Below are 60,948 nucleotides of genomic sequence, written 5' to 3'. Positions count from 1 at the left end.
TCAATCAAGTTTAAGTCTATTCAATTCTATTCTATTGTAATGTTTTCAGTGACAAAGGGGAATAGATGATATTTGCAAATATCTACATTTTCAAGAATTTAAATAAAGAAAAACACTGTGTCTGTTTACACGTTTTTCGTTATTGCATATGTTGGAAGTATTCATTGTTGGTCTGCAAAGTATAAAAATGGCAACCTATTGTGTTTATATGCTTGACTGATAGTGTACGTACAAAAGTGAGGCCAGTGTTAATGTGGGAACATTTGATTGTATTTCAAAGTCTCGTGATAGCATTGGTTAGGCGTGCAAATGACGCAGTTTAGTGTCGGGGGAGGGAGGGGAGCAGAGCAGCAGTGTAGGGAAGAGGAGGAAGCAGCAAGGATGGCGGAGTCACACCTCTGAAGGTAAAACAGTTATATTATCACAATATCTGTGGACGTTTTGTTTCCACTGCACAGTAACGGATTTCTAAACAGATAATACATTTGACAGTCTCTTGTTGAGGCGTGTGTAGCGCTAAAATGTCATTTAGCGGTGGTGAGTACGGACGCACTCTTTTGTTCAGCTTCGGAATGGCCGCTGTTTTTCAGAGTGTTTTCTTTTTTTTTTTTTTTTTTTTTTTTTTTTCCTCCCTCGGCTAATATGCAGTACGGGAACGGCGCTTGGGTACAGCGTTACAGTTAGTGTCGACTCTGGTGGCATGTGAACTGCGTCCACGAGCTCGTCTCTTTGGGTGTCTGCTGCACGCTGGCGTTCAGCTGGCTGCAGCAGAGGTTTCCCTTTTTCGGCCGAACTCACGGCGGACGGGTCGGTCCACGTCCGTCAGCCTCTCTCTGCTCGGGCCTACACACACCGTTAGCTGTGCGTGAGGTAAAGCTAACTGCTGGATGTTAGGGACGCTAAGTGTGTCAGCTGAGACCTCCACACCCTTGGCACAGTCTGATACGTGAAGTTACAAAAATATCCATGTATTGCTTCGTTCTTACCAGGGTGTTGCTCCTTATCGTTTACCTCAAAGGTTAGGTCTGTAAATTGCAGTTAGCTGGTGGCTAACTTGTTCGCTAGCTGACGTTAGCAAGTTTAGCAATCTGGCATATCCGACGTTTGCTATGCTGTTGACGTTTAGCTAGCTTAACGATTGCTGGTGCATTTCCTGCCTTGTTGTCAGTCGTTGTAGTGGGTTTCTAGCTATTGTGTTTTTCCTCTTTGGGTATTGGTAATGGTAGAGGTAAGTTTGAATGCTGTCTTACTGAACATTTTAACCCTACGCGAGTTGGCTAACGACCAGTAGTTAGCTAACCTTAGTTTACGTTATTACTGTGCGTGTCAGGGTATGATTGTCCCACAAAGCGACAACAATCCCGGTATGTTTTCCTCGGTTGTTCATAGTATGTAAGTGAATTTGTCTTGCTTAACTTGACTTGCCAACCTGGTGGCGTTTTGCCTTTATCCTATTTCTACGGGTTTGTCATTGCAACACGTAGCCATCATGCTAGCTGCGTCTTGTATAGGGCTGTGTAGTAACTTAGCGGTAGCTGATAGCTGCCACCTCACCTCTGGTTTGTTATGCTGCCTACTATACTATACGGATAACTACACAAAGTGACAACCTAGCTAATTTGGTGTTTGTTGGTCATTGTACTTATGTAGCGGTGAACTGTCAGGCAACAACACTGGAGCGACGTTTTAAGTATTTCCTGAAAATCTGGTCGATTTTGTCACCACAGCAAATCCGTTTATTTAATTTGCTTTATAGATTAGCTACTCCTATTGCACGCCTTATTTCCAGATTACAATTAGGGAGATCATTAGTGCATTTAGGGGGACTGACATTATCATAAGGGCCCTTAGATATACTTAATGGAAACATCATTAGCCGTCATGTGGGCTGCAAGTGTTTAGTATTGTGGAAGTTGAGGGACATGAATTAGATTTCCTTGGAAGCTGTATATAAGTTGAGCCTCATATTTACATCTACTGACAAGTCCATAGTTACTAATGTAACTCTCAAACTCTGTACACAATTGGATGACTTGTCAATTTGCTTAACGTTATCCAATGGCTTTGGCCAACATAAACCAACAGGACTTTTTTAAAATGATTCCCCCACACCTGCATAGCACATCTTTATTGGTTATTTACATCTCTTCGTATTTGTTACCTTATGTTCAGATTGTATAATTATTACATTCATGAACAGTAGGTAGGCACTTTCTACCTTGGTTTGGTTAATATTTTGTTTTTATGAACTGGTAAAAAAAAAAGACCAGCTCCAGCAGGACCTACTGAGCTTATTATCTTGGCCAAAAATATCAGTATTGATATGAAAGTTAATATTTACTTTATAGACATACAGTATTTTTCTGGAAAATGAACTTTTGGTAAACTATTTTTTTTTTTGGTCCATACTCATTTAGCTTTTTATTTGGCCTCAAAAAAAAAGTTTAAGTTTTTAAATACAGAGGCAAAGCTATCCAGATAACCTTTACACACAGTGTGTTATAAACAGAATGATGTACCAGGGTAGGACCATAGAAGTACAACCATAAATGGAAGTAGCATGCACAGTTTAGTTTAGATGGCCAAAACAAATGGGCTGGTCTGGATTTTCTCACTATTTTGTACACAGGTGTGCCTTTTCTAACCAGTGTAACATGTTTAGCTCTTTACTTACAATAGACAGAAAAGTATATACCTTTTTTATTTACTGAACACAGATTTAAGCATTCTATCATATCAGGGGTGCTGCTATTGACCCAGTATTTCTTTTACCTAAAAGGTCATATGACCCGTTACTGTTGGGACTTCATACTTTGAAGGCCACTTCTAAAGATTACTCTCAGCAGTCCTAACCTTTTAACTTAGCGCTGATCCTGAGCCAAACCTGCCTCTCTTTTTGCCACAGCTTAGCTTGTACTATGGAGAGCTTTATACAGCCACAGAGATACAACAGTAACAGAGACTAAACAGAGCCAGGCTGCCATAGACATTCAGGCTTAGTTTGTCATGCAAAGATTCAAATGTTCATCTGTTATGTCTGCATGTCATCAATATGTAAATATTCAATGTGATTGTTGCATTACAGACTTTATAGGGGATGGCTAAATGGATGAATGCATGTTTAGGTGGGGCTGTAGGCTCACAGTAATGTCAACACCGGCTTGGCCATGTTTGTTTTGTAGGAGTAAGTTGGTGTGAGGTTATGGCTAGTATTTTCAACAGATTTGCTTGGACTAGCACAACACAATCTTTACCACGTAGCTCATGGTACTTACAACCTACCAAACCTGTTGAAATGTTGTTTCTGTCCCTGTATATAAAGAAAAATATTGTCAATATTGCTTCTTTCATCTTTTTAATTTTTTTTACAGCATTGCAAACTTTACAATGCAAACTTAGCCCTCCTTACACTACTTTAGATAAGAGTGTATTTAAATATATAAGAGTATTTCTGATATTTTTCCTGTAGTAACATATTATCTGTTGAGGGGGTCATTTTCACAGTACTTTCATGTGAAGGTGAGACATGATCCCCTTCTTTCCATCACAAATAGTTTTTCCAGCCAACAGAAGTGTAGTTTAATTGAAAAATTGTGATATTAATAGGAAATGTGGAACGCGCCTGTTTCACATCCCCGCTTGCCTTATCATTCTTCATTATTTTAAACTGCTTCCTGCTGTTTGGGTTCGCTTGTTCATTGTCATGATCAGTTGCTCATTGTATTGACCAAATATAGATTCCACCTAAGTAACATCATATAGTAACCATTCATTTTTTTGCTGATTTTATTCTTTAAAAATCATGTAATTTATTTCACATTGTTTTCTTTTTTCTCCCAGTTTCTAAAAGTGGAAGCATATCTAGATAAAGAGTAGTTTTGTTCCTTTTGGAACAGATCAACTAATTTCTCTGAATAAAAGCAGAAAGAAAACACACAATTTATCTTGATATAGAGAATTGCATTATTGTTAATATGTTATTACTGAGAATTTTTGAAGTGTGAAAATTAAATTGTAAATACTGATAAATATTGAAACATCTCTAACTTCTGCAGACTGACAGAACTTCACTCTGAAGGATCTGGGATTGCTTTAACTTCAAACACGTAAGCATGTGGCCCACGGATGCTACAGTCCAGCTACTTCAACAAATTTCTTCTCCTATGCCATTTTAACAAAGGAACAAAATATCCAAAATACCTTTGGATCACAAGGCCTTTATTTCCAGGATAATAATAAATGTGTGGGCCTGCACAGGGATGTTTTCTTTAAAAGCCTCCTTGACTGTGCCCCATTTTTTCCAAAATAAGTAACCTGACAAGAGATACTCCCATGAGCAACTCAGCAGGAGGCCCGATAACGTCGACATGAGTAGTACTTTAGGCAAAGAAAAAGACTTGAAAGAAAAGGAGCCCAAAGGTGGTCCAGTGGGGAAAGAAAGGGAAAAAGAGGCAAAGGCTCTGGCTGGCTTAGTCAAGGATGGTGGCAAAGACACAAAGACCAAAGGGAAAGATGCCAAAGAAGGAAAGAAGGACACCAGCAGCTCAACTCCGGGTGTTGCCTTCTCTGTTGACAATACGATAAAGCGGCCAAACCCGGCACCAGGTACACGCAAGAAGTCCAGCAATGCTGAGGTGATCAAAGAACTTAACAAGTGCCGGGAGGAGAACTCAATGAGATTGGATCTTTCTAAACGGTCCATTCACATGCTGCCCACCTCCATTAAGGAACTGACGCAGCTGGCTGAACTGTACTTGTATAGCAACAAGCTACAGAGCCTGCCGGCTGAGGTCGGCTGCCTATCAGGCCTGGTCACTTTGGCCCTGAGTGAGAACTCCCTGACAAGTTTGCCTGACTCCCTGGACTCTCTTAAGAAGCTTCGAATGCTTGACCTGCGGCATAACAAGCTAAGAGAAATACCAGCTGTTGTCTATCGGCTCACATCTCTGACCACTTTGTATCTGCGCTTCAACCGCATCACAACAGTGGAGAAGGACATTCGAAACCTCTCCAAGCTCACTATGCTCAGCATCCGTGAGAACAAGATTAAACAGCTTCCTGCAGAGATAGGTAAGTAAACCAATGTGTTAAGAAGAAGCAGACTTTATTTGCCCAGAGGCAATGTGCTACTTTTGGGTTTACAGCATTTAGCTCCCTTGTAAATTCCATGCAACTTTTCGACTTGAAATAAGATAAACCATGAAACATGCCTCAGAATCTTTTAAAAAAGCTGCTGCTAAATCAGACCTTTAGGCCTCAACTATCACAAAAATGTCCGCAAAATCCTAGAAGCATAAGCTATTATTGACTTTCATTTAAAGTGTAAAGTCCTAAATAATTTACACACCTTTCTTGAGCTCCAGCACTACTACATATCTTGCTATTTAGATTCATATTAAAATACTGAATTTTGAAGTGACTGCTCCAATTGGCCACAATATGTTGCGCACTGGCTAATTGTACTATAAAGGGAGACGTCTGGCTGTAAAATGTGGTACATTGTACTAAACTCTGCTCCAATGCCACCAAGACAAATTCGGCATTTTCTACATCTGCAATTTTTTAAAAAGAAGTCAAACAAATGAATTGGTATAGTTTAAATTGTTTAAATTAGTATATATATCCAAATTCTGGTGCATCTTTCTGCAGGTGAGCTATGCAGCCTCATAACTCTGGATGTTGCCCATAACCAGTTGGAACATCTACCGAAGGAGATCGGAAATTGCACACAGATAACCAACCTCGACTTGCAGCACAATGAGCTCTTGGACCTCCCAGAGACTATAGGTAATTTAAGTACATTTTAAGAAGTATGTTTGTTAATATTTGTTTTTATTTTATATTTCTAGTCTGTTTCTCCAGCTCAATGTGATAAATATGCAAAAAAAATGTTTTGTCTTTGTCCAGGCAATCTTGCAAGCATAAATCGCTTAGGTCTGAGGTACAATAGATTGTCAGCCATACCAAGATCGTTAGCCAAATGTCGAGAACTGGAGGAGTTAAACCTTGAAAACAACAACATTTCAGTGTTGCCAGAGGTAAGCAGAACAAAAAGTAACTTGTAATTTCAATTGTAAATGCTGAATAATAACATTACAAAAATAAATATCAGTGGAAATTTTATTATTCCAAAGAAACATCAACTGCTGCAATACCTATTAAAACATTAAACTAATTCACAGACAAATATTCACGTTGACTTTTCTCTAAAAAAAAGAAAATACTTAATACTATTTTTTGCCGTGCACACTGAAACTCCTGTTGATGTCAGAAGGCCACCAATACATGCTGCTTGAAAAGCAAAGCATCTAGTGATGGAAACGTGTGCTGATTGTGTGGTTTTTGTTTGTGCTTTGTTTGTCCTTTACCAGGGCCTGCTTTCAAGTTTGGTGAACCTGACAAGTCTAACATTGGCAAGGAACTGCTTCCAGTCGTATCCTGTGGGCGGACCATCCCAGTTCTCCACAATCTACTCCCTTAACATGGAGCACAACCGTATCAACAAGATCCCCTTTGGTATCTTTTCCAGGGCCAAAGTGTTAAGCAAGCTTAACATGAAGGTACATGTGCTCGTTCACTTTCAAATTTGTGAGGACTGTTTATGATGTATTGGCTTTATACGTTTATCGGAAACAGAAAAATCTGTGGTTTTTAAAAAAAGAAATTGTTACTTGTCATTATAGCACAGGTGTTAGTAGCGCTAACAATGTTTCTGTTGTTTCCTGGAGTCCTGACAGTGACTGCAAGCCAGCATGCACAATACAAGTACCCAGAAAGCAGCTACAAATGGAATTCAGCCATTGTTAATTTCATTAATTACACTTTTACTTTTCCTACTGTGACTTTTAAAATGTTTTCAAGAGCGTGATTTATTTTCTGATGTTGATTAAATGGAAAAAATTTACAATAACCGAAGGTTAAGTTCCAAAAATGTCTATAAAACTCTGTGTACACAAACATGGCATTGCCACCTTTTCAATTTAATGTAATGTGTAGATAATTTTTCCAATACTACACAACCTACTGTAATACAGCAGTGGTTATCCTTTTTAAGAATGTGACACCCCCTCCCCCAGCAATTTCAATTGAATAAAAAAAAAATTAGTGTATGTCTCTTAGATATACCAGTCTGTAGCATCAACCCCTCAGTGGCTGGTGAAAATGGAGTCTGCTGGATAACTATGAGCAGTCTTAATTTCAAATTCTATCCGAATTTAGTTAACGTTCATATACATAGCTTAGTGTTTGTTTATGTTCTTGTTCACAAAAATGGGTGAAGAGGGGTGAGTCGACCACAGGAAAAATTAAGACGTAATTTTGCCAGTTCGAGCGCTACTTTCTATCTTATAGCTATCTTATAAATTACTTGTCCTTACCTTGTTACTTGGCCACACTATGTGGAGTTTGGATTTAAATCTCCTGACACCAGAGAGTGTGTTTCACATAGTCCAGTGGTCTGCTCAGCCTCTTGAAGAACAATTTCCCTATGTTGATTTTGTGAATTGTCAGCAATAATAATAAACGTATTCCATTTTCTTCCTTAGGACAACCAGTTAACATCTCTGCCGTTAGACTTTGGCACATGGACTAGCATGGTTGAGCTAAACCTGGCTACCAATCAGCTGACTAAGATCCCAGAGGACGTCTGTGGTCTGGTCTCTCTGGAGGTAACCCTAGCATACACACAATGGCGTATTTGTACAACCATTAATAAGAAAGAGTTAGTGGTGTTATGTATACATATTACAACCCGTCATGCGTTAATCCATGAGCCTCATCTCTTTAATATTCAGAAATAGCCACAACTGTGACTCACAATAGTGAGTTATAGGTTTAGTTATAATACCTCCTTTTTGATTAAAGGTAGAAAAGCGTAAGTCCTTTTTTATTTATTTATTTTTTAAAAACTATTCTTAAAACCTATTTTAATTGGGAGAGGTACTTTAACACTTCCTGGATGGGGCTTTTCTCTTTAATCAGTCAGGAAGTATCAGTTATATTTGCTTGATAAGTAAGTTTTGGAAAATTTTAATTTATTGTAATTTGATAATGGAAATTACTTGAAGGGTTGTGCAGAGCTGTGGTGAAGTGTAGCAGAGCTAAGAGAGGGAGGGCTGGATCAAGCAGAGTGCATTGAATTTTGAGTTTTAGTGCTAGCTTAAGTTTCATTAAACATAATTAATATTAGAAGAGCATTGCAAATACATACAGTGTAAATCATACCTGTAGAATTTCAGTTTTTATAGTTTCACTTGACTGATTATTTGATATCATTTCGGGGGGAGGTATTGTTCTATGTCTGGAACTAGTGCTTTATTGCTTCTAACACAAGCTCAGAAAGTTGTGTGTCATGATGTAGTAGTAGTGTTTAAATCTGTTACTTATTGTGAAAAACTGTTATTGCCTTTCTAGGTGTTAATATTGTCCAATAATCTTCTCAAGAAGTTGCCACACGGTATTGGGAATTTGAGGAAGCTACGGGAGCTCGACTTGGAGGAGAACAAGTTGGAATCTCTCCCTAATGAAATTGCATATCTTAAAGATTTGCAGGTATATTTTACACACTTGCAGTTATCTCCTATTTATTGAGCAGTCTTTTATTATTGGCATTTAAATGATAGCTTCTGTAATTTTGTTAATTACTCTTATTGTCCATAGTCACCATACAGGTGCTAAAGCCAACAACTTCTCTACTCACTCATAATTCCCCATTTTTAAAAGAAAGACCCTCATTAATATGGTCCACAGTCTTCTAAGATCCCATAATTCCTAATTAAATGTTGCACATTGATGTTTCACTAGCTGTAATACAATGAAAGTGCCAAATTGAAGTATACAATGTTAGGTCTGTTAAAAATGGAAAGGTCACCAGTTTTGGAATGAAGAAAGTGGAGCTGTGTGTCTGGCGGAGCTGTATTTAAATAGTTTTTTGGAAAACATCTGAGGTCTACGGCACAAAAGACCAAGTGAATGTGTGTTGGTACCTGTATCTGTTGGTAGGTTATTGTAATTGTTGAAAATTTTGGAAAATTCCTGAAGTTTTACTTTAAAGTTTTGTCAAAACTTGTTTGTATGTTTTACTATACGAAACAGCAGTTGTTAAATTTTTATTTTTTATTTTTTTCCCACCACCGTGGTATTTAGTCCTTGTATTAACAACCTCTCTGTCCCTGTTTGCTGTATTTGTTTCATTATGCATTACTTCCACTTACATGTGGGGAAAAAACGGAAATTTTTTTTTTGAGTAACAGATCCTTTCCTTTCCTACTCCACTCTTAGAAATTGGTGTTGACAAATAATCAGCTAACTACGTTACCCAGAGGCATTGGGCACCTCACCAATCTCACACATTTGGGTTTGGGGGAGAACCTGCTGCAACACCTTCCTGAGGAGATTGGTAAGTACTTCCTTCATACACCCTTTACCTCTTAGATCCCTAACATGCTTAAGTAAGAAAGAGCTTATATTTGCTGTTTCTGTTTCCCAATTAGTATGATGTGTGTTTAACACATTTCAAAACCTAAGTTAATCACATCAAACAAACAGTTCTCCACTGTTGTTTAAGTGTCTGGCAGTGGTGAATATTAGATTTAATTAGACTTCATTAGGATGACTACAAAATCTATAACGTGTTGGTGTCAAACTGTGGGTTTGAGGCTCTTTAATCTTCACCAACCTAATAGACTAAATATTTTTTGGTAATAGTTATTTAGATATAGTTATAATTATTTTTGAAACGGATGTTTTTTGGTTTTTTTTGGTTTTTTTTTGCAAATTTATTTTGACATTGCTTAGAAGAAGAGAATAATTATCAAAATAATAATTATTTACAGTTCCGAGAATCCTCTTTCTGTATATTCTGACGTGATGCATTAGGATATTACTATTTTGCATTTGTCAACTTATCATTTACTTGTCTTTCAAGCCTTAACTAACACTGATGTCTTTTCTCAGGTACACTGGAGAATTTGGAGGAACTATACCTCAACGACAACCCTAACCTGCACAGCCTCCCGTTCGAGCTGGCCCTCTGCAGCAAGCTGTCCATCATGAGCATCGAGAACTGTCCTCTCAGCCACCTGCCACCCCAGATTGTTGCGGGAGGCCCCTCCTTCATCATCCAGTTCCTCAAGATGCAGGGACCATACCGTGCCATGGTGTGAACCAAAAGCAGCTCAGTCCCAGTTCTTCTTATTTTCAAACCCTCCACTTGCTCTGCATCCTCTCGCCTGCCTGCCCCCATTATGTGTATCATACACTGTAAAGAAAGCAGATTCACCACAATCAGTGTCGGGGGCAAATGAGGAAGAGGAAAAAGTCCCTCTTACCATCTTTAGGCAGAACGAGGCAATCTTTGGAGACTTAACTTCTAACTTGCTCCAGAGTTTTTCACGGTCATTTTAGGACCCCAGCCACCCCCTGCTCCTCTTTCATTCCAAGTTATACAAGAGGATAATATTTCCATCTCTTTGCCAAAACTGAAGATATATAAAGTTATATATATTGAGTAACTGTGAGCTAAGTGGCAAGTCTTTTAACCATATAATATGTGCTCCCATTGCCAATGTATTTACAGTAATTACACGCATCTATTATGTGAGCAAGGATACAATTGTATGCAAAAACAAACAAAAAAAGTCTTTGAACTTCACATTTACTGCTGCTGCTGTAATTTTAACTATCATCTCGTTATATTTTCTTTTGATATTCCCTTTTTTTCTCCTTTTTTTTTTTTTAAACAGCATCTTCAAAATAACTTATGTTGAAATGCTTCTTTACCACAGAGAACAAAGGTCTAATGATGCCGCGTTAATAATTTCACTTTTTGCATTTTTTGTTAATGTTTTTTAAAAACTGTGCCTATGTTTAGAGTGATCCGGTGGGTTATTTCTAAACGCAAATGTCCTTGAATACAAAGATATAAATTATTTCAGTTCTTTTTTTATTACTGCTGTTTTGATTTTACTTCTTTTTTAGTGTTCCATTTTCTGTTGCATTAATATTTAAAAGTGATATCGGTTGTAATTGGGGATGATTGGAGATCTTTTTAACTAATAGCAGCAGTAGTTGTTCAACATTAAACTAGTAACGTATACATATGAAAAATGCCAATCACACATGCTTGGGGGGGAAAAAAGCAAGTCGGACTTTTCTCCGAAACAGGTCGTGTTGCGTGACCCTCTCTTGTCTCTATTGGTTTTGTGTGACAAAATGGTATTGGGGAAAAAAGTGAACCATGCAGAGGTGATGGGATAAATAAGAGATGTTTTTATATATGTATACAAATCCTGGTTGTTGCCTTGAGTGCAATTTTTAGTCAACATTGTTTGATATTATCTTCAGTGTTGGGCTGCATAGCTGTCATCTAATTGATCACTGACCAACATATCAAGCATTTCTAAAATACATTATCTGGGCCTCTGCAGCAAATGGTCGGTGTGTCAGAGTTTCGAAAATGTTTGATAATAAAAAATTGACAGGCAACTCCTTGACACTTTCTCCCCTTATTTTTTTATTTTTGTCTTTTTTTTGGACAGGATCTTATCTACATAATGGACACTGTTCCCTTGATTTAGACTTGTAATTTAATGTAATATCTTGTCCCACACTGTCCCAGCAATGCTGCTGCTCTTTTGCACTTTTTTTAATTTTTCTTAAGACATTGGCATCACAAACAGGAGCCTCTCATTAGTCATTTGAAATGGGGGCATTTTGTTTCATGTTTGTCTGTTTTAATGATTTATCATGTAAATTTGTATCAATTAAATATAAATGAGTTTCTCAGGCTCAGAGGATATTAGTACCTTTCTTTGGGGAAGTTTTATGAATTCATTCTAAAAAAAAAAAGTGCTCTGTTGACCGAGAGAAAGGTTCTGTTTGGCAATGAGGTGATTTTAAATTCCCATGTCTTGCTTTTTCTATTGCAAGCAAAACAGCTTAGTTTAGCATTGTTTATGTTAAATCCATTTACATTTTCTTTTCTACTGATGAAATGTGTATTTGGTTAGTATTATTTCAGGTGACTGTACATTTAAAATCCCCACAAAGATAAATCAAACTTTTTTTTTATAAATGTGCTGCATCCCAACTCTATTCAATCATGGTTCTGTTATGTATTGAAATGTATGGGTCTACTTTTTTGCAGCAGCAGCTTGGTGTTTTTAGTGTGGGCTGTAGTCCAGACTCCTCCATGGGAGGCGTGTGATGAGCGCACCACAGCTCACCTTGGGGGGAGGGGAGGGGCAGGTTTGGGTGAAACAATGTACCGCTGCTTCATATTTACCAGCAGAACCTGTTGCTGCTTTTTGTGAACTGAAACATGCTGTATGAGAAGGGAGGGGAGGGGAGGGGCAGGCAATGATCCACTCCCAACACTGATACAGACTTCGCTTCAAAAAATCCTGACGAGGGACAAATCCACTGACTCTTTTTGATTGGCGTCAGGCCTGGTGGTTTTCTCACAGATCAAATCGTTTGGACACAACGAAGAGACAACACAACAAGGTGCATATTTGAGCTTAACGCAGTTACAGTACAAGACTGTCAGTAAAAGACAAAAAAAATTGTAAAAAGGGCTTTCTGTGTTCATGCTCAACAACACACCGGAGGCATTGCATTCCTGGGTTTTATATAAAAGCTTTGGAAGTTTCTTTTTTTGTGTATTTACGTTTAGCTGTAAACAATTGTGTGAAAATGCCTTCAAGTACTCAAAGGTGAGATGTGCATTAGGTGTGCAGCAAGGGCGCTGTGACCCATTTTTACATTCAGTCACTGTTATTAATTTTTTTCATGTGTCATTTTGCAAGGTTGACACAGCTGAGTGTATGAAGATGCAGAGGATGATGGGAGGTGGGGGCGCAAACCGAACTGGGCTAATTGGACAGAAAGCATTTCCCACATCCTGGAATGTAGTTTTAATTTGCCATGGGAGGAGAAGATGGAGATCAGCGACTGGTTTAGTTGAAGTCGTGATCGAAAGATGTTTGCATACTGGTGCATCCAAAATAATCTAAGAAAAATTGGTGTTTATTTTTCTATTGCTTGTGATTTTAGGGCCATGGAGAATATGGCAGAATTAAAGACATTTTGCTCATTTTTTTTCTCTGGGATCATTGAAACTTTTCTTGCCTGGGTATTTTGTACAGGAAACAAGCATGTTGAACACATGGGACATGATTTGTCTGGGTCAGAATCGGGCACTTTTGCATAGAGGACTTTGATTTAGTGGCTATCGATGTATCTGCAAATGCTCCCTTTTTGTATATTGCAAAGGGTATCGAAGCATTGTGTGGCAATGCGTATCCTACTTAATCTACATTGACAAGCAGCCTTAATGGTCTTTTTTATGTGTCTGGCTATTCCTTGTGTCTATGGCCACTGACTGTACTTGATGAAAAGCAACTGGGTTGGTCTGATGTAAATTTGGTTCTAGTTTCTTTCTGTCTTACTTTTCCTTTTACTCTGTACAGTAATATGACATTATGGTAGACTCACTATTACAAAATCTGTGATGTGATGCGAGTTTTACATAAAGACAAAGAGTGCAATGGAAGATAATGCCATTATGCTACCAAGTGGATGTGCATTAGCTTGCGTCTCACTTGTCTTTGGCATTAAAGGGGAATTCCACCAAATCTGACTTGTATTTTTATTCTCATCCAAGTTGAGTGGTGAATGTGGAAAGTTTGAGCTTGATAGGACACACTTTTTTTCACCACATAAATTTTAATCTTTAATCTGTACAAGGTAAAATAAAAAATAAAAAATCATAATAGACACAAAAAGTCAGACACACACACATCAGAGAATCACATGTTCCTCATCCTGAGAGCACATAACTATACAAATGTCCACTTTTCTGGTTATGCCAAACCAGTTTTGGTGGAACAGCCCTTTAATGTGAAGCAGCCAGCTTTTGTCCACTGCATATCCACCTGAAACCCTTAGTCCTGCTCACACACCTCTATACAGTCTCCATAGATTTACTTGACTGCTTTATGTGCACCAAGCAGCACTTTTATGACCATTTAGTTTAATCAGCAAAGACAGATAATCACTTTTTTCTTTAATGTCAGTAAAAGGTTCTGAGGCCACAGATTGAAAAGACATTGAAGTTTTTGGGTCAATGGTCTCTTGACTGGACAAGCAAATGCAGACATGACTACCTCTATGTGAGTCTTCATTGCTAACCACAGTGACCAAGAACCAGTCTGAGGTGTTTCTACCTGTGTACAAAACCACATGTAGGAACTTGGCTTTGGACCAGCAATTCAACCACATTTTGTTTTCCAAACATCCGTCTTCTTTTGGTTATATACCTTTTATTAAGTATCATTTGGGAAACAAGAAAGAGGAATAATACACTGGTTTGTGTGCTTGGTTTAAAACGACAGACCTAATCAACGCCGCCCCATTGTAAGACCGATATCCCGAAACCAACTAGTTGCAGAGTGTAACTTTGCAAATGAGTGAAAATGACCACGTTTGGTGATGTTCTGTATGTATATACATCTTTTTAACTGTAATAAACTGATAAATATTTACAAATGTATTTTGTGTGTGTGTAGATATTTCAGTGATACCAAACTCTATCTGTATTAAGACGAACAGAATAGGGAATAAGGAAAATAACTTTTTATATACAAAAAGGATGTTTCACTTATGAACTGATCTCATTTTTTTTGTTTTGTTTTTCCTACCCCAGAAAATAATTTGCTGATGGAATGAAAATATAATTGAAGCTTTTTGTCCTCAATTATTCATTGGAAGTTATATCTTGCTGTCCTCACAGTCATCATAGAAAATATACTTGCTTGCTGTAGAATAGAAAAAAGCAAACTATCAGTGAGATTTTCATTACAAAAAATAATTATAAAAAAATACATATGAAGTCAATTAACTTACAGTTTGTACCAAGTGCTCATCATGTCTCTTTATGTACAGTATATGGTTTAGATCGTCCAGCATTTCTACCCAAATGTATTCATATTTAAATGGTGTTCTTGTTTTAGTGCAACATGCATTTAACTTCTACTTAATCAGGCTCAGTGACAAAACATAAAGTTACTAAATCTTACAAACATAACCCACATAAACATATTTCTACTTTAAAATCAATAAAGAATGTGTTTGCTGAATTTCCTCACTTTTATTTAGGTTTTGCAGCTGACCTGTGTTAAAGCCTGACTCTGTTCTCCTCTACAGGAGATATTGTTTCTATTAATGAAATGTCCCCTCAAAAACAACTACGAGTAAATATAATGTCATCATTAGACCATTTACAACTCATTTAACCAAAGATATATATTTTTGAGAACTGATTTTTTTTTTTTTTTTTTTGCTGCTGCTCATCTACTTTTCAACCTTTTCTAAACTGACTAATCACATCTTGATCATAAAAACCCTTACTACTTAATATGTAATAAAAACCAAATTCATATTTCTATTGCTATTTGCTGTTTGTTTTTTCCGATGGTTTTGTTCGTCAGCAGTGACCTGGACTTTGTCTCGGCTGCAGTGCAACACCGCCCCCTGCTGGAAACTAACTTCTCAATAAACGGAGGGTTGAAGCTGACTGTGTCTCTCGCTCTTTCTCCAACCCACAGCTCCGTGCTATCATAACGCTGCCATATAAATATCACTTTTTTGCACTATGTGACGCAGTGGACTTAGTTTCCTCGGCAGTATGTCTTCCCAAAGACGCTCGACCACTAAACAGAATTTAGTCATTCTGCATAAGAGAAACATCCGGAGCGCAGTGACCTCATCCTCTAAGTTGTCACACTATCCCCTGGAGCATGCACGAGACGACAGGTGTCACTGTATCATTGCGCTTTGGAACAGGTGTGAGTGACGTCACTCATTCCAGTCCTGTTCAGGTGCATGTCCTGCTCACACGAGCAGAAAGCTGCAGGTACACTGGTTGTATCACTCCAGTTCTTATACCTAACGAAATTATATATCAAACTACTTTGTTTTAAGCTGTAATTACTGCACATTACATACGTTTTAATAGAATAGGAAGTAATGATTTATTCCACACAATATTTTCCCAAGATGTTTCCGGAGAAAATGATGATCTTCCTAACTGAACATTCCTATTTTCTTTGTAATTAGTGGCGAGTCGCAGAGTTCTTGGAATTTATTTGGAAATCACGGCGCTAGTAAATTGCATTCGGCAACATCTAGATAAAAAAGAAAGGTTATTCAATATATAATCAATTCAAACGCAATGTGCGTAAGAAAATATTGAATATTCAACTGAAGCTGAATAAAAACACGATGTTACCTCAAAGGCCTGAAAGCTCTGCACTGCTTTTATAAATGAAATTCTTCTGCTATTCCAAGCTATTCAAAATCTCAAGTGAGTAAGTGGATCACTGGAACAAAGACTTCACCTCTGAAGATTTTTTTTATTCAGATATACTGCTTTGAAGCCATCTTTCAGTTTGAGATATGTCCAGCATTGGAAGGATTTTGATATCACTAATAGACACGTTCACAGTGGATATTGAGACTTGTCGCAGTAGAAAAAGCAGACACGTTACTAATAACATTAGCTGTGGCTGTGTTTTAATAAAGTCAGTGAGTAAGCCACAGCAGTGTGACAGCGAACCAGCATGCACAACACCAGGACTATAAAACTGAAGCAGCCAAATGTAATTAGGATCTTTTATTTACACCTGCTCTTTTCCTGCTGTAACACGTTTGAGGAATCAGTATCATCATGCATCATAAACACTTTCATCCCCTGAGCGTGATGCTGAGTGTTGTCCTGAGCCTGATCACGTTTCATCATCCACCAATGACAAGCAAAGTACTCTGTGTCCACAGTTTCTCAGGAATGTTCGCCTCTAGGTCACTTGGTCCTCCAGAGTGAGATTTACCACAGAAGAGGAACATAAATGATGCATGAAATTTCTGAGGGGTTCATGGTATGAAGATGCCCCAGTGCCAGGAAGACCCCTGGGGTTTAAAATATGATGATCCACTTGATTTGCTAATTGAAGGCAAAGCCATCACCCATCTTTGTAATCAACCCATAGATGTTCATAAATGTTTCTGACGCGTGAGTGTTTGTGATTGTAAAGTGATGCTGACGAGAAGCTAAAGCCTTGTACCTGCTGCAGTCTTGCTTTTATGTGGAAAACTCTCCACGTTATCTTGCTTGCTGCCGTTTTATTTCATATTAACTTCTTGTCATTTGGATCAGTTTAACTTTAATCCAACCAATAAAAATGTTAATAAGCTTACTTAGGCTGTTGCACATCTACCTTCACCCTGTCACATCGTAATTATCTGGAGAAAGTAAACAAAATGGAGCTTGTTCCTCGTGGACATGATGTACATGTCACATGACAGCTAAACACGAGCTAGTTAAACACCACTAGGCAAATTAATGCAGATAAGGTGTTAGATAAGGTTAAATATTTGTCCTGAACCAACTGATTCCTATTGTTACGCCGAATTCACTAACCACACATCAAGTTATGAATCCTAAGCGGTTTGCACATAGAGACGACCTGTGAACTCTCAAAATAAAAGTGTGTCATTATAGAATTGATGTGGTAAACATGTTTCAGCTCCCCAGCAGACAGTTTAAAGTGCAGGTTGGACCCTCAGGCCTGATCATTGGGGCTTGACAAACTACACGCAGACGGAAGCTTGACGACTCCCCAACAGTTCTTTTTCAGAGCTCAGCCCATTGTGGATGAATAATATCCCGTGTCTGTCATCTTGAACACCACCTTGTCAGATGTTTCCTTTGGGCAAACCTTTATCAAACACAGGTCTGTGAATCTGTGGTCTGTGCTCCTGATGATGGGTTTGGGGCCTCCTGAATGTGCTGCACACGAAGAGTAAAACATGGCCAAATACACTAAGTTGGGACAATGTCAAAAACCGCTTCTGTTGATATCCATGTTGTGTGACTGTGGGTGCTGCTTGGCAATGAGTCGAGCTGCTGCACTGCAAAAAATGTCTGTTCATCTCTTTTTACACACAGCAGCTGCTTTGTGATCGGCAATCTAGGATTTCCTTGTCATGAAAATGGTTTCAACATTTCACTCGTTTTAAACCTAATTTTTGAAAAATAAAATAAAATATTAAAATCGAATAAGTGATGAAGTGCAAACAAAAGCAGCCAACAGAGTTTCAGGCATCAACGCTACTACACTGTAACAAATATTCATTTGCTAAGTTGTTTGTATTCAGTTTTTAATGAATTTTTCCTCTTTACCTCTGGATGTAACAGGTGTTGTACATGTTCTCTCTACTGTATCATTCACTTCATAGTGTTGTTGTTGTTGTCTGTGCTCTCACCTGTTGTCCTACGCGTCTGTCCCCGTCTGTCCCTCAGAGGACGCGGCGCATTTTTTGCAGCGTGCGGGCTATAAAGAGAGGGAGTGGCGCTCCGGTTCCCACTGAGGAGAGAGACTCCACACGCAGACGGCAGCGCGGCAGCGCCCGGGATAACATGATTAGCGCTCTATTAGGTCCGCGGCTGAACACAACTAGATGCAGCACAGGGATCATTGTGTGCGGAGAGAGCGGAGACACTGAGGGGAGACACGCTTCCTCTGCCACATGGATCTTTCCTTCCTCATGATCAGACTAAAGAAGTTCACCACTGACTGATATTTTGATTTTGATTTTTTCACCCGCGAGCCTTTCTGGCACAGAAGAGGTCCTGTCACCGCTCTTTACCTCAGGTGAGATTATTTAAGTGTTAATATTTGTTTTGCACTCAGTGTCATTTAGGAGGAAGAGGTGAGACTATGCCTCAGATGAGTAATAATATCCAAGTATTCATGTGTCACAGTTGATTTGAAGGAACACTGAAGGACATGATTTTCCCATTTTGCTCCATGTTTTCAGATTAATTGACAATCTTGTGAATAGTCTGTCCACGAGGAAGCAGAGCGCGATGAAAGAGAAGAATCCGGGAAAGCCTCTGGGGAGTGATTCAGTTCCTTCCTTTCTCAGCCCTGCTCTTAGCCCCTAGCTCTGCCCTTCGTGGTGGAGGAGATTTGGTAACCTCAGGTGAACTCCTTCAGGAAGTGGGCCATTCTGCTTCAATGGAGTTTAACAATGAGACCAACCAGACTCTGCTAAGGGGGGTCCCTTACAGCATCCAGCTTTCCCTGCCGCTCACAGTTCTGGTGGGGTTCATGATCCTGCTGATAGTATTTGGCAACGTGCTGGTGGTCATAGCTGTATTTACAAGTCGGGCCCTGAAGGCTCCACAGAACTTATTCTTGGTGTCTCTGGCATCGGCGGACATTTTGGTGGCTACCCTTGTGATGCCTTTCTCCTTGGCCAATGAGCTCATGGGATACTGGTACTTTGGCGAGGTGTGGTGTGAGATTTATCTGGCACTTGATGTTCTTTTCTGCACTGCCTCCATTGCTCACCTCTGTGCCATAAGCTTGGATCGTTACTGGTCCATCACACAAGCCATCGAGTACAACCTGAAGAGGACGCCACGGCGAATTAAGTGCATCATCTTCATTGTGTGGGTCATTGCAGCAGTTATTTCTTTCCCGCCATTAATCACCATGGAGAAACAAAACAGTGAAAAGGACCCTGTGTGTAAGATCAATAGTAAGAAGTGGTACGTCATCGCCTCCTGCATTGGCTCCTTCTTTTTGCCCTGTCTCATCATGGTCCTGGTATATGTGAGAATCTATCAGATTGCCAAAAAGAGGACACGGGTGCCTCCAGGCGACAGGAAGCGGAAGGAGATGCCAATAACCACCATCATTACTGTTGAAAACAAGAAGGAAAATGGAGTGAGTGCTGAGGAGCGTCTCTGCCATGAGAAGCTGAACGGCAAGGAGGAAATCAAGCTTAAGGAGGGAGCGGAAGTGGAAGGAGGAGCTGATGAGGAGAAAGGAGAGGTCAACGGGGTGGACATTGAGGAGTCATCATCCTCTGATCACAAAGTGAACAATCCCTGCTCGATCAAAAAGAAAGCCACCAAAGGGAAAACCAAACTGAGTCAGATCAAACCAGGGGACAATGAAATGCAAAAGCGGGGACCGAGCACCAAGGGCAGCCGCTGGAAGGGCCGCCAGAACCGGGAGAAACGCTTCACCTTTGTCCTGGCCGTGGTCATTGGAGTATTTGTCATCTGCTGGTTTCCTTTTTTCTTCACATACATGCTGATGACACTGTGTGAGTCCTGCCCAGTGCCTGAAACCTTGTTCAAGTTCTTCTTCTGGTTTGGTTATTGCAACAGTGCACTGAACCCCATCATTTACACCATATTCAACAACGACTTTAGGAGGTCGTTCAAAAAGATTCTGTGCAGGAGGGACACCAGAAGATACGTATAACAGAATCCATTTTTTTATGTAAATACTTTTTTTACTATACTGCACATAAATTGTAAAGAACATTGGACATTGTTCATGGATCACCGGCTTGTGAACGCTGTAGGTGTAACTGCTTGGAAAGTCTTTTCCAGGAGGAGCTTTTTGTGCAGCATCTCCTTTTCAAAAGCATCGACCACCCACAGCTTCAACACCAACCACATTCGCAAACGTTAACTGCACACAGAGAGGTCTAAAGCAAAACATGACAGTGAAAAGTTACTGTAAAAGTTTTATTGTTAAAGTCATTTTTATTTTTGTAAAAGAAATATAGTTAGGTCCATGACACGTGTTGTAGTTTATGACAGTATGCTGTACAAAATGACCTGTCTGAATATTTGTCTTTATTTTTGTTGTTATGGATACAATATTGTGCTGCTTTGCATGGTATGATCATAATGATGATTATGATGATCTTAAACTGTGGGGGAAATGGCATCTCTTTAAAGAATAAAACACCACGACAGAAACTGGTTTCAAGGGTCCAAAGAAAGATTAAAAGTCATGTACTGACATCATTTACACTTGTTGACACACACACACAAACACACACACACACACACACACACACACACACACACACACACACACACAGAAAAGGCAAATTAAAGGACAACAGGCAGCAGCAGAGTCAAGATAGTGACAACATTTGACTCTGAATTTGCTCACAGAACTGATGTTAGACGTTTAGTTCCTAAAAAGAAAAGCTTCTTTTCCCAGTGACCTGCCGAGGGGAAAGCCCACATGTTCCTTTCTTGCAGTGAATTTGAGACCAGACCCTTCAGTTGCACTCAAACAAAAAGTACAAATTCACTGGTCTTTTGGATCTGACCTTTGCAGCAGATTAAAAGGAAGCTTAGCTCTTAATAAGCCTCAATGGAATATTTGCAAATGTTCTTTGGTCCTTGGGTTAATCGTGTTTGTGATTAGACGGAGGTCTTTTGTCTGATACTTCAGATTCCCCAAAATTAAATTACATATTTAATCTTTTTTTTTTCTCAGTGGTATGTTTTCTAATGCTTTCAATACCAGAGTGAGTTTATGAACTAAGAGTAGATGATAAATAGAGTTGTAATGTGAGGCACGGGAAGTGGAAAAGTAACGGTTCATTTGCCACCTTGCGTTATCACAGTATGCGTCATTAAGTAAAGACATGGAGCCTGTCAAACCAGAACCTGACTGGCTGCTCTCCCTCTCTTTGCTCCCTCTATCAGCTCTAGGAGAATGGCTGAATAATACAAAAGAGTAACTATGATCTGTGAAGTGAATACAAAGAATACAGCTTTTTCCAGTTGAGACAGTCTAAGTTAATGCATTCCTTTTGACAGTCAGGAAGGCAGCTGAACGGCACTCTCCTTAGAAAGCTAAATGGTTCTGGGAGTTTCTCTGACAGTACATCCAGCACCTCATCCAGCATACAGAGCCTGTGTGTGTTTGATTATATTCAGCTGGTGGTGTGTTTCTCTGTACGTTTACAAAATGTGTAAGTGTGGTGAGCCTGTGAGAAAGAGGCGTGCATGTGTGTGAGAATGTGCATGTGTATTTCCAGCACATGTAAACACAAGGGGTGAACTCCCACAGGACAGACAAATTTGCAGTCAAGCCGATGCTCCATGTTGAGTTTGAATTAGAGGAGAGGTTTGTGGGTCACTGTGGGATGTTGTTTCAAAAACGCAAAAGTCAAACATCAGAATCCAGCTTGAATAGCAATAAATTTGTCTGATATACAGTATGTCCTCATTCAAAAAAGACTATCTCATAGAACCCAACAACAAAGGTAAAGTTTTAAAACGTGTTTAAATATTTTGACACGCTGTAAATTAAAGTTCACATTTTTTAATGTGTATCATAATATGATTCACATGCCTTCACATTTTTTATGTTAAGATTTAATGTTTGCTTCTCTCCATATTTGTGAAAGATTCTCTTCTTAGTGCAGTGTCATTATGTAATTTTTGAAAGACGAAATGCTCAAGTTGCATTCATATGAAATAAGATGCCTGAGTGAATCTAACAGATTCAGGTTTAGGTGCTACAGTCGGATAAGGTCTGGTATGAGTAGTGGCAAAAGCCTAATGACTGCAGCTGAATGTTTTTGCACATAATAAGAATGATTGTAGTAGCCCTGAGAACTTAAAAAAAAAACACATGCAAAGAAGCAAAACACAAGAAATCACGAGAATTTCACAAAATTCACAACACATGCACAGACAACAACAGAATTGTTTCAGCAACATAGACATTCTTATATGAAAATCATTCCATTACGAGGTTAAATCATACAATTAGAAACCTTATGTTAGCTTACTTTCCAAAGTCGGACAACTTTTTTTGTCCTGATACCAATAGCAGCATCAGGCATAGGGTCTGATACTGACCTTGTGTTCTCGTACTCACACTCAGAAAACGTTTCTGGTATAGCACCTGATACCACGTTAACCTTATGCTGGCTGAGCAGGTAGCTCCCCAGAACCCTGAACAGGATAAGACCATCCATTACAGATCATTTATATACCTCCATATTCCTCTTTAGACCATACAGTCTTTGCTGTGAGTGCGTTTACATGGACTTAAGTAACCAAGTTACAGTTGAATTTTTCAGAAAAGCAAATAGCTTGGCGTGTCAAGTAAACAGGAAAGCTGGTTTCCAAAATCGGAATAGCCCCAGGTGGATTTCTAAAGGCTGATTTCTTTGCCATGTATACGCTTAACCAGGTTTCTAATCGTCTTTCACCAACTGTGCAGGTACGTAACAAAAGGCTGTAGATGGGAACATGCAGCTGACTGAAATGTTTAACGAAGGGAGAGACCAGTGGATGCTGCAGGTTTTAAAACAAACGATGCTTTCTGTCTTTTCTTTTTCGTGCTTGTGTCACAGCAGAGTGACAGCCCAGGGGGAGAGAAAGGGAAAAAGTTAGACACATGGAGCTGATTTTTTAAAATCAGTGGGGGGAAAGTGACTTTTAGGAGTCAGTTTGTGTTACATTCTGTGTCAAGCTTTAGGCAGACTTTGTTTTAAAAACGAGGCGGCATCAGCCCTTTAATTATCTCTGTGAGAATAAATGGCAAAGAAACTGGCAGAAATCCACCTGGGGAAAACAGGCTATGATATCCTCTACCCCGATTTCAGAAACCATCTTTCCCTTTTACGTGACACTTAAGAAATCAGCTTTCCTAAGGAAGCCAACTGTAACTTGGTTACATACTGATTGTTCTTTTCAGCAAAAATCGCTCCGTTTATGAAACGCTGGACGGCGCCATGTTTGCTTTTGTGAAGAACAAGTGAGACTTTCTTGGTTAATTGTGCCAGAGATTCTATTTGTCAGGTGTGTGCTCCTTTCAGACTGTCTGACAATCTGAGACAATTGTGACATTGGAAAGTGTTTTAGTGTTAACTGAACTTGTTTTTTGTCTATTTGCATGTTTTCTTAAGTTGCAGTGTGCTGAACCACGGATTACAGTTCTGGACTCCAGTTTTTTCCATTCAATTGTTTTCAGCATCAGACTTAATACTGTCAGCCTGCCCCTAACACTGCCAGGGTTTAACTAGACACTAGCTGTTAAATATGTATATGTTTTTCTTTTCGCTGTCCTTTTCATCATCGTATGTACTGTACCTAACACATTAACAAGCAGCAATGACATCATTAGACAGATTTACTGACACCCTATTGGAAGAAAGCAGCTGTTGAACTCTACACACACACACACACACACACACACACACACACACACACACACACACACACACACACACACATACATGCATGGCCTCTGGGAATCAGGGGATAGATCATCAGGTTAGAGTGCACATCTGTCTTCAAAAGGCCAAACACAGAGGCTAAGTGCAGCGACCATTAAAAAGACAGAGACAAAATGTCAGCAGCGACAAAAATTATTCAAGACAAACAATAATTTGCAGCTGGAGGACACAGGCACGGGGCGATGAAGTTGCTGTTAACATGACTGGCTCATGTTTAAAATGACAGCCAGTGTTTGCTTCTGTGAATGTTTGGGAATTTATTGTGTTCCTGTGTGAAGATGGGTGTCGGTTTTGTGCACGTGTACAGTAGGTGTCCAGGGTGAAAAGATTATGATGATGATGAATTTTGACTAAGGCACCCACATATTACAAGCTGTACATCTTTTTCTCTTCGTGACACTTGCCTGTTTGAGGTGGCTGCATATACATGATTATTCACAGTGTTAGCGATGACTCACTCTTGTTTTCTCCTACGTGTGTCTTCAGTGTGGCACTTTCACAGGAAATCTGTATTTACCAGCTAAATGATACATTACACCATCCAAGAACATATTAGGATCATATTTTCTAACAGTTGGCTCCTGTGTGAGAGAGGACTGTTAAAAGTGTTTCAGAGACATCATTTAAAATGGAGTCCCAGTCTCATTAACGGTGGGCTGATTAGCTGTCAGGCCTCTGGGTCTGATTGCAGACACAAAACAATGCTGGGCAACGGATATTTCCCTAGAAATTAATTTGTCTAGACAAATCTATTTTCCAGGAGCTCATTATGATCAAGACCAATCAACTCCCATGGTCCCAGAGACCACACAGCATTATGTGACATGATTATTAGACCTCGCTGTAGCTGAAGAAAGCAGAGGGCACAGGGTCTGACGTTCCAGTGCCCTGCATTTAAAGGAAAGTGAGACCACAGGCACTCGGTCTCCAAAATGACCAATTTTAAACCTGAAATACGTTTTTTTCACAATCTATATTAAACATGTGCAATTAAGGCAGGAAAATCAAGAACTAGTTGTTAGTGCAGACATTTAAGCCCCTTACACAGTATGAAAGTAAGAACTTAAATAGTGTTAGCTGAATATCAAAATGTAATATAAATAAACATAATAAACAAACACACAACATCATACATTTGACCTTTCACAGCTGTTTATTCTAACAGTATGTCTTGTCACACTGATCAAGCTCAGTTTTAATGGCAGTAATAACAGGAGATTGCAACATTATTAGTTTTCTTGTTTTTTTTTTAACAGGTCATGTTTTCTCAATTACCGGATTAATCATTTTGTCTGTAAGGTGTTATAAAATAGTGAAAAGACATATCAAAATGCTTCAGAGCTAAAGATAATGCCTTTCATTATTTTATTTTATCTGACCAATACACAATTATGAACATATCTAAATGACATAACGTGAGTTTGAGAAAATTTGCAACTTTTAATAAAATGTTAATGTAAATGAATTCAAGGGGGAAAGTAGTAAACTATGGTTTAATACTCACAGTAAGCCAACAATAATCTAGAGAAGTGCAGAAGGAGGTGTTCTGCGAAAAAAATAGATTTTCTGTGTTTTTGCATTTTAGTAACATTTCTGTGTAAAGTTTCATAGGACACATCGAGCTGGTTGACACCTACTAATCTAATGTGAGACCAGGAAATAAAGAGCAAATTATTTATGGCTGAAAACAAGTTTCCAGTTTAGTTTAACACTGTACCCACTGTCTAACTCTCGCAATGAATGTATCTTTACTGTGGTCTAAGAATTAAATTATAAGAGTTGAATGAATCGAATGAATAGTCTTTTAAAACTGAAAACAACGATGCACCAAACAAAGACTAGATATAAAAACAAGTTGTTTAAATGAAAGGAAAAGTGTGGAATGAAGATACAATCTGAAAAATATATTAAAATGTACTTGTATAGTACATATACACACTCATGCATTCAAATAATGGGCTTATAACGCTGTCTTAATATATCGTGATTCATACAGTGCATAATAATAGCAAACAGCACATCTGGTTGCCTAAGCAGCATGTTACAATGAAAGTAAAAAGTTAACCACAATCTCCACATTTCCACAGAATTAGGCAGCTAAAATAGTTGCTGAAGTGTTTTCATAGTTGACTAATTGGTTGAAGTGAGTAATCCATTCCTCATTACATAAACATGGAGCGTTTGTCCCAGTAGAACCGCTAGTTAAAGAGCCAATTACCCTGATGATGACTCTTCACACAGGCCTGTCACACATCAATCACAAATCAACCGGTTGATACATCTGAGTGTTCTGGCAGCCCCACGGTTAAAAAGGGTATCATGAGAGGTTGTTTAACAGAGGTGGAGGATTAAAAAAACAACCGACACATTTCCAGCCCCTAGCTCACTATGTGGCTCTGTAATTACCGCAGATAAAAGCAACAAAGAGTTGAGCGCTCTGTCGCTCTTTTATTCAGGCTCTTTGTGCTGGAACTCCCTGTCTCTCCACGAATGACAGACAGCAGAGAAGAATATCTCCACAGCGACACAGGAACAGCAAAGTGAGTGTGAGGCAGAGAGGGCAGTTGAAGTGGGCTGCTGTAGTGTAGTGTAATGACTGTCTAGTGTGTACTGATGGACAGGCCAGTGGGCGTTTGGAGGAGATTATACCTGAGCACACTGCTGTTTCATCGCTGCAGCCCTTAATGATGGTAGCAGCTGGATCATGAATAGCAGAAGTGTTTATATGTGTATCTGTTAAAGAGACCGTAAGTCAAAAGTTTTTGATATTTATCTTGGAATATTTCATGTACTGCAGATCGCTGGTTTATTTCCATAACTCAGATCTGACTGTCGCTTTGCGAAGCTGTGATCCATGTTTAAAATTGAAACATGTTTAAAAATGTCTACCTATTGGTGTGTGCTGGTAAACAGATTTTCTGGAAGTGTGACTGTCATTTCTGGAAGTGTCACTGTGATTGATGGACTGAGGATATATTTGCTAAAGGGCCAGGTAGATTTAAAGCCCTACATGATAATATGGGACAACTGTGACAACATAAAAAGAACCATGTGGAAACATGATTATTTAAATGTGGAATTGCATTAGACTTTATTACTTCTATTAAAGAGCAACTTTACCAATTTTCAACTTGCTTTCTATGACTTTAGTTTAGGGTGTAAATGTACATTATTGCTTTTAAACTTTCCTCTGACTTCCGTATATTAAAATATTTCTCTGCTTCCAGCTGAAAAACACCTCCAGATGACATCACCTGGAGGAGTTTTCATCATCAGGAGTTCACATGATGTCATCTGGTGGAGTTTTGGAAAAGCAGGTTAATCGTAATTACAAATTCCATAGTGTGAGCAACAAGACGACAAAATCTGAACTTAAGGTTCCTCCAAGTGATGTCATCTGGAGGCGTTTACAGCTAGAAGTAGAGAGATGTTTTTATATAGGGAAATCAGAGGGAATTTTTCTGGCATTCAGTTACACGTACTACTAAAACTAGAACCAAAAGAAGCAAGGACAGTATCAGCGAAGGCCTCCTTTAACTGACTGAAAAAAAGAATTTCAGTGTAGCAATATAACATTGGCATTAGGCCAGAAAAAACAACAGATATGTTTTTTTTCCTTTTGTACATCTGTGGTAGTCAAGTACACTGCTGATAAATTCTAAAAGTTCATTTTTTACTGCGCATTCAGTTTAAAACCCCACCAGGCAACTGCATACATGAATGCATCTAAAGGACAACAAAAAATTGTAAACATCAGTTTCCAGCAATCCTACGACGTTTTTTTGAGAAAACTGCTCACATGAGCTAAACAACCTGACTGCACAGATCTAACTAAAAAATTCTCAATCACTGCTTTGACCATTTATTTCCATTTACTGATGTTTCACCTTTCTCGAAATCTAAACAATTGTTAAACTTCACTACAAGCAACTATTTGCTTTAATTTTTTTTTGCATAACCTAAATTATTTGGCTATTTCAATGTGTTCTGCATCATTATCACACTACATCATATCATGTTATATGATTCCAATCTATATCTGGAATGTTTTTCATCATCCCATTAATTAATTAACACAGCAAACAAAGTTATACAAATTTATATTGTCTTCAGATACGAGTTGCCAAATTGGCAAAAGTTTTGGCAACGCTGATTTTAGTTGTAATTATTTGATGATGATGAAAAATAAAATGCTGAAGCAACAACAACAACAAAAAAAAAAAGAATATCAGTTGGTTATATTAGTGTCTTGATTGTGAATCTGAAACACAGTCTGTTTACAACGTCAAACAGGGAGATAATGATAATATTATTTTTGATAACTGTCATATTGGTGGTTCAAATTAGTTGTCCTCCTTACTTTTCAAATCTGAGCCCATGAGAAACTTAATGCATGTTTGTGGTGGCAGCAGAAGACAAAATTTACCTTGTACAGCTGAAAAGAAACAGGGATGGCTGAGCAAAAAAGTTGCCATAGCAACAATGAGATGTGCTTTGTTCAATTACTTTTCCTGTCCATTGTGAGTCTCCTGTTCATTGTGAATTGTTCAAGCTGAGGTTGTACATTTTAAAGACACCACAGATAAAAGGCCTGTGCCCCAGTGGACTATGATTTATTCCCACAGTCAGAGTCAATTTCTACTATGGCCCCTCAGTGATATGAAACTGTGGTGTCCAACCCCAGCCAGAAAGTCAAATCACAAATTTATCCTTGGACTATCAATTTAGATAACGACAAAACTGTCTCAACAAGTGCTGAAAACTACAGAGAATGCATGTTTTGACATATCTCTCCCTCAGCTTTAAGTAGTTGTTGTATAACTCAGTTTCTTGTGTCGCTCTTAGGATGCTGTTCTTATGTTCATGTAATCGACAGCAGCCTCCCGGCTTCCTGAACTGCTCTCCTGCAGCTTTATCTGAGCTGTAGCCTATTCTTATTTGTCTGTCTGTAAGATATTACCTTATAAGGATGTAATTATTGACGCTGAACAATGATCTAAAGCTCACTCTTGCCCATTCATGTATCCGTCTTTACATTTAACAGCCAGGATTTTGCATGGATTTGTCTGCATCTGGAAAATATGAAAAATACAACAGCATAATATTTTATGTGGAGTTTAAACATTTCAGTGGAGCTAAAAGCAGCAACGAAGAGCTGAAAATCACAGAGACAGAAATGCATTATAGATAATTAAACTGGCAGGGGTGTGCCAGTAAGCATGCATCCAAATGGTGCAGATTGTGATCTGATAGGTTGGTGTTATCATGACAAAGATCCCATTTGTTCCATGGGAGATGGACAGATGGATGGAAATGCTAGAGGGAATATAATAATGGCAAAAAAGGCCACAGTGGAAAAACAGAAACCGGAAGAAGGAGAAAGTAGCAGGTAAACTCCTGGGATGATTTGATATTGTGAAAACAAAAGGCTAATTGAGACTAGAGCCAAAGGTTTGAGGGTAGCAGGTGTGTCTTCTATGAGAGTGGATTTAAGAGAGAGGAAGAAAGACACACAGGGCACTTTAGTGTGCAAACACAGTCCATCTCATTCATATGATAAAGCCTTTTGTACTATCTGCATGACTTGATCTTGAAACCTCTGGAAGCGATGGCCTGCCAATTCCTGTATACAATACATCCTGACTAGATTTTCACTGTCATCTTCTCATGTAGCAGCTTACGTATTATGAGCCTCCCTTTTTCCCTGATGAGAATTAAAGGCTCATCTTTAGCTCAGTGCCTGTGGTAAATTACAGTGAGTTCCAGGCATGGAAAATGGACATGACAGCCCACATTTTCGAGTGAATTTAGTTTTGTGGTTTGGTCAAACACAAAGAAAAGAAAACCTTTGGTACTCTGGAGGGTTCCCAGCAAATCAGAAGGCAGTGAGCAAGTAGTGTGTATTTAAACAGTGGAGTGGCTCTGTGAGTACGGGTTTAGAACCATGGGACATTATAGCTAATTGAAAAAGTCATTACAAAAACAGCTGCACACTGTCAAAACAGAGTGGTCTTTCTCACTTTAACGGATTTGCCTTTACTAATTTCCTTAAATACAGCATTGTGTCGGTCTTTTAAAGGAAAGGAAAAGTGCTCACCCACAGATTAGTTAAATGTTCCCATCAGAACCTGCATTTGTAAATATTTAAGTTGTGAAACATGTAATATAATTACTCAGTAGAAATCAGGTTCTCTATTGGGAAAGTAGGGGCTGGACTTTGCCACCACTGCTCCTTCAAATGAAGTGATAACACAGGCCTGTGTTGCAGCACATTAGCCTTCATTTACTATATAAACAACAGGCTGTTATTTGTGAAAGAGAACATAGGGCATTGTTCCAAAAACCCAATCCTCTCTCTAAGGAGAAGGCCTACGATTACACAACAGTCTTCTAACTTCATACAAAACACTTGATACAACCATATCTAAGAGCTTTTCCTCTGCTCTCCTCGGTGATCTCCGATCAGGTTGTGTTCTGCAGGAACGCTTTGTAACCATTCCAATGAATTCATAGCATCTCTTCCCAACAAAGGTCAGTCTCAAAATGGCTCCCTGAGCAAGTCTGCAGGGAGCCACATTATTTGCTCCTAGTTTCACAGGGCACTGTTAATCAATAAACAGCATCTTGGTGTGTGTTTGTGCATCTACCCAACCTTCCATCCACCCTCTTGGTGTGTGTGTGTGTTAACTTGAGAGTGTAGGAGTAGTAAGGCTCTGACTGCCACATCTCAGTAGTAAAAGTAAGTGAAGAATCTGCTCTGCAGATCTACTCTTAAGGCTTCACTCTATTCCCCCTTTAACCTCTCCTCCATCTGCCTCTTCCCTTCACATCCCATGTGGATATGTTTTGAGAAAAATACAAAATAGCCAGCACACTGGATATGAGCAGAGTTTTCCAGGACAAACTTCCACTTTAATTTATTTCAGTCTTTCATTTGTTAATTTATTGATCTTTCTACTGAGGCACTGGAGGTGGGCTAGAAGAGAGGTGCATGAATGTGAAAAATGAGACTGAAAGAAACAGTTTTGCATGGGCAGCAGAGAAGTACACAGCAGTGGGGAGAGGGTCTGGCTGTGAATACTGATGGGATAATCATTTGTGCTTCGATTGTGCACGAAAAAGGTAGTCAGCGATGGTCTGGGGAAGAGAGAAAAAACATTTAAAAGAAAGTAAGTGGAAGCCGAGCTTCAGGGATTACGACATCTGGCACAAGTTGTCACTCTATCCTCGTCACGTTTTTCGTGTTCTTGTTTGTTTCAGGGGGAATTACACTGGCCGTAGGGGAGTTTTCTGTGGGAAATACAGACATCAATGTCCCATAACATGCAGGATAAATAGAAACTGTACAAAGTACTGCTCTAAGCACTTCGTTGGGCATTAGTCAACAATTACGTGATTTGATGCTTGAAATCCATGTCCTTGTTTTACAGAAGCATGGGAAACATTTCACGGCCTTTGTTCCCATTTCATAAAACATGTCACAAGTCAATCAACCTCAGCCAGCGGATGTTTACACTCTGGCTATCAGTAATCGTTCATCATTAAGATCCAAGCAGCAAGAAAAATCTATTTCTTATGACTTCATCCAATGATAAAACTGTAGCTGAACATTTTTCTATCAATATCTCAGCTGTCAGAACGGACTTTAAGTAAACAGGTGGCAAGTGGCTGCGTAACAGTCCTCAACACTTAGCACCCTGCTGAGTTATGATTGTAGCTGGCTTCTCCAGACAGTGTGTGTGTATGTGTGTGTGTGTGCGTGTGTGTGTGTGCGCGTGTGTGTGTGGTGCCTCTCTCCACATGGAGTCGGTCCAGGGTTCCACAGTAGTCAGTTCTCACAGGATTTCGACTCTCGTGGGGGCATTTAATGATAAACAGCCAAGCTTACAGTATGTGTTACTGCCCACCCCTCTATATGTTCTTCCCATCATCTCTCCTCTACTTCCCTGCTCTTGTTCCCTTGCTTCTACTTTTCTTGTACTTCCTTTCCTTTTATCTTCTACTCACATTTCAGGGCCTTTCCTCATCTTTTTTTAAATGTTACTTTCCTTTTCTCCTCTCTTTGCTTTTTCTTTTCCTCCTAAATTCCTGTTTCTCCTCTTTCCTTTCCTATACTTTGCTTGCAACCTGTCCTCTACTACTACTACTACTACTACTACTATTACTATTACTATTACTACTACTACTACTACTACTACTATGGTTTTCTTTACCTTGTGCTTCTTCTTTTCCTTGCTCTTTATCATATCTTCTTATTTTCACTTCACATTTTCATTCATATCCTTTCCCTTCAGCTCTGCTTTGCTTCCCTTTCTTACTTTTACCCCCCCCCCCCCCCCCCCCCTCCTCCTCCTCCTCCTCTTTTTCCTCCTCTTGCATCTGGTGACCTCTCCTCCCCAATGGCCATTTGACTAAGTGGGAACTTGTAGCAGAGAAATGAAAACAACAGCCTAGACACAAGGCAGAGGGATGTGACTGCTGCCTGGTCAATAGAGACAAACTGCCTGCAATTTCTGGAGACCCTCCCCAACACACACAGAAGTGCCTTTGACTCCTCTGTCCATCACATAGCAGGCAGGTAATGGCTCCAATGTTTTGGTGGACAGGAATCACCATATTTAAATGTAGGGGCATTGTGTGTAATTGCAGAGACCTCCTTAAGGCGTTGTATCCAGGGTCACATTCGGGTGTTATTTTACAGGGTCATAATGAACTTATCACTCTGGTGTGATGCTGGGGACACAAAATACAAACAGCGACAGTAGAATTAAAAGTGCAGTGCTTCGCCATGCTAAATCTGCTGCAGGGGAATCAGGCTTTAGAAAGTTAGAGACGAAAGTCCAACAAAGAGGGAACAAGCAGAAAATAATCTTTTCCCTTTTGTTTGGAGCAGACGTGACTGGAAACTCTGCTTATTAGCTGTAAACACAAAGCTGACAAAATAAATGGGCAGACAGAGCAGTTTTAGGTGCGTGGAGGTATCTTCTTCAGACACGGCCTGCAGTGATATTTGATTGGGCAGAGATTAGAGTGGTTACTCTGAGGAAGAGCTGACCAACATAAAACAAAGGTAATTGAATGAGTGAGGGAAGGCCGTAAGGCATGCCCTATAGGTTAAATAACATTTGTGTTTGTGTGTGCTGTAGCTGAAAGATGATTGATGAACCAATGTGTCTGGCTCTGTGTGTGTACTTGTTCTACAACCCTGCGTGTAGTTTCATTGTTGAACTCTATTTAATCTGAACTGCCTAAATTCCTTTGTGTTGAAGCAAGAACAAAAATCCTTCTTAAAAATCTACTTTTATAGAAGCACATTTTATAATAGTTTTATTTCACTCACCATTTCTGGTTTTTACTCCTCATGTCTGTCAACATTAGTCTGGCTTTAATCGTTTTTTTTTTCAAAGGTGTTGGGTTTTTAATTTTTTTCTGCATTGTGCCCTTTGCCTAATTTTATTAGCGCTGTTTTACTTCTATGACTCTGTGAGGAAAGCCTTTAGTTTGTTAAGAAAATCACTGAAGTACTGAATTGAGGATTCATGCAATATGCACTTTCAATCTGGAGGCTGAAATTCATTTCGAGAATAACAATAAGGGGGGAGAGGATTTTGAATAAGAGGCATAGATGAATTGCAGCAGCTTTTTGCTGAGGTACACTGAACTTAAAGGAAAGCTCCGTCAACTTACCATGTGGTTGTAAGTGAGAAATGTAAGGCACATTGTGTATATAGTATGTACACATTAACAAATTAGGAATTCCGTCCTTTTAAATGATGCAACAATAACTTTATTTTAGTTGTTTGGGGAGAAGTTGTAAACACAATACAGTTTGCAAAAAGTGCTTAGTTGTACATTTAATTATGGCACAAGATTACATGTGATTTGGAGTCATTTTGTCATTCTGATGACAGTGCTGTAACATTTCATGGTTTTATTAGTGCCTTGAATGCTTTCTTGAGTTGACTGTAACTAAACCAGCTAAAAGGATATATCTTTTCAGTTTTTCTCATTTGCATAGACACATCTGTCCACTCAGAAGAGACATTTTCAAAACAGCTAAGCATCACTGCCCAGTATCCCATTTTACTAGACATAAGAAACCCTGCTTCCCTCTGCACCTGTACTTTTTTTTGGTGGCCTGTGGAAATATTGAAAAAAAAAAGAAGAGATTTCCTAAGAAAGTTTTCTGCATTCGTTCCTGTATGCAGCTATTGTTGCATCGAATTGTCTTTGACAGACAAGCGCTACAGACACTTAAAACAGCACATCGCTTGTACTGCATTCCTTCTTCAATGAGAGACAACTTCAGGGTTGTTGGATCAATTCCCAGCTCCTCCTGTCACATGTCAAAGTGTCCTTGAGCACAACACTGAACCCAAACTTAGTTGCTCCGAGTGAGCGCAGCCCAGCTGCATAGCAGCTCCCCTATCAGTGTGTGTGTGTGTGACTGTGAGTGTAAATGGGGGAATGAGAAGCATTGTAAACCACTTTGAGTACTGATAAGTACTATGTAAGTCCGGACCATTTACCATTTATTTTTACTATACTGCATCAGATTTCCATCTTTTTTTATATTCAAACACTGAATAGTATGAAGCTGAACATTATAAATGCTAAAGTACTAAATACTAAATTGAAAACACCCTAAAATATGGGCTAAGTGCTAAATGAAGCTAAATGAATTCATGAGATACTATGAATTTTACAATAAGTAAATTTGCTCCTGTTAATTATTCCAAAGCTTCTCATCAACATCAAAATTTGCTAACATCAAATTTTTATAGCGATTTCCCCACAAACACATTAGAGACTTATATATTTGCAAGTAATTTCTATCGTCTAGGAACAAGTTTTTCCTTTAGTTTGTCAGTGTTAGTTCAACAAAGTTTGGGTCACTGAATGACCTGGGCCTTAACTGTTTTGAAAAATTGTAAAACTCATGGAAAAGCGTTAACACGTTTGTGACAGGAGATTTCTGCTGTGGTTAGAAGGTAATGATGAAGATAAAGTGAATCCTGGTTTCATTAAACACATCTTGACAATAAAGAAAAAATTTGATTTTACACGTCATGTAACAGGTTCTGTTCTGCCCTGTAATGAATGGTCAGACTGTAAATATGGGCACCATAATTGACAATATTTGTCCAAAATGCAATTCTGTTCTCCAAGAAAAGTCAGAAACAGAAACTTGATTGTTCTATAGATTCTTCACTGAAAGTGTCCCCACATTTCTTCTTTATGTGTTGCTTTGGCTCTCTCGGCGTTAGTGGTTTAAGTCAGCAATAAACTAAGCAGCCTGTGTGACCTCGTAAAAAGCAGCTACTAAACATACAAGGACAGTCTGTCCTGTTGACAGCTCCCATTCTCTGTATTCAGAAATCTATGCTTTGCTTTCTGCTCCTCTCTCCCCAGAACCAAGAGATACAAACACTCTTTTATATTGCCTGTTTTCACTGTTGTGAATTTAGAGAGGATGTGTTCTGATGCGAAGTTCAGACTTTTATACATTGTATGTTGTCTTATATTGTCTTTTTGTGTTACTCTACTGCTGTGGACTATAAAGTTTATCTGAAAATTGTTGATTTGATGATTGAATAGCATCTTCTCCTACATGGTACTGTATGTGCCTAACAACAGTGTCATTGCTGTGTTGTGAAGTGTTGTAAATATCTTGTGCCATCATTTAGACAAAATTGAGTCCTTATTTTTATTGATGACAGTCATTTGTTGGTGATGGTTTTGGTGTTTTACGTCTACAGACTCACAGTTGTTTCAGTTGAACTGAACCCTGCGGTCTGTGCTGTCTGTTCTGAGAACCCACATTACATAACCTTTACCTATCTGCTGCTGTTCTGCTTTTCCCCCAAAGCTGAGTAAACATCTAATTTGCAGAAATGATTTCATCACACAACGCTTTGGCCTCTGCAATATCCGCTTGCCACTTGATGCATTGTGTTTCATTCACCCCCGCCCCGTGGGAGATGTTTCCTGGTTAGTTTGTGTTTACTCCTAGAATTAGCAGCCCACCACCCCAAACCCCTCGCCAGTCAACCTTCCCAAAGTGCACAGAGGTGATACTAATAACATCTTGTTATGTAAAAAAAAGCAGCAGCTATATGAATCACCCCTCGGCTTCACTAGAGTGGATTTAATGGAAAAGTTGTCATGACGCACAGAGATTGAAGGAGAAAACGAGAACTGATCCTGATCCACAGATTTACACAGAGTGTTACATTTTTTTAATGGGAAAAGGAGCAATTGTATTAATCTGGGGTGTTTTCTGTGAAAAAATAAAAAGAAACAGAGACCAGCAAAGAAAAGCCTTTCACATGCAGTTATCCCAGAGCAATTACTTTTGTCTACAGCCCAAACACACATTGAAGCTCTTTGTTTCTCATTTGCTGAACAGCTTTAACCAAATGTACAGTATATTGATATGAAAAGTACATATAGTTTAAAATGATTAGTATGTATTGGTGTAAAACGTGAGCCGGTTTTTCTGTCCTGTTCTACTCTCCAGCTCAAAGCTGACAAACAACACTCTTGTATTTTGCTGCGATGAATCAGCGACACATTTTCATACAGCCCTGTTGTTTTCAGACAATTAGATGAAGTGGAAGTGGAGATTAATGCAATTAATCATCACACTGATTGTTTATGTATTGTATCACAGCACTTTTAAGCCTTTGTGTTTAAAGCAGTCACGTCGGCAAAGAACACCTTGTTATGTTTAGCAGCAGCCCAAGGGGGAGACACATTCATAGCTGCGAGGGGGCTTGTTTAACCACTATCACATCACTAAGCAGCTGCAGGCTCCTCTAGCAGCAGAGATTCATCTCTTCCTTACACCTCAACGTATAATTCCCAACATGAACTACCTAATAAAACATTTGAATTAAAATAAAAACATGGACTGATTAGGTTTATTGATACCGAAACAAGATGATTCCACATTGAAGCTATCGCACAGTATTTCCAGTGCAAATTATGTTCAGTGACAAACCAGGGATCTACAACAAAAATGGAAAATGTCGGTGTTTGGTTTAAAACCCTTCAAATAGAGATTCAAGAGCTCCTATCAGGATCCACTGATTCACACAGATATTCATGGGAAGCAAAGAGTAAATCCAACATCATTTTCTTAGAGCGAATATTTGTAGAAGGAAAAGTCACATAGTGATAATAAGCTGCTAATCAATATTTGCCATGCCAATTCACAGGTTCATTATATTTAATATGTTGCTAAAATGCGAAAATAACAAATCTTGGAATACAACAATAAACATTTTTTTTGCAATGTTTAGTAGCAAGCAGCCCTTATGGTTATTTAAGATTGGAGAAACATATCAATCAAAATGTAATTTATATAGCACCTTTCATACATATCAATGCGATTCAAAGTGGTTTACAGAGGATGAAAGGTGATAAAAAGACAAGACAATAAAAAATAAAAAACTGTCAAAAGAGTGTTAATAATGGCCACAAAAAAAAGAGTACAAAAAACATCAATTATGTGTAAATATCTGCAATAAATCAATAGCACACATGAAATATTTAAATGCTAGGAATTAGTCGTGAAGCTTAATTGTTAAAAGTTCATTGCACTTACGTTTCATGAAGAGGTTCAAATTCAATTCAGTTATATTGAGAAAATACCTTTTGAAAAGTCTCAATAAAATAACACTTTGATTTAATTCTGAACTTAATTTTCTTTAAAATTACTATTAAATTAGATCAGTTTTGGAAAGACTTAAACCTATATTGTCTCATTTCTGAATATAATGCTCCAAAAGCTTTTTCAATTCTGTCTTTAAGCTGAACTGTAGATAGAGAGCTATTTTAACACTGGAGAACAAATACTGGGTCTAAAAACATTTGAATCTGCCAAAATCTGGAAAATGACGAGGACATGACCTGGTTACTTTCACTCACACATTTTGTACTGTAGAAACAGGCAGAATACATGTTCTAATTTGTGTTACATTTCTATTGTCATACTCCCACAGAGTTTTAAGTACATCATATTAATTGTCCCTTGCATGAGGTTAATAAAATTCAAACTTCATTAGATAAAGGAGTAATAAAAGACTCTTAAATAGACTGAACAACCCAAAATGGTCATGTGAGTGTGTGAGGGAGGCTAATAAAAGCCCTTTGTTTTCTTTGTGTCCCTTTCTTTTTATGAGCCATCATCTATGTCATGTGTTGTTTTAAACATCAAACAAGCACAGGACAATGGAAATCAACTGAGGACACTGTTTGTTTGCTGATGCTTATGACATGGTGATAGCGTGGGTTTGGATACTGGCCTGTAGCTGTACTGGTCACAGTCTTGTGTGGGTTCCATTAGATCCCGGGTCGAAGTTTGTTTTGTTTTTTTCTGTAGAGTACAAAGAGTAAAAACAAAACCACTCAGATGGAGGTGGGTAAATAATGATACATTTATTTCTACATGTCATTTTGCTGTGTTCAGGCAACATCTCGCAAAAATTGTAAACTGACATAAATGTCAGTTAGTCCAACATTTAATAAACAACAATCAAAAACAAAAAATGTGCTGTTTGTGTATTTGTTTAGACATTTTCAAGGTTTTTCTATTTTCATATTTTGCACATGCTGTGTTGTGTTTTAATTTTACTTGTGTGTTTAGATGAGAGATGCTGCTGGGTAGCACCAGAGATGCCACCAGAGTTCTCTGGCCAGAACCGCAAGTATCTTACAATGCGGGGATTCTGGTGGGATGGGGACACTTATGGCTCTATGGTGTTAGGTGTTAGGACAAGCATTTGGCCCAGTGGCATGCAAGAAACCTCTGAGCCCTCGTGTGCTGAAGTTCCACAAGGGAGAACCATACAGTGAGTACACTGTTAGGTATGTCGAGTCGTCAATTCCTGTTCTTTGCCCTTTTTTGCAAGTTTTAGTAAGTCTTGTTTCGCTGTATTCCGGTGAATGGTACTTTTACCAACCCTTTATTCATAGTTAGTTTCAATAAGTTTTATCTTCTTTGGAGTTTCTTTTTTTTGGTAATTAATAGTTTGTATTTGAAATATTAGTTGAAATGTTTCTTGAATTAATCAGTGTGTTCCTGAAAACAATCTGCATGAATATTACAATTTAAATTGTCCTCTTTGAAAACTGATGTACCTTTTATGGTGTGTCTTCCAAAAGCAAATTACTTTAAACTTCAACCTCCCTTGAGGTTGAGGATAAACTTCATAAAGTTGAAGAATAAAAGCTAGATGGTTGACCACTTTGACCCAGGCTGAAATATTTATTTTGCAGTAATGGAACTTGATAGCTAAAGGCTCTACATCCGATTCTACTTTTTGGAACTCTATGAACCACAAGTAGAACTGTAATAGGAGAGCAAATTGATGTAATTTGACGATATAGTACTATGATGTGGTTACGATATGATGACATGATGACATGACAATGTCATGTTCTAGTCTTTGTAGTAAAATTTGGGGTCACTAGTTTCAAATGCCCAACTAAGATCTAACAGGACAAATGTAGAGATGAGTTTGTTTTCTTAATCTAAAAGAAGATCATTGATGACCAGTGCATGTTCTGATGTACTTCTGACTGAAAATCTTCACTTATTCCAGGGCAGAGGGTCAAGTTATTGCTTTGGAGCAGCTTTCTCAAGGATTATAGAGATACAGAGGAGATTGGATATTGGTTTATAAGTGACCAAGGGCAATATCTAGGTTCATCAGTGAAATGGAGGTAGAGCTTTCATCAAGGGATGCTTACAACTGGGCTTAATGTAAACCAAATGATAATGAAAAAGTTTTTTATGCACTGTGACAAATGTCTGCTGAAAAGAAATACATTCACATTCACTGATAAACAAACCTTTATTTCTCTCCATTGCTTTCTGGTAACATGACCTGTAGGTCTGTTAAATGCTGACAAATGCAATCTTTTCTATTATCTTTTAAACACTACACAATGTAGCTGATTGGTTATTTTGTAATAGACAGAGCATTGATATTGTGGCCTCTATGTAGGAGACTCTAAATGTCTCATACAAAGAGACATACCTCAATATGAGCACATACTGTAAAACAGCTATGGGAGATGAGAGGTTTTTGCCTGAGAGACAGTGACAGCCCTTCAGAACCTTGACGGTGAGTAAAGTTAATGCTCCAGAACATTGTCTGTTCTGTGTGCACCTCACAGCTGAAAGCAAAGTTTTCTCCAAGCCACACATGAGACATTTAGAGTGGCCTTAACCTAATAAACCCTGAGCTGTGAAAACTGCCATTTGTCAGCTGCTCAGTATTTCATTACCACAGGGTAGTTTATCTGCCCTCGGCTTCACTCATATGCATGTGAACCAAACCTGCCAGTGGGCACATAATCAGAGGAAGTGAAATGGATATTCAAAGAGAGACAGAGCAGAAAGCCTTTTATTGACACATCAAGTATTTTCTGAAAATGACTGGTATTATTTAAGGACAGAAATGAATCAATAATGGTTTGACATTTAGCACTGCAGAGCTATATTGTGTTTGAATAACAACCTTTGAAATTGTTAGGTGATTTATGACAAAGAAAAGTAGACTTTTGATTGTAGGTGTATGAAAACTAGGTTTTTATCAAAAAAGTTGGATACTCTTCTGATTTCTCACATAAAGTTCCTGCTTAATCATATGACAAACCTGATGGCTTGTTTCTATAAATACTAACTGTTTTTCCATGATATTCAAAGCTTCCTGGGAGATGGTGATCCTTCAAGCTTCACATGTACCTATCTCTGTTTCGTTCAGACAAGTCTTGTTGTGATGCTCTCTCCTCTTCATGCTGGCACACAGTGCTGGGAATTTCTGCCTCTTCCTTTGCACATTGATTTTCTGCAGCAGCTTGTTGACTAATTGCCCTTATCAAAATCAAGACCTGCTAAATGATGACTGCCTTTGATCTTTCTGCACCCTCATCACCAGCTACTGACATTTAGTACAATTAATTAATGCAAAGCTAACAGGGAGTTGGTTTCTGCTCCGCTTGGCTAAGATGACAGTTTTTGTTATGTAACACAGTCAGGCAAGGCCTCGGGAATTAGGAGAGGTGGCAGCTGATAGCTCACTATCAGAGGCAGGGATAGAGATGTTCGCCCAAAAACGATTTGGTTTGAGAGGAAGGTAATGTAGGAAGTGTTGCCATGGCAAAACTGCATTGGGTCTTTGGTGTCATTATGTTGCAACATTTTACTGTAGCTTTTATCCACTTAATGCAACAGCAGCAATGATCTCTAGCTGACTATTCACTAAACCCTTTAACAACCAGCAAACATCCAGCTTAGCAACTGGTAGACACACTGAGCTTCGGATTTTACCAGAAGTCAAAGAGATGTTCATGGGACTGTAGGAGTACTCAGCATAAGAGTTTGGCAGGTGGTGTCTTTAGCCTTTCCAGAACCGAAAACAAGTATAAAATTGTACAATGAATTTCATGTGGTAAAACGTCCACCTTTATCATTTTAAAACGAACATGTAAAGTGTGCAATGGTCAGAAATATTGCGCTTCCTCGGATTCCTCTCATCACTGACTGGTTGTGAAAAAGAGAGAGAAAGAAATGAAAAATAATTGAGGATTTGATGCAGAAAAAGTATTTTTATCAACAATACAGCAATTCATACTGGTTACAGGAGGGAACAGATATGAGCGAATAGGCACGATTCACTAGGGAAATTACTGTTCCACCTAAACGTTACAGCCACAACCCTGACACTGTACAAGTACAAATCTGCGACACAGAAAAAAACTTTCACATTATGAAAACAGCTGCTGAAAAACCCTGAAAAATCCAATTAAATCATTGTAGACTGTTGCAAATGCTGAACAGGTGTAATTAGTGATTAATGCTTCATTGCTTTGGTGTTTGTTTCATCGTGTTCTGGCTGTGTTTGCTCCTGCTGCTCTCCATCTGTCATAAACAAACATGTTTTCCCCCTCAGGTGTAAGTGGCCTCTCAGATTATTTGCATTTGTAGTAGCCATCTTCTGCTATTCCTTTATTCCGTGTTTACTCGTATTTGTAATGCCAGTCTCCTTTTGCTGTTCTGCCAGTTGCTATCCTCATTGCTTCATCTGCTGCCCATTATGGACTCTGTCTGCTCCAGAGTTCTGTTCTCCCTTTGCTGAGTGTGTTATTGGTCTTTTATTTGAAACCCAACATGCTTCCTACTATGAAGAGGCGCTTTACCTCCCCAGGCCATCTTTATCAAGTAACAACAGGGTTTTTAATCGGTTTGCCAGTGCCAGAAGCTTTTTTCTAATGTTTTACAATAAAAACAAATGCTGACTTCACATCTGCCACTTGTCTGGAGAGAGATATTTAACCCAAACAAGTTTTCTGCAGCTTTCAGCTACACATTTAATCCAGCTGCTGTTATAGTCTGATTTCCAACTCAAAGATGGATATGCCATGTTGCATTCTGTATTTCTCTGAGCTCTCATTGTCATGCACTCCTAACCAAGGAACAAGCAGCCTGTCCCACTCATTTTGCACAGGTGAGCGACACAATCCTGTTCTGAAAATTCATATTTCTAAAATCACTGGATTCCAAATAATTGTCATCGCTCTCACGAAGGTACAACAAGAGCACAGTTTGAGTTTTACAAAAAGAAAAAACAATCCCTCTCATGCACAAGAGTAATAGAGGAAACATGCAGTAAATGGTTACAGAGCACAAATATTTAAAATCAATACAGTCCACACAAACAAATCACAAAAACTCTGTGCAGGCAACTAAGAAATTAAATGTCTAGTTATAAAATCCAGGAAGACAGGGAGCACTCAAAAAAAGAAACGGTGCTCACATCCACTAGAAGCTGCAATGCTGAAATCATTACAGTACATCTCGTGACAGCAAAATCCTTCAGTAGTGGAGCAAATAATCTAAAACGTGTCTTGATTCTGGCTAACAGGTAACCATTTTAAGGCTCTCTGCAATTTTGGATGTACTTTAAGCTACACAAAGCACAATTAACTGCACATTTCCCCTCAGCTCTACGAAGCCTTTTAGTCAATTTAAACATAGTTTTTATTTTAGGAGCTGGGTTAAAGAAGGCTCATTCTAAAACTTTAAGGGTTTGTCATCTGGGGAGCACATGCATGCTCAGTCAATCTAATCCTAAACCTTTTAATATCATTTTTAAGTGCACTAGGGGTTTCCAAAAATTATTTGATTGCATTCTGTAGAAATCATAAATAGCCTCTGTACATTTTATAGAAACAAGGTCATAAGGCTTCATGTGTTTATCACATAGTAACAACACTACATAAAATATTAATAGCTCAAAATAAAGCAGAAGGGTTGACATGAAAAATATGTTTTTTATTGGTCATCCCACTAATTATTTATGAATTATTTTCTACAGCACCAAATATTATGATAACAGTTAAACGTAAAGCATCACAACTTACAGCATCAGCTCTGTATTTGATAACATGGAGAAACATGAAGAAAATTTTGCTACAATGTCATCCGACGCCATTCATCATACCTGTATATTTGTTGTTTTGCAGCAGTTCTTTGCTGTTATTGCTAACCACTTCATAACTTACCTGATTTAAGGGCTCTCGAAACCTGAAGAGGGAAAAAAACATAACCAGGTGCAAATAAGTCAATCCTGCTCCACCATTGTTTCTCTTGATGTTGTTGTTTCACCAGCAGTAAAAAGAGATTAATTTTTTCCACAAAAGACCTTGGGGAGAACAGCTACAGTGATCTACAATACTATGTAATATATTTACTATACTACAGTAGAAAGATCTCATCCTTATGAAAATGTCCTGGAGTAAAAACTCCTGCCATGAACCGCTCAACCCAGTAGAAAGACTTCTTCCCTATCTGTTGATTGTGCCGTATGGTTGAGTAGTTTTGCTTGAAAGAAACTTATGGACTGAAACTTATGAACCGTATGAATTTAGAGTGGTCAAGAATGGGCTTTTTATCTGATGCTTGTGTTTATTTTTTTTAAATTTCTTCTCTGAGACAGTAGATGAATGAGCCACAGTGTAACTTTCTTTACTCTGAAGACCTAGTGCAGTTATGAGGTGCTTTGATAAAGTGGTGTTGTTTTCTCAGTTGGATATATGTTTTAGGAGACCCCTTAAAGACATATCCAATGGAATGATTTATGCTTTGTAGACAAATGTTTGGTAGCAGATTAGCTATTAAAAGCTAATTGCTTTTATATACTTATTAATGCAAATTTAACAACCAAAGCTAATTGTTTGTACATGATTTAGGAAACAATGAGAAAGCATGCCCTTGGAAACTTGCCCATCACAGCTAACCAGCCATGTTACCGCCTTTCAGCATGCAGAGCTTCATGCTGTTCAGCAGCATTAATTCAATAACCCAGGGATACATTTTCCACACCAGAATTCAGAAGTTATCTTTATTCTCAATTAGTTGTCAGTCAACTTTATTAAGTCCTCCAAGAGACTGTGTGCGCTGAAAAACTGAAACTGCCTGGTGATTTAACGGTGGATATTCCTGCATGTGTACCTAATTTTTTTATATCAAATACATGTGTGTCATTCATTCCACAATGTAGGAGCCATCGAGCTGCCTTTTAATAATGTCAATACATCTGCCTTTGTACTTTATTAGACACTTCCTCTCTCTTTTCTTCACTTTTGTTGCTCGCTCTTGTCATGCTGTCTTTCTTTTTAAAATTCAAACAAATCTCTTATCAGATGCTGACACCTGAATGTGCATAAATGTGACACTGGTTTGACTAATATGACCCACTGTATGTGACGCAACAGTCCTGTCAAAACTGTATCAAACTCAATACGTAAACAGAGACAAAAGGATAAAATTGTGAATAAAAGCTAATTTATGAAAAAAGTCAATACATGTCTATGCAGAAAGAATAGAAAGGACAGTCTTTGCTGGAAGAACAATGACACATCAGGGAAGACATTCATTTCATATTGTAAGCAAAAAGAAAATTTAAAAAATGTCAAACTTCTCTCACAAAAGCAAAACAAAAGCAAATTTGCCTTTTTATTGAGGACACTTTGAATTAAACTGTTTGAAACATCACATTGTCGGTGCAATGAGAAGAATAGTATGACTCTGTAGAGACATATCAAAATGAGCCCCCAGCATGGTGCTAAAACTTTTAATGAGATATAATTAAGGTTATAAATTTTACTTTTCAAGCATGAAATAAGTGCTTTATTTCCTACAAAACCGTGTAGAATTTTACTGTTATTCTAATAAAAAAAATGCCCTCTGGCTTTTCCATCAGCCTGGTGAAGAACCCTGCTGTGACCAGTCAGTAGGTCAGCGCCACAGTTCTGCAGAGAAAAGCTTTTTTTCCCAGATAGCCTCGAATCGATCTTGGGAGGGAGGGGACAGGCAAAGCAGTGATTGAAGGCATCACAGAGACTGGCAAAGAAGGTGGGGTGGGAAGAAAAAAGGTTTATCAAGGTTTCATAAACCCAGAGAGAAAGTGAAGCATGAATGCCTCTCACGTATAACCGGGTGGCTCTGTTCTCACTCTGTCAGAACACCAAATGAGCCGATCGCTGCATTATGAGCTTCTTGTGGTTTAGAAAGCCTTGTGATGCACAGAGGTAAAGATCAGAGGAGAGTGTCTCCAACTATACAGGCCTATTGTGAGCTGTGGGTTGCTCAGGCGTAGGATACAAAGAACGTGTCTGGAGTAACGATTGTGCAGTACAACAAAATCTTCAGGTGTTTGAAAACAATAGCACTCCGTTGGGAGAGGAAGTTTAAGAAAACCTCTTTGCTGTTAGTTATTTCATTTATCAGTTTCTACATTTACAGAGCCAAAGGCATTGCACGGACATTGGAAATATCCTTTTTAAATTAGTTTTAGAGTAATTTTTATTTTCAAAATTGTCATCATTCTGGCTCTGGAAGCCTCTGCAATAGATTCTAAAATAAACTATCAAGAAGTGCTCAAAGTGAGGTTTGACAGCTTTAATTTAAGCTGCTTGTCTGAAAAGGTTGGATAAACAATTTACAAATTGCAACCACTTTTATACTTAGGCTAAAATATATTTGATTAAATCATAAATTAAACTGTCAGTTTTAATACATGGTTGCAGATTATTTGCAGTCAGTGCCTGCCTGAAGTTTCTTTCCTGATCATGCTCTGCCAGGCCTTTACTGCAGCTGCCTTCACTTCCTGCTTGATTTGGGGTTGGTTTGCCTTTAGCAAGTCAAGTGCATGCTCAGTGGGAATTAGGTCATGTGTTTGACATTGCCAAGGCAAATCCAGTTTTCCAGTTTTGCCACATTTCATGCGAAAACGATAGCCCCTTTCCAGCAGTCTGGTCAAATATCTATTTAGAATGAGTTACCAAAGCAGAACTGTGAAGGAAATTTTCAAGTTCAACAGGCAGCTTAATCACATCTGCAGGATGAAGGTTTCAAAGCCTGTAATTATGTACACACTAATGTTCAGTACTAACATCCAAATGATCCAAAACACTGAACTAATTAAAATACCTGCATGTGATGTATTTGAATTTTTTGCAAGTACACACGGCAATAATCTTGGCTGAGATATCCGATAGTCACCCACCACCCTGTAATCACATCAAAAAAAAATAAAAATAAATAGGTTATCACAATAAAGGTTATCACAATAAACAGACTCCGGTTGGCACTGCTTTCAATCATAAACATTTTACTTTTTGAATAAAAGTAGTAGTAATAGTAATAATTATAAAATCATGCGAAAATGTAAAGTCACACGGACATTTTTTTTTCAGTATGATGTGTAGAGAGCTAGTGTTTCACAAAATATTTGATGTGATGATGAAATCTATCAAAATAAATACTTTCAAGCTTATTTGGAGCCTTTAAATGTTATGCATTAAAATTGCTCTGAATTATCGCACACACACACACACACAAACCAACACATAGCAAGGGATAACTATGCTCAGTGTTTGGTAGGGAGCTGTGTGTAGGGCAGCTGTGTATTCATTGAGAAGGCGATGAGTAATTTAGTGTTTTGTTTGCAATGCTACGCCTCTCAGCAGCCGCTGAATTAAAAAGGAGGATTCGCTTCTTGAAACTCCATCTTCCCACTGGAGGGTGAGAGGTGGGCTGCTTGGCTCTCTGTCACCTGTTCAGATACGCATTTGACGTCACACATGTGAATTTAAAAAAGGATATTCTGCAATATGTATGATCAATGTAAATTACATGGACTGTATATGTAGGAAAACGTTATTTACCCCCTATTGTCATATGTCATAATACACTCTGCTTAATGATACAGTAAACTCTATATGTACTCTATATGTACTCTATATGTACTCTATATGTACTCCACTTTCATGATACACTTGTTAATCCGTTTTCTGAAACTTTATGTATCACAATAGTGAGGCGTAAAAACTGGTAATTAAAATCCGTTGGATTCTTTTTGTTTCTTTCTGTTTTGATCATCCCTCACACTTATCCGTGCTGTTGAGTACACTTGAACACTTTGTTTTCACCTCACACATTTTTTAATTTAACCATCATCAAACAGAGAGAGCACATTTACTTAGTTATAGAAAAAATGGTAAAGCTTTAAAACATTCAGTCTCCCATCCACTGGATTAACCTTTCATTAAGAGTCCATGCTCTTACTACAACTGGGCACTAATGAGTTGTGCAGTATAGTTGTTGGACTTCAGTATCACCATTGATTTTTGAGCTATTGACACTTTGACTCCTTGGTCAATATTCAAATTTACATAAGGCTGTCGAATTTCGCTTGAATTGTTTTACTGTCTCCAGTTATTTTATTATTTCACCTGAATGAATTTTTATATCCACATGATTAAAATATTCATCCAGGTGCTTTTAACATAATGTGTTTATTGCATTTTAAGACTTACCAGGCATTAGATTTATTTTAATATAAAGGTTTATTTTAATAATCTATCAAAGTATTTTGCATAATGATAAAGCAGCAGAGAATTACAATCTGACTGAACTTCACCTCGACTATGCTCTACTCCAAAAATACATCAATCCTGTAATTAATGTATTTGCCATTAGAACCTCCCTTCATATTCACAATGACAGACCCACCTACATATCCAACCTTTGCTGGTCAGACAGCCCACCAGTCAGTCTCAAGGTCGGCACAGAGCGACAACCATTCACGCTAACCTTCACACCCACAGGCAATTTAGAGTCACCAGTTAATCTAACATGCACATTTTTGGACTGCGGGAGGAAAGCAACCATGACGAAAACATGCAAACTCTACACAGAAAGGCCTGAGACAAAACCCGCAACCTTCTAGCTTTGAGGCGGCAGAACTAACCGCTCCGCCATCATGCAGCCCCCACCTATTTATCCATCAATTATCTGTAATGGCTTATCCTGTGAGGGTCAGGGGGTGCTTGAGCCTATACCTATTCATGATAAAGCTAAGTTAATGGTCATTATTATTTAAAGTCAGATGGTTTATTAATAAAAGGGATATTAATATGACATGATGCTAGTTAGCGTTGCACAGAAACAGCTGGTAGAAGTGTGCTTTTCAATTCTATATTTTCGCTACATTTCAGAGCCTGTAACCTTTCACCTTTACTTGAGTAGAAGTTGAAAATATTTTGACTTTGGCCACCTTGGCCTTTAACCTTAACAAAGTGCTTATATTTCATTAATAAAACTCAATTTTTGATTAACCTAAACCTTGATTATTCCGAAAGATTTCACTTTTTTTAATAAACTTACCTTATGCCTTACCTTTGCCATTCTAACCAATCACAGAAGGCCAAACCTTGTACGTCACATTCTGATGCAAAGTATACTGTGGGCTTATATATGAGATGGCTTTGACACATTACAGCTGGTGCCATAGGGGCGCTCTTTGAGGAGAAGCTTCTATCGTGGGGTAAGGACTAAAGATTCACGTGATCATTTGGGTTGGAAGGCTAAGATAAAATGTGAAAAATATAAACCAAAATAGAGAATCCTGAAAAATCAAAAGACGTTTAAAGTTTGTCATCAACTGCCATTACAAGCATCACTTTTAAAACACTTTTCGATAAATGGTACAGAGAAGATTTGAATGGGGGTAATAAAGTTTTTGTCACACCATTCCGACAATATTCACATCCCTAAAATGGTCTTTGATAGCAAATGTCAGTAAACAGCTTCATATCCGGTCTGAAGACAGTCAGAACAGAAATGAATGGACTTCTGATGGCATCTTCACAATGTTGCTCACAACATCATTTCACATCAAGTCTCCCATACTTAGATCAATAGATATAGACTGTCAATAGAATACATTGGTGCAAAACTAAAAGCTGGGTTATACTAAGTGACCATGCTGGAAATCACAGGTCCTACACTTTATTCAGAGTGGAGCTAAGATGTAAATAATGTATGTATATAAATTTTGTGTGTAAGAAAATGATGTGCGTAGGAATATTTTTTGCAAACACATTGGGTAGATGGTGAGGGATTTAAACCAAGTGGTGGACTGACAGGTCAACGTTGCTTTCCCCAAGGCCATGCAAGCAAACTGCTAAACATGAATACATTTTTGTATCACAACTTAGTAAACACTTTGACCCCTTCGCTATTTTCAGCTGTCATTCACACGTAGAAAAGGTCTCACTCCCTGAGCAGCTGTAGCTCAGTGCACTGGGAGTGCTATTCAGCTTTAATATTGCTGCTCACATGAACTCTAACATCTAATCATTATGCAAGGTCTAAATGGCAGCTCAGGAAACCTCATGACTCCTGTAAAAGATACATAATGGATGTGTAGTCATAGCAGGTTTTTTAAAGAGGTTAGGGGTTAACTGGTTGTAAATTAAAGCATTTTATGGGGACTTCATTACTCCATACTAAATCCAATGGTGCACATAGTTTATAAATTCCTGCCAAACTCATTACTGTTAATGTTGTTCCCAAGGCTGAGATATGCTGCAAGAGGAAAACTCAAAGCTCCGAGCTGATCTGTCTCGCACACATTATACTGAAACTCTGTCAGACACTGCAGAAAAACCCATTGTCCAAATCGTCTCTTCTATTTGCTGTGCTGCTTCCAGTTTAAATGTGGCTCAGGCAGGAGAACAGTCTATCTTTCTTCTTGTCTCTCACAGTAGGAAAATTGAATTTGCAGGAATAAAGAATGGCGTTAACAAACCAATGAATCAAAGTTAGTCTCAGCATGTATGCACAGAGATGTAACCAGAGACTTTTGCTGTGAGACTCTGCCTGGAGCAGTATTTCTATTCTTTCTTGCTACAGATGTGGGGGATGGTTTCCAATGACAACAATCACTTTTGGAGGATAAATGAGAAGGACTTGAATATGAACTTTCAGATATTTCCCCTCCTCCTCCATCCACCTCCAGGTAATAAACCCTTCTTGATTGCTTTTGTTGCGGTGTGAGGGGGAAGAGAGACGTTTAATTTGCTATTATATCTGATGAATCTATGCATGAAGACATGTTTCAAAATAGGTTTTCATCTGAGTTTTCATTGTATGTAATCTTCTAATGTATGATGGTGGTAGCATCATCCTATTTTTAGATTAAACTAAACTTAAAATGCTTGTCTACAGATCACCATATTTAAGAAATGAAAACAAAACTGCTTAAACCCACACCCAACAATATTCTTTATCATTAGTTGATCAATAGGGTACTGTATGTGACCTGTCCAGGGTGTACCTGGCCTCTCAAAGATAATAGGTAGATGTATAAATGTACTGCTGTAAGCGCAATGTGAAAAGTGTGACTTCAAGTGAGGAATGACAAAAACTGATCAATGACTCATTACCCTCAGCACTCCTGAGCTCTATTAGTGTCTGTAACATCAGTGTTTTGGGTTTGCTGTGCACACATGCTTAGTATTTTATTTCACTAACACTGTTTCTCAACAATCTGATTTCCAGCAACAGTAGGCAGAACACTGAGCCTTGAAGACTGCCTGCACATCACATAAAAGAACACGGTGGGAGAATCACCCGAGTCAGAAGCAGGAGGAGGAGAAACCTCGCTTCATTTTAGTGAGAGGTCAGTGCGCACAGGAGGCACAACATGATAGGAAACCTAGGCTATGCGAAACTGTGTTTTGTTTCATTATACCTGTGCATCCAAAAAACCCAAAAAGAAACACACTCATTCACTTACTTTAAATCCTCAGCACAATTTGGGACAGAGCAGCATGCTCCATGCAAGGGCTCACAGCATGAAATGGATATCTGAATGAGCATCTCACTCAGACATTTGATTTCTCACATACACCACCTCTGGATGAAGTCCGAAGAATTACCGGATTCCAATGAAGGACATTTTTCGAGGGTCCAACTGAGCCGAGCTGCTGTAGCTAGTGAACCACTAAATAGCTATGCTTAGAACAAGGTTTTACAAAAAGGTTTTAAAACCTTTTGTTGTTGTTTTAAATATATATTTGTGTTGTCGTATTCCCTGGGTCTGGTGCTGTTGAATTGTCTTTGCATTGTTAGTACACAAAAAAATCTAGACCAGTGAAGGATCCACTAGTTTGAGCCTTCACTGCCAGGCTGTTACCAGGGGAAAAAAATTATTTCAAGGACAGTTGATCTTCAAACGCAGCTTTCAAAGTATTGAGACACAGTTTGTACCTCCGGGATGTGTTAGTGAGCAACATTGCTAATATATTAGCCAAATCATTGTGATTATATTGTACTTTATTAGATTACAGATTGTTTACTATCCATAGCTGGCCAATATGGTCTCTTAAGAGAGAGAAAGTTTGCTTGAGGACATAGAAACAATAAGGGGTGAAATGGGCGACAGTGTTTCAGAAAAAACATCTAACAGTAAGAGGATGTGGAGAGCAAGAAAATTAGACAGAAATGGTGACAGGAACAGAAAGACAAAAGAAGAAAAGAGAGAGTGGAAAGCCTCTTCACTGTATCATCTGATGTAATTTCTGTATCCTTGGCAAAAGTGTCACAGGACTCGGAGGACAGTGGGCAAGATGAATAGAATGAACCTGTGTGTGTGTGTGTGTGTGTGTGTGTGTGTGTGTGAGAGAGAGAGAGAGAGAGAGAGAGAGAGAGAGAGAGAGAGAGTGGATGATGTGAGAAAGAGAAGAAAGAAAAATGTACAGAAGAGGGAGAGATACTGACAAAGTGGGCTGCTCATAAAAAGAGCCTCTAAGGGGGGGAACTGCAAAACACAAAAGGGAAAAGACACATGCAGAGTCAGAATGTGCTGGACGAAAACTGGAGGCAAAGCCTGCGAGCTAACAGTCACCACATTAGCCAGATATCATCCAGCTCGGCTGACCACACAAGTCTCTCCATGGGAGACATCATTAAACCCTCCCAACAGGTATCTGGGTGAGTGATTTTAAGCAGAGTAAACAGAGCAAGATTAATGGTGTGAAATAGCACAGTCCAGAGAGCTGGTGGTGCAATAGTGACTGTGTCAATTAACAATATTAATATTTGGGAAGGTGCAGACAATGTCTCTGCTGCTCAGTGATTTCTTTTCTGTTGTAATGTATTGCTCTCTCAATAAAGAACCCATGTTTGTGTTTCTGTAACAAAATGATGTATTAGGAATATATTACTGTGAAAACCTGGGGCTGGAGGAACTGTTGTTTTTAAAAACATGTCATTCAAACACTGTGACTTTTGTTTTATTTCACTAAAACATGTAACTCAAAAGATAAGTAACAAAACAAAAATCTGATAATAATGCCAAATTAATCAAAACACATTGCCATTGTTACCTTCCGCAAACCTCCAGATTTGGCAGCAGTGGTCCAGCTTTGTCTGATGTGTCCAAATCAATAGCAAATTTAGGACGTTGGTGTCCAGCCTGCAGCTCAATGAACAGCCAGTGTTATTTACTAGCTTTGGGCTACCTCCTCCTTCGTCCCTCCCTTTCTCCTCCCTCTCTCCTCCTCCTCTTCCTCCTCATGTTCCCGGATAGTATTTCATACATATACTCCACCGCACAGTACGGCCTGCTCCCACTCAGTGTCACCAGGAGACAGTTCCTCCAGAATCCGGATCCAAGCAGCCAGTGCTCCCGAATTAGACATGTTATTGTCAAGATGTACAACTTGCACAAATGTACACAGCCTTGAGCCTCATGTTTCCACAAACTATGATCTCAGTGTTCCCAAAAGTATATGGCAGGAAATGTTACCTATTTGTATTGTTTTAGTTTTCATATGACCTCCTGATGCAGCTGAGATAGTTTGACATGGCTGTCACATCAGCAATGCTACAAACATATGCTACATAGCACATTAGATCAACCAAAACACAATTTTAAAGAGAGTCCCAGGAGGAGCAGTGACCATGCAGCATGACCTGAGACAGCAGTTGTTTGACATCTGCAGAACCAGGAACCCAAGTGACACAGAGCTCAACTCAACAAGCAGACTGTCTCAGCTGAGTAGGAACTCATTCCAACATCTAAATCCACATTATGTCATTTTACTTAGTGTGCCTGGTGCTTGAAAGTTTGTGAAGTCCTAAAACTGGATAAAGGTAACAAAACAAACAAAATAAATTAGATTCATTGTGGAAAATTACCCAATTTAAAATGTTTATGTGTGACATGTGAACCTGTGCCTTCTGAAGGTGGAGTGAGCCCCCAGCAGCAATTACTGCAACAAAACATCTCTGGTAAATCAGCCATGCACGTTGATTTGTAGGAATTTTAGCTCTCCTTACAAAACTCACAGATGTTGGTTGGCTATCTTCACCCACAGGGTCGGAGATTTGCGCGCCGCTCTTCCCCGACCACATGTTTAAGTGTCCCTGGGCAAGACACTGAACCCCCAACAGCCTATCCACATCCCCAGCTGTGCAGTGCCGGTCCCAAGAATTGCCGGGAGGGTTTGGTGCAGGAAGGGCATCCGACGTAAAAACTGTGCCAAATCAACATGCGGACAAATGATCCTCAGTGGTGACCCTGAACTTACAGGATAAGCCAAAAAAAAAAAGGGGTAGAGTTGTACTGGACTACATTCAGAGATGGTTAAAATGTTGTGACCCCCTATTTAAAATGAATGATCAATCAAATAATCAGTACAAAACACTTTTCCCCAAAGAGCAGGCTTTATCCATAGCAACCAAAGAACATTTTAAAATATATGTATTTTCCTTACTTAATCTTTTTTGTTTTTCCCCAAAAAATTATTCTGTACTTTTTGATACAATGTAAAAACAAAGTGCATTTTATTTTCCATTTCCTTTAACTCCCAAAGCTGACAAATCCGATCACGTTCTTCAGTAAATAATGTCCTGTTTTCCTCTGCAGTGGTAAAAAGCCACATCTTAACTGGGGACACAGATCTTTTCCTTTTGGGCAAATTATATTTCACATAATTTTGAGTACTAAAATCTGTTATAATTAAGCCATACGTGCTAAGTTATAGTTTCTTCCAAATTTCAATTACCCAACTCTTTTTAAATAACTGGAACATAGTTAATTAACACAGTTAGTTAATTAATTAACCAATATGAACTTGTTGTTTCAGAGCATATGCTTCCTCACACCCACATTTTGAATAAAAAGGCTATTGCCAATGGAGCTCATTTCCCATATTTCCCTTGTAAAAGGAGAATTCATGGCAGAGCTGCTGTACTGGATTGCATTAGATTGTATAGGTGTAACAAGGAGGGTATATACTTTGAAATTTTCCTTGTTGAGATAAACATGCAGTCCATTACCACTAGTCTTTTTAATTTCACAATGGACAGTCCATTGATCTCACTCTACCAATCTTCAAATCTCCAGAAGCTTTAATCAAGTAAGGTCAAGTTGGCTTTTCTCATTGAAAATCATATGGAGTACGTGTATGGCTGTGTCTACTCCTAGCCCCTAAGACATGTCAACAACCCATAAACAAATCTTGATAAAAAAGGAAAATAGAGTAAGTGATAAACAAAGACAACATAGTGACAGAGGATATTACATTGGGGGTGACAGAAAACAATACTGTGCCAATAGCATATACGTAGCAGCAGGCATAATGCATGGTAACATCCACTGGCTTTGTGCGTGCTTGTTCACATGTGTGGGGGGTGTTAAAGGGATTTAAGAGAGAGATTGCCTGAGGGAAGAAGCTGTTGCAGAGTAAGGCAGTTTTGGTTTGTGGGCTACAATGTCTTTGCTGAAGGGTGGTGGAGGTGGGTGGAGTGTTTGATGACACCAGTGGCTCTGTTCATGCAGTGCACATGTCTTGAATGATTGGAGGAGAAGTCTTTGTCATCCTCAACACTCTTAGCTGGGACATTTGATCTGAGGCAATGCAGCCTCTAAACAAGATAGAGAGGAAACGGCTGTCTGTGCACCCGGTAACCTGCTGCTCTTGATTGAGTCTACAAAAGAGCCCTTGATGTGGAGTGGGGTGTGGTTTCCATATTTCCTCCTGAAGTCGATGGTAATCTTATTAGTTAAGGTCATGATGTTTGTGCAGTATGTTTCGTATATAGTGAGGAGCTCATGGTTTTGTCAACATTCAGGAACGGGTTGTTGGTCACACACCTGTCCACTTTTCACCTCTTCTCTGTGGGCAGATTCGTCCTTCTTGCTGATGAGACCCACAACTGTTGCGTCATCTGCAAACTTTATAATATGGTTTCTGTTTAGCAGTTATGGCTCATGAGGGTGAATAAGACTGGACTCAGTACACAACCCTGAGGTGTCCAGTGTTGCGTAAAGCTGAATAGTTGAGCTTCACCACATACACATTTTTTTAAACATGTCTTGCATCTGTAAGTGCCACCATGGAAAGTCGTCTGAGACTAATTATTAATTAGCTTTATAAATACTAAGACTACACTGACTATTGCCATTCTGCTGGATGACTGGTTCTGTTTTAGATGTTATGTTCGTTACTTTTGCCATTTAACTTAGGTTATAATTTTTCATGCATTTATTGAAATTGTTGCAGTGTTTTTGAATGTTGATACTACTTTCCCTCTGTAATTTTGTCATCCGCTACTAAAATGAGGACGTAACTCCGGGTGAGAGCATCAATTAAACTATAAACGCAAAGTAGTTCTTTGTGACAGATAATTTTCCATCCACTTTCACCAAACAATTTGGATAGCAACCTAATAATTATTTTTATTTTCAAGTTGTTGAATTACTATGAAATTTCAGATCAGGGAGACAGATAATTATCTTGTCAGAAGTCCTAATTTTGTAAATAAAGAACCTGATAGTTCAAACATCAGCTATCACAAAACAGAGTGAGTTGTTACCTTACGGTCAGGTATAATTTTCCATCCAGTTTTATCAGAAACACAATGATAAATAAATAAAATCAGAAACTCTCTATAAACTAGCGAAAACAGGTGCTTTTTTTGCCGAGCTGCTCAGGTAACAGAGCATCTTCCTGAACATCCGAACGCTGTTGGAGGAGTAGGCTGTGATTCTGCTCCCTCTGTGTTTACCCACAGCTGTTTAATCAGGAAACGTCAACCCACAAAGCCGGCTGCTGGTGGCACGGCAAAAGGGGGGCTGGATTATTCAGCCTCTGCCAAATGAGGCAGAACAGGGCTAATTCTATTTGAGCTTCACCACTTGAGTCAACTTTACGGCCCAATTAACTCCCTGAAACGAGAGAAGGGTAAAGGAGAAAAGAGCAGGGCTGTGGGGGGGAAACTGGCAGGAAACACCAGTGTCCCCTCTTGGTAACACAAAAACACAATGATATTTGGTAACATCTTCTTCTTGCTGTACTCGCTCAGTAGAAAGATGCTAATTTGGTATCAATCACATTTGTTTGTAGGCCTCTGCACATCCTAATGAAGGAGTAAAATGCTGCTGTACTGTGTTTTTTTTTTTTTTTTTTTTTTTTTTTGCTTCCAAATAGTTTTAACAGTTTAAAAAAAACTGTACACAGTGATAGAGTCCCATAATTCCTACAGTAGCTGTATTGTAAATCATGACGTTTTGCACTGATGTTGAAATGTTTGAGTTCATCTATGGTCATCTTCTTGAATTACATGTATTTTGTAATAGGTTCTTTAGGGAAACACAGGGTGGCATCTGCCAATTTGTGCAACAAATCTGACAGATAATAGTAGACATTTTATTATTATCATTGTAATTACTGACTCACATGCAACAATTGAATGCTTTATTATTTACAAATGCTTTTATAGATTGTTGTAAACCATTAACAACAACAAGATGGGCTGCCAGCTTGAGGAAAATCCTGCTTTTATCTTTATCTCTTTTACAGAACTACATGTCATACTATACTCAGATACAATATCACAGTGAACTTCCCAGGCCTTTTACGTTTGTGTTATAATTGCATTATCATCATACTGCAGCTGTGAAGATGGATAGATTTTTTGTAAACTGTTGATGTGTTTAAAGACTACATGATATCTATGATTTGAGAGTGAGCTGTTGAATGAATGAATAAATTAAAGTCATCTTATCCAAGTTTCAAGTTATTGCAAGGTAATCTTTATTCCACACTGAAATAAAAGCTGAAATAAAATTGGCTGCCTGGAAGGAAATCAATCTACAATCTTACAATGTGTTCTGGAAAATGGTCAGCAATAATGGAACGTTTGAAATTTGAAATTTAATAGATTCAAACAAGCAAAACCACCAGTGGATTTAAAAGAACAAAAATAGATAGAGATGTGGTTAAGCACAAGTACAGATATTATGAAAAGTAATCAGAGAGAGGATTTGCATTATAATGTAGTTGGTTACACAGAATATAAAACATTTGTAGAGAATTTGTTCTGAAAAGGGACAATTTATTCTAAATGAGGTTTGTTGCACAACACACTATTGTCATCTTTAGTGGAATAAAAGGCTTCAAATACTGTTAGCAACACAGTGGACATTTAGAAAAGGTCAAGCGGTCAAAGCCACAGTGACCAAATAATGGATCAATAGATGCGACAGTTTATGTCACACAAGCATTGAGCCATAATCTGGATCTACCAGTTTCCTATTCAACGTTAGAACCAGATCAATCTCCCAGTTTGATATATGCAACCAAAATAAAATATCAGAAGCAGAAAATTGCAGGAAATATTATTTACTATTGTCACCCACAACAGTGACACTCCCCTTCTCCATCGTTCGACCTCATCATTAATGGAAAACTGAGCAGGGAAGGGTGGGGAGAAAATAGTTTTCCTGTAAAAGTAAGTGGTTTACTACACGAATGATAATCATGGTGCTGTTGGTTGCTTGGTTACTGTCACTTGAAATCAAAGGTTATGGAGGGGAAATTAGAGAGATTTTTGATCCTTTTGGGTTTGGGTGATCCTCTGCCTAGTTCAGTGCTTTCTATAATGAGATCGTGATGTTTTATTTGGGTGATATTTATGTATTTAAAAACACTGCTCCCATTTCCAGGTAGGCATATTTGAGAGGAACACATTTTCTCTGGACTCCCTCAAAAAAACACCCAACCAAAGTTTCAACCAAGCAGAAAAGGTCCAAATGGATTTTATGCATGGTGATGTGGCAGCCCAAGGCCTCAGTGAGATCCTAATGAATGCCATAATTTAACAATTCAGTAATATTTATATTCCTCACCATCTAAAGCAGCAGTTTATCAGCTTTTCTGGATGACTGCAGGAACAGTTCAATAACAACTACGACAAACACCAATGATAACAAATATTCATGTTGGATTTGTGCTCTGGCTGAACAAAACAGACTTCACTGAAAAATCTTTCATTAAGCTTTAACGAGGCAAATAATTTAACATCTTCTAAGTATGGTGTTTGCATTTTTCAAATATCACCCACATACTGTAAAAAAAGCATTAAATGTTGGCCAAAGAAGAATAAACCAAAGCAAATATGTTGATTAAACTGGCTTTGACCTGAAGCAGGGGAATGAAATAGCATAAAAAAGGTTAATTCTTCAAAACTGGTCCAACTTTTCAAGAACTACAGACATTTTTTTTACAGAGACTCTTTGTGTCCAAACCGTGGCAACGTTACCTTGACCACTGATCAAGTAAAACAAACCATTCAGGTATGAGCAGCAAAGAAGGCTTATCTGGGACTGAAAAAGTAAACTGTGTTTAAATTAATATGCTTAAAAATGCAGTGAAAACAGTTAAAAACATTTTATACAGTTAAGACTCTGCACAGTCATGATTTACACAACACGAACGTGTGTAGGAATGTGGAATTGGCCAATACCATACATTGTTGGATGACATTACGTTGCATTTAAGAAAAACTGAGTGATGTTTCTTTCTGCAGGGTCATGTGTAGGTTCTTTAACCTGTGCAGATGTAGGAATGTAAATCTTTTTTGTTGTATAACATTTTACTGACTTGATAAGCCTGTTGTTATAAACAGCTGTTTCTGTTATTTGTGCTGTTTTTCTTAGTCCATCACAAAAATAAAATAAAGGTGAAAGTCTTTCACTTTTACTTCACTTGCTACTTTGGCCGTAAAACTTTGCAGTGAAAGAATGAAATTTGTGTAGACTTATTAGTAAAATAATGAATTTAAACCATTTGGAATAAGGCTGTAACAAGTGCTGTGAATACTTTCTGGATGCACTGTATATATTTTTTTAATTATTAACATTTTGCAGGAAAAGATCTAAACCAACAATGACCCTATCATGGTAGGTATGTAAGTACAATTTACTTGTGTATGAGGGATGTTTTGAATTAAATGCTAAATACTTTTAATGAAACTTTATATTTGAGAGTTAGATATTCAGTAGAATAAAAGTGGACAGATAAAGAGACAGATTTATTCATCTAGGGTTGAAAAAAACAGCCTTGAATTTCAATGTTAACACAGAATCTGTTCCCAGTCTTCATTTTATAAAATGTATGTGTGTAAACTGAATGGGAAAAATAACATGCTCTTTTTGAGTATGTTATTGAGCATGTTACATCTCTTTTTGATCCTGGTTGTTGACGCAGACACATAACATCACAACAAGCACGGCCAAGGTCCTGGCACATTGTTGCTGGGAGTCTATCAGTAAATTTACAACCTTGGCAGCCAGTTTTTGTAGGTACATTTTTTTCTACCTTAAAACTATTTTGGCATTAATGAAATAAAATTGACTGGGGAAAATCCAAATGCATTACTCACTGTATGAGATGTGCGAAGTTTGTTTACTGTGAAAATTAATTTCAAGTCTAGTGTAATCCTTCTTCTGAGTACAGTTTTCATTTTCATTTTAGGGAATTAAGCTTGTGCAACTCGATGAAATGTAACCAGTCGTGTGTTTACGATCTAGTCCATGTTGAACTGATTATTTTCCCCAGTGATTTCTTACTGCTGCCATTATATCGTTTAAAATACACTGACAGCTGACAATCCAGAAAGCTCTGGTTCCTCTGAGAAAAAAAAAAATTAACACTCCCAACAGGGCTCGCTGCGATTATCCTTAACCTCTGACCGACTCATCCTTATGTCTCCACACAAATACCTCGCCACCATCATATCACTTAAGACACCTTGACAGCTAACAATTCAAAGGGTTCTGGTGGCCCTGAGAAAAACAGTCCCAGTGTAATTATCCGTCGCCTCACAGAGGTGTTGTCAGACATGTCTCTTCCTTATGTCTGACAACAAACATGAGGTCGCTGACAGAATTGGTGGTCAAATCCTCCTCTGCTTTTTCTGAGCTGAAACTCAGCACCATCTGTGGCTGGATTGCGAGTGGAGGTGGGTGATTTCTGTGTAAATGCTTGTCAGCTGGCTGCAGACCTTCAGCGCTTTGCCAGGTCTCAGTGTAGTGGATTTGGCTGAGTTAAATCCCACATATGTATGCTGCTCCACTGTGAGGCTGGACACCATCTGTACAG

At 38.5% G+C, this 60,948-nt stretch overlaps 2 protein-coding genes across 3 annotated transcripts; both read left to right on the top strand.

Annotated features, from left to right (window-relative positions):
* The first annotated feature begins 315 nt into the window (after positions 1–315).
* Positions 316–14,551, top strand: shoc2 (SHOC2 leucine rich repeat scaffold protein). Of its 2 annotated transcripts, none has more exons than XM_067497719.1 (9): positions 316–404; positions 4,056–5,070; positions 5,650–5,787; positions 5,908–6,038; positions 6,372–6,560; positions 7,545–7,667; positions 8,413–8,550; positions 9,280–9,397; positions 9,955–14,551. In XM_067497719.1, the coding sequence occupies exons 2-9, from the start codon at positions 4,368–4,370 to the stop codon at positions 10,161–10,163; spliced, it is 1,749 nt and encodes a 582-aa protein (XP_067353820.1). In that variant the 5' UTR covers positions 316–404; positions 4,056–4,367; the 3' UTR covers positions 10,164–14,551. The 2 variants fall into 2 exon arrangements, with proteins under 2 accessions (XP_067353820.1, XP_067353821.1); XM_067497720.1 differs by lacking the exon at positions 316–404 and adding an exon at positions 706–870.
* Positions 14,552–18,407: 3,856 nt separating this feature from the next.
* adra2a (adrenoceptor alpha 2A) lies at positions 18,408–25,919 on the top strand. The gene is made up of 2 exons (XM_067499187.1): positions 18,408–18,710; positions 18,877–25,919. The coding sequence occupies exon 2, from the start codon at positions 19,077–19,079 to the stop codon at positions 20,334–20,336; it is 1,260 nt and encodes a 419-aa protein (XP_067355288.1). The 5' UTR covers positions 18,408–18,710; positions 18,877–19,076; the 3' UTR covers positions 20,337–25,919.
* Positions 25,920–60,948: the final 35,029 nt, after the last annotated feature.

This window comes from Channa argus, chromosome 3, assembly GCF_033026475.1.
Source record: "Channa argus isolate prfri chromosome 3, Channa argus male v1.0, whole genome shotgun sequence".
Classification (NCBI taxonomy): Eukaryota; Metazoa; Chordata; class Actinopteri; order Anabantiformes; family Channidae; genus Channa; species Channa argus.
Note: the sequence above shows the minus strand (reverse complement) of the source record. Positions and strands in the feature narration are given on the sequence as shown.

Excerpts from the sequence above, each read along its gene's own strand:
- shoc2 (XM_067497719.1), top strand. The coding sequence starts at position 4,368 with ATGAGTAGTACTTTAGGCAAAGAAAAAGACTTGAAAGAAAAGGAGCCC. Across the intron at positions 7,668-8,412 it reads GTGGTCTGGTCTCTCTGGAG|GTGTTAATATTGTCCAATAA; the intron begins GTAACCCTAGCA and ends TTGCCTTTCTAG. Across the intron at positions 9,398-9,954 it reads ACACCTTCCTGAGGAGATTG|GTACACTGGAGAATTTGGAG; the intron begins GTAAGTACTTCC and ends GTCTTTTCTCAG.
- adra2a (XM_067499187.1), top strand. The coding sequence starts at position 19,077 with ATGGAGTTTAACAATGAGACCAACCAGACTCTGCTAAGGGGGGTCCCT.